This window comes from Triticum aestivum, chromosome 2B, assembly GCF_018294505.1.
Source record: "Triticum aestivum cultivar Chinese Spring chromosome 2B, IWGSC CS RefSeq v2.1, whole genome shotgun sequence".
Classification (NCBI taxonomy): domain Eukaryota; kingdom Viridiplantae; phylum Streptophyta; class Magnoliopsida; order Poales; family Poaceae; genus Triticum; species Triticum aestivum.
In genome coordinates, this window is record NC_057798.1 from 685,925,607 (window position 1) to 685,997,695 (window position 72,089).

The 72,089-nt window shown below is 44.2% G+C and overlaps 2 pseudogenes; one reads left to right on the top strand and one right to left on the bottom strand.

The window, feature by feature from the left end:
- Positions 1-890: 890 nt before the first annotated feature.
- LOC123039394 (BTB/POZ and MATH domain-containing protein 2-like) lies at positions 891-2,370 on the top strand (annotated as a pseudogene).
- A 42,279-nt stretch (positions 2,371-44,649) lies between these two features.
- Positions 44,650-45,824, bottom strand: LOC123039395 (BTB/POZ and MATH domain-containing protein 2-like; annotated as a pseudogene).
- Positions 45,825-72,089: the final 26,265 nt, after the last annotated feature.

The window sequence follows — 72,089 nt, forward strand, 5'->3', positions numbered from 1 at the left end:
ACGGTCATGCCTCGCTAGTTTCTCTGCAATGCGCCTCAACAACTCGGTGCTCATCCTAAACCGGTGACGAAAGTACGACTCGGGGTATGTGGGATTCTCCACAAAATAGTGCGTCATCAATCTGTTGTGGGCTTCGATCCTATCCCTCCAAATTTTCTGCCGACTCATAACCGAAACATCATGCTTTGGTTTTTTATCGATGTGCATAGCTAGGATCATTGCAAGATCCTCCTCCTCTTCCATATCAAATTCTTCTTCGAAAGAATCATATGACGAACTCATCTATAATATTCAAAACTAGGCTATAAAAAACTACAAACAACATGCACCAAATTCATGTAAAAATGTGAAGCTGGAAGCAATACATACTTTGCGGGCGTTTTGTCGAACACCTTGCGGGCGCCGAGCGGCAGTGGGCGGTCGGGCGCTGTTCGTCAGAGGACTCCCGCGTGCGACGGGCGGCGGTGACTAGAGGGAGACGGAGGAAGCCGCGGCCGCGCGGGGAGTGACCGGGGAAGCGCCGGGACGGTCTCCGGAAGAAATGAGGTGGCGCGGGCGGCGGCGGCGCAAACGGCTGGATGGGTAGGTGGAGTTGCGAGCGAGCACTCGAGAGTCCAGCGCGCGGGAGCGGACGCAGCAAATAAGCGGCGCGCGATGGCGTTTCGGCCCGCGCGCTGAACTAGATATGCCGCACACGCGATTTTTGCGCTTTCGCTGGAGCGCCCGGAGCTTCAGCGCGGTGCTTATATAGCGCGGCTGTTGGAGATGGTCTTAGTCCAGCTAAAGGAAAGCAAGGGTTAGTTGTCCAGGCGTTTGTCATCACAAAAAGTGCTTCGTCTACCTCCAGTCCGGCAAGAAAGAGCTAGGCAGGGGTCCGATCCCATCAACAGCAACCCGGATCTTCAATGGAAAACCAACAAACTTGCCAAACTTGGTGGCCAGCAGCGAGCCAGGTAGACGAAATCTTGCCAAAACGAACGACGTTCATCAGGAGTTCAGGTCACGGTCGTGGACTTTCGATTTCTGATCAGATCCGCGCAACAAAAATGGAAGGATATCAGTTTCAGGAAGGATACGGTGAAGTGCGATCGGAGTCCAACCCGGCCGGCGGCCCCGTCGTCTTCCTACAAAAAGGCCCTCCACCCCTCCGGAACAAATCCAACCCCGTGAGCACGACAAGCGATCGATGGGGAGCACCGCGTCGTCCACCCGCCGCGCCGGCGCCGCCAGCACGGCGCAGCGGTCACGCGTGGACTTGAAGACGGCGCGGGGATCCCACGAGGGCACTCACGTGTTCGAGATCTCAGGCTACAGCCTGTTCCGGGAGCGGCTGGGAGAACGCGGGAGCGTGTGGTCGGCCGAGTTCGCCGTCGGAGGCCACGACTGGCAGATCCAGTTCCACCGCGAGCTTCTCAAAGACTACGCGGCGGTGCTCCTCGTTCTACGGAGCAAGAACGGGGACGCCAAGGTGAGGGCGTCCTTTCGGCTCAGCCTGCTGGACGTCACCGGGCGCTCGCCGCCGCACACGATGGCCAAGACACACGAGTTCGATCCCGGCGGCAAGAGTTTCTCCACCGGCTTCTACCGGTTCAGGGAGAGGAGCGAGCTGGAGGCGTCCCCTTACCTTCGCGACGACCGCCTCACCATCGAGTGCGTCATCACCATTCTCAAGGATGCGAGATCATTCCTCGATGATGTGACACCGTTCGCCGTCGCCGACGCCGAGGTGCCGCCTCCGACATCGCGGGGCATCTCGGGAGGCTGCTGCAGGGGAACGAGGGCGCCGACGTGGTTCTCGAGATCCAAGGGGAGGCCTTTCCCGCCCACAAGCTCGTGCTAGCGATGCGGTCGCCGGTCTTCAAAGCAGAGCTGTATGGCGCCATGAGAGGAGAGAAAGACACGGGTCGTATTACCGTCACCGACGTGCATCCAGCTGTGTTCGAGGCCCTGCTCCATTTCATCTACACCGATTCGCTGCCCACCATGGTTCATCCTGGCCGCGACGACTACAAAGAGATTGTTATGCATTTGCTTGTCGCGGCGGATCGGTATGCCATGGAGAGGCTCAAGGTCATATGCGAAAGCATCCTCTGCAAGAACATTGATGCAAAGACCGTGGTGACTACGCTCGCCTTGGCTGATCAGCATCACTGCAACAGGTTGAATCATGCTTGCGTTCAGTTCATTTACTCTTTGGATGCAACGGAACTCGATGATGTGATGGCAAGTCAAGAGTATGTTGAGCTCAAAGCAACATCTCCTTTGGTTTTAGTTGAACTGTTGGAGAAGACAAATAGGCTCAGCAAATCAAAGTCGTCAGTTCATATTGGTAGTTTAGTGCAAACAGTAAGATATATCAGGATGAATTAGTTTTACTTAGTAGGCTCGATCGGCAATAAAAACGAGTGTCTTGCTTGGAAAATTTATGTTTGGTGCTTCAAGAAGAGAAGTAGTTTTGTTTTGCCAACGTTTTTGTTTCCTCAAAGATGTTGGTTAGCATTTTGGCATGGACATATAAATGCTACTCCCTCGGTCCCATAATATAAGGGTCCCGATAACTGCCACACGTGTGGTGTATCGGGTAGTTGTGCCACATGTCTTGTGTGGCATGGACAGCAACCAGCCTACACACCTATGTGTGGGCAAAACAACTAATGCCCACACACATCTTTTTCCCCTCCCGAACCCTCTCACACGCGTGCGTGTGGGCGAAGTTCATAACGCCCACACGCCCGTATGTGAGGCCTCGTACTCTCCTGGTCCCGCACGCGACGCGTGACGCCCACCGCGCGCCCGCAGTTGCCATGGTCCAGACCCTCGCCCATGTTCATTTATCTGCAGTTGCCATGTCGCTGAACTACGGTTGCCATGTCGGACAACTGCAGTTGCCATGGTTGCTCAACTGCAGTTGCCATGTATGGTCTGATCTAATGTAGTTGCCATGATATCATAACTTTAGGAGTTGCCACATACTAACACTAGGCAGTTGAGAGAGTTGCCATGTGCTCACAAGCATGCTAGGGCGGTTGCCATCTAAAAAGGAAGAGTTGTCATCTGCTTACGTGCACGTTAGGGCAGTTGCCATGTACGTGCACGTTGGGGCAGTTGCCATGTACCATGCAAAAACACATGGCAACTCGATAAAAGAGAGTTGCCATCTTCTTACGTGCACACTAGGCAGTTGCCGTGTACCCTGCAAAAACACATGGCAACTCGGGTAAAAAAAAGAGTTGCCACCTGCTTTTGAAGCACACTAGGGGCAGTTGCCATGTGCGCTGCAAAAACACATGGCAACTAGCAGTTTGGGTGTGCGAGAGGAGACGGGCGTGTGGGCGAGATGGCAAATGTCCACACACCAGCCCCTGTGCGTGACTGAAAACTGGTGTGTGGGTGAACTGCTAAACGCCCACACACCGGCCCCTCTGTGTGGTAAAACGGATGTGTGGGCGAACTATGTCACACACCACACACACGCCTTGTCCTATGTGGCACAGAAAATCAGCCAGATTGTGCCAAAATTCGTGCATATAGTACTGGACGGTGATGAATGCGTGTAGTCGAGATGGTCAACGCCCACACGTGTGGGCGTTAACATTTCTGTAATATAAATATAAAAGGGTTTTTGACACTAGAGTGTAGTGTCAAAAGCGCTCTTATATTATGAAACGGAGGGAGTATTTTATTGGATAGTCAACTTGTCTTGCTACGAACAACATCAACCAATTCATACAAGAGGTGACTGTCCAAAGAAGCATGCAAGTATCCGATTATAGGGGAATGTACTACACAACAACAACAAAATATTTGTGCACGGTCGCACCAAGAAACTCTATGAAGGTACAAGTGACAATTATCCTACCAATGATTCATGCAACGAAAGTAGAGCAGGAGGAGTTGGTGAAGTTTCGCCAATTCCCGCAGCTAGGTTGTATCTTTCAGTCGTGAGAATTTCTCTGGAGCGATCTGCCGATCTAGTGTCGAAGAAGAATACACCTCCGAGGTATCCACACATGCTGATCTATAGGTACGGTAGCACTCTATGGATCTGCACGAAGAACAATCGAAAGAACTAGAGGGTGACCCACATTGCATAGGCGCCCCCTTGGCAACCAGGGGCCCAAAGCACCTACATCAAGCGCCTACATCCTGTGGGGCTCCCTTGGCTAGCCTCCGGAGCCCCTGGCTTTATATTTCTCCAAAACCCTCCTCCAAATTCTCGTTGATTTTTCTGTAACATAGAGATGCCGCCGCCATCAGTTTTCACTCGAAGGGCTACTGGAGGCTAGGGTTTTTCCTCCGAGATTCAATCATAATATGAGTCTTTGCTTTTTAGTTTACCATAATCATCCTTACTGTACACACCTTTTGGGAGAGACCCACATGATTTAGAATTTATTTGAATACTCTATGTGCTTCACTTAAATCTTTTGAGCTAGATAGTTTTGCTCTATGTGCTTCACTTATATTTTCTAGAGCACGGCGGTGTCTTTATTTTGAAGAAATTGTTGATCTCTCATGCTTCACTTATATTATTTTAAGAGTCTTTTAGAATAGCATGATATTTTCTATGGTTATAAATTTGGTCCTAGAATGATGAGCATCCAAGTTGGGTATAAAAAAACTATCATAGAAAGTGCATAAAATACTATGAATTTGATGCTTGATAATTGTTTTGAGATATAAAGGTGGTAATGTTAGAGTCATGCTAGTTGAGTAATTATGAAATTGAGAAATACTTGTGTTGAAGTTGGCAAGTCCCGTAGCATGCACGTATGGTAAAAATTGTGTGACAAATTTGTTTGCATGGGGTGCTCTTTTCATTGTCTTCCTTATGAGTGGAGGTCGAGATCGCGCAATGGTTAACTCCTATCAACCCTTCCTCTAAGAGCATGCGTAGTAGTACTTTGCTACGAGGGCAAGTAGACTTTTGCAATAAGTATATGAGTTCTTTATGACTAATGTGAGTCCATGGATATACGCACACTCACCCTTCCACTTTGCTAGCCTTTATTATGCCGCGCAACCTTCACTGATATCATGCACCCATTATTTATCTTCCTCAAAACAGCCACCATACCTACCTATTATATCATTTCCATAGCCATTCCGACATATATTGCCATGCAACTTTCCACCGTTCCGTTTATTATGACACGCTCCATCATTGTCATATTGCTCTTTGCATGATCATGTAGTTGACATCGTATTTGTGGCAAGGTTACCTTCATAATTTTTCATACATGTCACTCTTGATGCGTTGCATATCCCGGTACACCGCCGGAGGCATTCATATAGAGTCATATTTTGTTCTAAGTATTGAGTTGTAATTTTAGAGTTGTAAATCAGTAAAAGTGTGATGATCTTCATTATTAGAGCATTGTCCCAAGTGATAAAAGAATGATGAAGACTATGATTTCCCCACAAGTCGGGATGAGACTTCGAACTTTATAAAAAATAAAAGAGGCCAAAGAAGCCCATACAAAAAAGAGGCCAAAGTAGCCCACCAAATAAAAAAAGAAAAAAAAGAAATGAGAGAAAAGAGAGAATGGACAATGCTACTATCTCTTTTCCACACTTGTGCTTCAAGGTAGCACCATGATCTTCATGATAGAGAGTCTCCTATGTTGTCACTTCCATATACTAGTGGGTTTTCATTATAGAACTTGGCTTGTATATTCCAATGATGGGCTTCCTCTAAATGCCCTAGGTCTTCGTGAGCAAGCAAGTTGGATGCACACCCACTTAGTTTCTTTTGTTGAGCTTTCATATATTTATAGCTCTAGTGCATTCTTTGCATGGCAATACCTACTCACTCACATTGATATCTATTAATGGGCATCTCCATAGCCCGTTGATACGACTAGTTGATGTGAGACTATCTTCTCCTTTTTTGTCTTCACAACCACCACCATATACCACATATAGTGCTATGTCCATGGCTTGCGCTCATGTATTGCGTAAGAGTTAAAAAAGCTGAAGTGCGTTAAAAAGTATGAACCAATTGCTTGGCTGAAACCGGGGTTGTGCATGGTGGGAGTATTTTGTGTGATGAAAATGAAGCATGATCTAACTATATGATTTTGTAGGGATAAGCTTTCTTTGGCTATGCTATTTTGATAAGACATGATTATTTGTTAGTATGCTTCAAGTATTACTATTTTTATGTTTTATAAGCTTTTACCTTGAATCATTTGGATCTGAACAATCATGCCACATAAAGAAAATTACATTAAGAAATATGCTAGGTAGCATTCCACATCAAAAATTCTGTTTTTCTCATTTACCTACTCGAGGACGAGCAGGAATTAAGCTTGGGGATGCTTGATACGTCTCCAACGTATCTATAATTTTTTATTGTTCCATGCTATTATATTACCCGTTTTGGATGTTTATGGGCTTTAATTTACACTTTTATATCATTTTTGGGACTAACCTACTAACCGGAGGCCCATCCCGAATTGCTGTTTTTTTTTTGCCTATTTCAGTGTTTCGAAGGAAAGGAATATCAAACAGAGTCCAAACGGAATGAAACCTTCGGGAGCGATCTTTTTAGAACAAACGCAATTCAAGAGACTTGGAGTGGACGTCAAGCAGCGAACGAGGTGGCCACGAGGGTGCCCGACACGCCCCCACCCTCGTGGGCCCCTCGAGCGTCAACCAACATACTTCTTCCTCCTATATATATCCACGTACCCCAAAAACATCTAGGAACACCACGAAAAACTATTTCCACCGCCGCAACCTTCTGTATTCGCGAGATCCCATCTGGGAACCTTCGCCGGCGCTCCACCGGAGGGGGAATTGACCACGGAGGGCCTCTACATCATCTCCAAGGCCTCTCCGATGAGTTGTGAGTAGTTTACCATAGACCTTTGGGTCCATAGTTATTGGCTAGATGGCTTCTTCTCTCTCTTTGAATCTCAATACAATGTTCTCCTCGATCTTCTTGGAGATCTATTCGATGTAACTCTTTTTACGGTGTGTTTGTCGAGATCCGATGAATTGTGGGTTTATGATCAAGTTTATCTATAAGAAATAATTGAATCTTCTCTGAATTCTTTTATGTGTGACTGGTTATCTTTGCAAGTCTCTTCGAATTATTAGTTTGGTTTGGCCTACTAGATTGATCTTTCTTGCAATAGGAGAAGTGCTTAGCTTTGGGTTCAATCTTGCGGTGTCCTTTCCCAGTGACAGCAGGGGCAGCAAGGCACGTATTGTATTGTTGCAATCGAGGATAAAAAGATGGGGTTTATATCATATTGCTTGAGTTTATCCCTCTACATCATGTCATGTTGCTTAATGCGTTACTCTGTTCTTCATGAACTTAATACTCTAGATGCAGGCAGGAGTCGGTCGATGAGTGGAGTAATAGTAGTAGATGCAGGCAGGAGTCGGTCTACTTGTCACGGACGTGATGCCTATATACATGATCATGCCTAGATAATCTCATAACTATGCACTTTTCTATCAGTTGCTCGACAGTAATTTGTTCACCCACCGTAATACTTATGCTATCTTGAGAGAAGCCACTAGTGAAATCTATGGCCCCCGGGTCTATCTTTTATCATATAAGTTTTCCATCTACTTTTATTTGCATCTTTTATTTTCCAATATATATATATATATATATATATATATATATATCATAAAAATACCAAAAATATTTATCTTATCTTATTATCTCTATCATATCTCACTTTCGCAAGTTACCGTGAAGGGATTGACAACCCCTTTATTGCGTTGGTTGCGAGGTTCTTATTTGTTTGTGTAGGTGCGTGGGACTTTTGAGGAGCCTCCTACTGGATTTATACCTTGGTTCTCAAAAACTGAGGGAAATACTTATGCTAGTTTGCTGCATCACCCTTTCCTCTTCAAGGGAAAACCAACGCATCCTCAAGAGGTAGCATGGAGCAGCCCGCGTCGCCCCAACCGTGCCCCCTCGGCACGGGGCTGCTTCAGACGATACCACTAGGGGCTACGTTGGAGTGTCGACCCCTGGCCAGCAGGACCAGAGGACGGTAGAAGGGAATGGGAGCGTTAGGCGGCCGGGCGGCGCCCCTGGTGCGAACGTTCCGGAAACTTACGTTCCCGTTGCGATGGATCCAAGGCACGCACTAGGAGAGGGCCTCAGCCGATCCCCCATGCCAGGCTGGGCGCTGGGCATACATGAGGCCGAGCTCTCCTTCGAACCACCGCCAAGCCCTGCCAACGTCCCCAACAGCGGCAGCCTCTGGGTACAGTTAATGCCGCAGGGGCACGCTTACACTGACCATGGATTGCAGGTAAACCAAGACACGGCGACCGCCAGGACCCTCAGGATGGCAGACCCTTCTCAGGAGCGCGGAGGACGTTGGGAGCAGCGCGGGGGGAGCCCAGTGGTGGGGCCCTCCTCGCGCTGCGCAGAGCAGGATCCAGCCTGGAGGTAGGTTCCCTGCCGAGGAAGGCGCCTGCGAGCCCTTCCCCTCGGTAGGGGGCCTACGGTCGCCGAGGATGCTGTCAGCGTCCCCCTGGCCCCTTGGTCTTGTCCTGGTTTCTGGTCTCCCCAACGGTGGCCAGGGACGGCGCACGGCGGCGTCCTCGTCAGGCGACATGAAGCAAGGCTCCGGCTTGTGAAGGTCTCCGCTCGTGACACTCTCACGTAATAATGAGTGGGGTTGTACACGTGTAGGAGTCTCCTGAGTGCCGCCCTGGAGCCTCACGGGGGCTCCCACCCACGTCCTAGTGGAAGGACCATGCTCCGTGCTGGCCGTCGACACTGTCCCCAATGACTATGCCCAGCCAGTGGAAGCACTTAGCTCCGCGCTGGTGAGAAGACCGAAGACTAAAGACTGAAGACCGGTTAGGCGCCGAACGCGGCCGCCTGCCTTTTGCCTCTCTTTTTTGTACTCGCTTGCCGACTTCTTGAAGCAGTTTGTTTTCTGTGCGTTTATAAAACGGGGGGAGTTTCCTTTTTTCTCGTGTCGCTCTCTTGCCTTCAGTTCTTGCGTTCTTTTCATGGAGCTCGTGACCGCTACCTAGTCCTGGCCATCTCAGGCCCGGCCCTGTCGGCCCACCTAGGCCCGGCCTTAAAATCTAGGGCCTAGGCCCGATGGGCTTGCCCATGGGCCGGGCTTGGGCCTGAGTTTTGAGCCCACTAGTAGGGCCTGGACGAGCTTGGGCTTGGCATATTGGCATTTTAAGGAAGAGGCCCGGCCCATGGCCCTAAGCCCTAAGGGATTTTTAGGGTTTTTACCAGATGGGCCGGGCTTGGGCTTGAAAAGTAGGCCCAGTGATAGGGCCTAGGAGGGCATGGGCCTCAGTTTTCAGCCGTGGGCTTTTTCAGGCCCGGCCCAAGCCCGGCCTGGCCCGGCCCATGGCCAGATATACCGCTACCCTGCCCTCTAGCACCTCGCGTGTGGGGGATGGGTACGGTGTACATGCTGGTGCTGATCGCTCCCCTCAATGGCTCGAAGGTGAGGCCTCCGCGCGCCCACATTGCCACAATCTAGCAGTTGGCTCCTCACGAGGCACTCTACGGCAGGCCAGCAGACCCCTCAGGAGGTGCAGGGGCGCTGCCGCGGCATCATGCCTCACTCGGGACCCATGAAACCCAAGATAAGTCAAAAACAACTATCCCATTCATTGGCCCGCAACCCTGCTGGGCCCCCATCCAGGCGCTACTTCAAAAGCATTCAGCAATCTCATACATCATAAGGGGCCTCCCCTTTCCCAAATACTCTCACAAGGATACGTTCGAGTTTTCTTTGTACAGGTCAAAGCAAAAGAAATACAGGCCTAACTGGATGTGCCTTCCTCACCACTCCCATCCATGCTGCTTGCGCTGAAGCTGTCGCCCTCCTCGTCGCCTCCACCCGTGCCAGCTCCTTTGGCTGCGAGCACGGCCGTGTCGTCCTGAGGAGTCAGCTCCTTCACCAGAGCATCCACATGACCATCCACCCACTTGGCAAGCCTGTCTTGGGTGGCTGCAGGCACGGGGGCTAGCACGGTGCTGAAGTCGAAGTAGGAGTCGAGGTTCAAGAGGTTGCTGAAGATGCGCGAGAGCGCGCGCCCAAGGAGGCCCCAGCTCCTCTCCTCAATGACATGGCGGGCTTTTATGGCCTGATACTCCAGGCGGGTCACGACATCGGTGAAGAAGTGGAGATGCCTGGCATAATTGCTCTCGTGCGGGTGGGGAGCGCTCTCGTCACAAATGGCACCCAAGGCGTTGTTTGCTTTGATACGCAGACCCTGGAGCATGGGGCCATGTTCGCGCTCCAGCGTCTGGCAGCGGCACTTCTCACTCGAAACCTTATCCAGGAGGGAGGCGGCGTCCTCGGCCTGCTTCCGAAGAGAGGACATCTCGGTGCGAGCAGAATCCAGGGCAGATTCAGAAGAAGCCAGGGTCGCCCGGGTGGCGCCCTCGCTCTGCTTCACCGCCTGCAGCTCGGTCCTCAGGACGGAGGTCCGGCCCTCAAACTCAGCCTTGAGCTCCTCCAGGTCAAGGCAGTGCCCCTCGGCCAGTTCAGCACGTGCCTTCGCCACCTTCTCCTCCACCTCCACCTGGACCTGAGCTTCTCGGGCGGCGACAACATCCTCAGCCGCGGCGACCTGTCGCTCCCTCACCTCCAGCCTGTCCAGCACCAAGCTATGATCCATGGCCTCTAGTGTCAAGTCCTCATGGCGCCTCAGGAGATCCGCCTCGGCAAGGGCCACCTCACCTGGCGAGGAGGCCAGCAGGGCACGATGCTCCTCGATTTCGCGCAGCAGGGCAGCACTCGAAGAGAGAAGATCCTGCTCCCGCTCCTCAGCCGCCTCGCGACGGCGGTTGGCTGCCTCGGCCTCTTCCATGGCACGAGTGCTAGCTTCTCGAGAAGCTGCGAGCGAGGCCTCCACGCGCGCTTTGGCCTTGTCACGCTGAAGCTTCCCAAGGTTGATAGCCACCTTCAGCCGCTGCCATTCGCCCTCAAGCGGCGGTTTTCTGCTTCAAGCCCGGTGTCGACGTTGGCAAGCTCCCCGCCAAGATAGATCATCGCACGCATCGCCTCACCAAAGAACTCTAAGCTCACCGTGCTGCGCCCACGAGCAAGCGCGAGCTCATCGCCAAGATCTTCACCGGCTCCATAGATCGCTTGGGAGGCGCCGGGGGCTCCGCTAGTCGCCGGCTGGGGGCTGGCTGGCGGGGCCCCACGGCTTGAAGACGAAGGCTGCCTGGAGGACGGCCCCCTTTTGGAAAGGACGAGAGGGAGGATCACCTGCGCACCCTTCACCTCGCGGATAGAATCGCGGGGAGAGAGAACAGGGGGCTCGATTTCGGTGCACCCTCGCGGTGTCGGGCTGGAGGGAGACGGACTCATACACCACGCAGGCTCAGGGCGCTAGGGGTTGCACACCCGCGCCACGCTGGTGCTTGTGGGGGTCTCCGCCTCCCGAGGGTTGTTCTTCATGAAGATCCTGCAAAGCCCCAGCCATGAGAAAATGCAGTACACTCGGAGGTCAGGAGTGAAGGTACTTACTCATCGGCAGCCACATATCTCCTCGGCTTCAGCGGCCGACGGGTCCCATCGTCCCGGCACGAGGACATTTTCCTCTTCAGGAGCGACTCAAGGCACAGGCGGCGCCGACCTGGCCCTGGCGGGCGATCCTCGGGAGGGGAAGCGTCTGGTGGGATATCTGGAGCAGAGGTCCCAAGGGCAGGGGAGTCCGGCGTGGCCTCCTGGCTCACGGCCCCGGAGCCATTGGAGGGCTTCTCATCGCCAGTAGCAGCCCCGGAGCCACCGACCTGGGTGTCAGAGGCCCCTGCCTCCGGAGCCTAGTGTTGCACAGGCTCTGCAGCGGCCCCTGCCGGGACCACACAAGCTTGAGGCTCCTGAGCCTCTAATAAGGCCGAGCCTCCGGAGGAGTTCTCGCCGGTTGACGGAGGCGCGCGTCCCCCTGCCTCCACACTTGGGGCGCGCGCAGTGGGGTCGATCAGGAGAGGAGCCACGAAGACTGGATTCTCACAGGGTCCCAAAATGGCCTCGGGAAGCAACCCCCACTCATCCAATAGGGGCATTTGCCTCGCGAAGGTCTCCTTGTTTGAGCACAGATAAAGGAGGCAGCCACCCCCCGGGAGGTCGGCAGGCTCGGACTCGCCGGTCAGGAGCTTGAGCACCACGCTCAGGGTATCGGCAGTGAGCGAAGCTCCTGCAGCTTCATTGGGTCTCCGGCACCGGCGAAGGCCCACATCCGGTGAGAGTGGCGCTGGAGGGGAGCAAGGCGTTGCTTCACGAATTCCTTCACCACCATTGGCGCTGTTACCCCCAGTTCCTGGAGCCTTGCCAACCTCTTCCAGAAAAAAGTGAGGCGCCGGTCAGTGAGCTTCGCATGGCACCAGCCAGAGCTTGGCGAAGCCGGCGACCCGGGAATCGTGAGCAGGGAGCTGAACGTGCGGGCGTCCATCAGAAGCCACTGCTTCCGGAACCCCTTCGCGATGGGCGAGAGCTCGAAGTCGATCCCTGAGCCTGCAGTCACGGCCACGGCTTTGAAGGTCACGCATCCAGAGCACTGGCGAGCGTCCACCAGTCGGAGCACGAAGAAATGCCGAAACAAGGCCACAGAGGGAGCGATGCCCACCATGGCCTCGCAAAGGAAGGCGAAGACGGCAAGGAGGATGATGGAGCGGGGATCCAGATGCAGCAGATTGATCTGGTAATGCGACATCACAGCGTTGAAGAAGGGGGAGAAAGGAGGAATTAACCTGGCAAGAAGAGCATGAAGATGGATGGGAATCTTAGTGGCGCTCATCTCTTTGGTCCGCCAACACGCGGGGCGAGCAGCCGTCGCCCCCCCCCCCACCCCCTCGTTGGAGTTGGCAGCAAGCGCATGGTGAACCTTGTCCAGCCCTTCCTTTTGATCATTGTCGACTGCTCGAGGGTCGGCTCCAAGGCCGGCGGAGGAGGATCTGCCAGCACACGCGACTTCACCTTCTTCCTCTGGCTTGGGAGCCATGGCGAATCCCAGGGGAGGGCAAGACGCCGCCACCAGATCTACGGATGTGGCGGCGCGATTGGGGAGGAAGGAACAAGAGCTGGGCACGATGCACCACAAAGGGCGAGTTGCGCTGACAACGGGCGGCTACTGGGTCTACTGGATATCAACGCGGCATGGGGAAGTGGAGACGCCCATGTCCCATCAACTGCCACGTGTCTACAGGGCCGTAGGCTGTTGGGGCCCGCGGCGCTCCGCACTTGCCCTTTGGCTTCGCCTGCAAGCCAAAGCCCGAGCGCGCCTTGGGCCCGGGGGCTACTGTCAGCGTCCTGGACTTGGGGGTATCCAGTCTTGCCTGCCTGCGGCCTACCACGCGTGGTTCCATTGACGGCCTCATACGGCCCAGCTTCAACAACAACACAACAAGACCCTCGCGAGGCGGACGACGCCAAGACCCCCGAAGGAGTTGGCCTCCTCAGGGGGGCTCTCGAGGGGCGGAGAGATCTATGCACCTACCTCATGAGGCTCAGCTGACGTGAGCCATGACGACCAAGGCCAGGCGGGCGCAAAAGCGCAGGTTTCCTCTTTGGTGCAAGGGAGGCAAGCCACACGCGCGGAGTCCCGAGGAATCAGCCAAAGGTTCTATTCTGGTGCAACGAGACCAAGACCGCCAGGACGGCAGGACGAAGGTCATCACCGAGCCCACCATAGCGTCATGACCAGAGGCTTTTCACAAGCTGACGACTACTTTTGTCAGGATAGACTGTACTGCTTGTCCCCTTTCAAATCCCGCCGTCGTGGAATCCCTTCCCGCTCATATTTGGGAGGAGGACCAAGGCACTATATATAGGGCTTAGCCACCACCATAGAGAGGGACCGATTCCTTCCGAAGCAACACACCGGCTCAAGAACACCTCATCTCCTGAGGCTTGTTCATCCTTGTACCAGTTCATCCATAGCCCCTCAAGGCAATCCACCACACCACACTAGAGTAGGGTATTACACCACAACGGTGGCCCGAACTAGTATAAACCTTCTCTGTGAGCTTTGCGCACTAGGCTAGGGTGGATCGCGAGTAGGCAGGCCGGGCAGGTTGAGATCTCCGCACGCACCCCAGTGTTCGAACCTCTTACGGGTTGTCGGACCCAGAAATCCGACATACAATGTGGGAAAAAACTTTCAGATTTTTTTGTCCGACATAAATATACATAATGAGATTATTATTTTTGAGTGAAAAACATAATTTTTTTGTATATATGATCAACAAAAAAATCTGAAAGTTTTTTTCCCACATTCTAGTTAAAATGTTTTGTTGTCCTACAAAGTTTCAAGTTCATATGTTGTTCTATTTAGAATAAACAAAAAAGACAAAAGTTGCTCGCACGAATCGTGATGCAAAAATGAATGGCTAGATAAGGGGGTGTAGGAAAGCCTATGCTTTCTCAAATGTTAACCTCCGTAGTGTTCATGGGTGTGATCTTGCACCAATATATTTTCTGTTGTGTAGTACATTCCCCTATAACTGGTACTTGCAAGCTTCTTTTGACGCTCACCTCTTCAATGGGTTGGTTGCGCAAACTCCTTTTTACCGGAGGCGGGATGTACCGGAGCCGCATCCACCCTTCACATGCTTTATGATCTGTGCCTAAGTAGGGCCCATCCATATGTATAATCATGTATTGAGACATATGACCTTTTGTATATTGTCAAATCAATGTCAGACTAGTAGGGACCATGTCAGGGAGAGGAAGTACTTTTTGCAGTGGATTGTACGCATGCATGCAGCATCTCTCCTCTCTCTCAAACAAATCCATGCATTTTATTTTTGGTTATATTTTTATATGACCAATATTTTTTACAGCTTTGTACTATTATTTAAAATTTTCATATATTCAAATTCTTGAACATAAGATCTTTATAACGATACCAATCTTGAATATATTTAAACTAGTTTAATTTTTACTATTTCAATAATATCAAAATATTAATTTCACTCATTTCAAATTACAATTTTTGAAATGATTGAATTCAGTTACTGAAATGATTGAAACACTTTTCCGAATATAGTTTTCTTTGTGAGTTTCATATTCTAGTTTGTGAAATTGTTTTTTCAATGGAGTAATTGTGATGTGTTTTACTGAAACTAGTGAAATTTATCTTTTGTAATAAGTGTAATCAGTTTTTTGAAACAAGTGAAATATATTATTTCAATTGAGCGACTGTAGTGTGTTTTCTGAATGAGTGAAATGAGTTATTTGAAAAAAGTGAAATATATCTTTTTGGTGTGAAACGACTTTTTCATTGTGTGATACTGATATTTCTGCTGAGTGAAATATGTTTCAATATTTTTTTCATAAATACGAAGTGAAATTAGTTTCTCATAGATATTTTGTAATGAGTGAAATCAGTTTTCTGAAACTAGTGAAATGGGTGAAATCTATATTTTGTAAATGAGTGCAGTGTGTTTTCTGAAATGAGTGAAATAAGTTATTTGAATAAAAGTGAAATAAAACCAATTTTTGTTGTGAAACTAATTTTTCAGTGTTTGAAACTGATATTTTCTATGAGTGGAATATATTTCAATATATTTCTTAAATTTGCATTGAAATTAGTGTTGCAAATGAGAGTAATGTGTTTTCTGAAATGTGTGAAATCTATTTTGAAACGAGTGAAATGATTTTTTAACTTCTATTAGCGAAATAGTCAAAAACACTTTTATGAAATAGAGGATCAATCTTATGTTTCATGAAAGCGTTATTAAAAGATAATTAAAATATAAAAATAAGAAATTAGTGAAATAGGTTTATTTAAAATATGTGAAATTGAGTATTTCAAACACGTCTAAGTTGCAGTCAAACACGCCTAAATTGAATATATTAAACTTCTATTTTACTACTATATCAAATATATCTATGTCTTTGTGAGTTTCATATTCCAGTTTGTGAAAATGAGCGAAACACTAGAAAAAACTTTTATGAAATAGTGAAACAATTTAGTGTTTTATGAAAGTGATTTCAGAGATAATTGAAAGATATAAAATAAAATATATTTCAAAAATATCCAATATTGATCTTGTTCTGTAGATCTTGTCACCACAAATTTAAATATACAAAAAGTTTCAATAATGGACATTTGGTTCAAAAGATATAAGTCATTGAAAATATGAGGATGAAAATAAAATGCATGTCATATGTATCCCGTGAGTGAATGCATGCATGCATGCACCATTCTCTCTACTCTAACTCTCTCTCTCTTCTGTAAAAGCTGACAATATCTGACACTAGTATATGTATTGCTATGTGTAGTCTGATATCTGAAAATAGAGTATAAAACCTGCACTGATCTTGATGAAAACGACGGATGGTGGATCAAGCACCGGTACATACCGGCTCCGGTAAAAAAACTTAGTCGGGGTTGGTTGGTGTTGTTCGTCCGACTAAGTAATTTTACCGGTGTCGGGATGTACCAGTGGGCAATCCACCCTCCATCGTCATTTTCATCAAGATCCGTGCAAATTTTATACTCTATTTTCAGATATCAGACTACACATAGCAATACATGTACTAGTGCCAAATATTGTCAGCATTTACAGAAGAGAGAGAGTTAGAGTAGAGACAACAGTGCATGCATGCATGCATTCACTCACGGGATACATATGACATGCATTTTATTTTCATCGTCATATTTTTAATGACTTACATCTTTTGAACCAAATGTCCATTTTGAAACTTTTTTTATATTTAAATTTGTTGTGACAAGATCTATAGAACAAGATCAATTTTGGATATGTTTGAAATATATTTTATTTTATATGTTTCAATTATCTTTGAGATCACTTTCGTAAAACACTAAATTGTTTCACTATTTCATAAAAGTTTTTTCTAGTGTTTCGCTCATTTTCACAAACTGGAATATGAAACTCGCAAAGACACAGATATATTTGATATAGTGGTAAAATAGAAGTTTAATATATTCAATTTAGGCGTGTTTGACTACAACTTAGACGTGTTTGAAATACTCAATTTCACATATTTTAAATAAACCTATTTCATTAATTTCTTATTATTATCTTTTAATTATCTTTTAATATCACTTTCATAAAACATAAGATTGATCCTCTATTTCATAAAAGTGTTTTTGACTGTTTTGCTAATAGAAGTTAAAAAATCATTTCACTCATTTCAAAATAGATTTCACACATTTCAGAAAACACATTACTCTCATTTGCAATACTAATTTCACTGCAAATTTAAGAAATATATTGAAATATATTCCGCTCAAAAAATATCAGTTTCAAACACTGAAAAATTAGTTTCACAACAAAAAATGGTTTTATGTCACTTTTATTCAAATAACTTATTTCACTCATTTCAAAAAACACACTGCACTCATCTACAAAATATAGATTTCACCCATTTCACTAGTTTCAGAAAACTGATTTCACTCATTACAAAATATATATGAGAAACTAATTTCACTTCATATTTATGAAAAAATATTGAAACATATTTCACTTAGCAGAAATATCAGTATCACACAATGAAAAAGTCGTTTCACACCAAAAAGATATATTTCACTTTTTTCAAATAACACACTTCACTCATTCAGAAAACACACTACAGTCGCTCAATTGAAATAATATATTTCACTTGTTTTAAAAAACTGGTTACACTTATTACAAAAGATAAATTTCACTAGTTTCAGTAAAACACATCACAGTTACTCCATTCAAGAAATAGTTTCACAAGCTAGAATATGAAACTCACAAAGAAAACTATATTCAGAAAAGTGTTTCAATCATTTCAATAATTGATTTCAATCATTTCTAAAATTGTAATTTGAAATGAGTGAAATTAATATTTTGATATGATTGAAATAGTAAAAATTAAACTAGTTTAAATATATTCAAGATTGGTATCATTATAAAGATCTTATGTTCAAGAATTTGAATATATGAAAATTTTAAATAATAGTACAAAGCTGTAAAAAATATTGGTCATCTAAAAATATAACCAAAAATAAAATGCATGGATTTGTTTGAGAGAGAGGAGAGATGCTGCATGCATGCGTACATTCCACTGTAAAAAGTACTGCCTCTCCTTGACATGGACTCTACTAGTCTAACATTGATTTGACTATATACAAAAGGTCACCTGTCTCAATACATGATTACACATATGGATGAGCCCTACTTATGCACAGATCATAAAGCATGTGGAGGGTGGTGTTGGGGAACGTTGCAGAAAATAAAAAATTTCCTACGGTTTCACCAAGATCCATCTATGAGTTCATCTAGCAATGAGTGATAATAGTGCATCTACATACCTTTGTAGATCGCGAGCGGAAGCGTTCAAGAGAACGGGGTTGAGGGAGTCGTACTCGTCGTGATCCAAATCACCTATGACCAAGTGCTGAACCGACAGCAACTCCGCATTCAACACACGTACGGAGTGGATGACGTCTCCTCCTTCTTGATCAAGCAAGGGGGAAGGAGAGGTTGAGGAAGAAGGCTCCAACAGCAGCACGACGGCGTGGTGGTGATGGAGTGGCAGATCTCCGGCAGGGCTTCGCCAAGCTCACGCGGAGGAGGAGATGTGTTGGGGAGGGGAGGGGCTGCGCCTTGGATGTTATGTGCAGCCCTCCCCTCGCCCCTCTATTTATAGGGGAAGGGGGAAGGGGGCCGGCCCCCTCTAAATGAGATCTAGAGGGGGGCAGCCAAGGGAGGGGGCTTGCCCCCCAAGCAAGGGGGGCGCCCCCACTAGGGTTTCCCCCCCCCCCAACCCTAGGCGCATGGGCCCAAGGGGGGATGCGCCCAGCCCTCCAGGGGTTGGTTCCCTGCCCACTACAGCCCATGAGGCCCTCCGAGAGAGGTGGCCCCTCCCGGTGGACCCCCGAAACCCCTCCGGTGGCCCTGGTACAATACCGATATGCCCCCGAAACTTTCCAGTGACCGTATGACAACTTCCCATATATAAATCTTCACCTCCGGACCATTCCGGAACTCCTCATGACGTCCGGGATCTCATCCAGGACTCCGAACAACATTCGGTAATCACATACAAGTCTTCCTAATAACCCTTGCGTCACCGAACCTTAAGTGTGTAGACCCTACGGGTTCGGGAATCATGCAGACATGACCGAGCTAGCTCTCCGGCCAATAACCAACAGCGGGATCTGGATACCCACGTTGGCTCCCACATGTTCCACGATGATCTCATCGGATGAAACACGATGTCGAGGATTAAAGTAACCCCATATACAATTCCTTTTGTCAATCGGTACGTTACTTGCCCGAGACTCGATCGTCGGTATCCCAATACCTTGTTCAGTCTCGTTACCGGCAAGTCACTTTACTCGTACCGTAATGCATGATCCCGTGACCAAACACTTGGTCACTTTGAGCTCATTATGATGATGCATTATCGAGTGGGCCCAGAGATACCTCTACGTCATACGGAGTGACTAATCCCAGTCTCGATCCGTGTCAACCCAACAGACACTTTTGGAGATACCTGTAGTGCACCTTTATGGTCACCCAATTACGTTGTGACGTTTGGTACACCCAAAGCACTCCTACGGTATCTGGGAGTTACACGATCTCATGGTCTAAGGAAAAGATACTTGACATTGGAAAAGCTCTAGCAAAACGAACTACATGATCTTTTGCTATGCTTAGGATTGGGTCTTGTCCATCACATCATTCTCCTAATGATGTGATCCCGTTATGAACGACATCTAATGTCCATAGTCAGGAAACCATGACTATCTGTTGATCAACGAGCTAGTCAACTAGAGGCTTACTAGGGACATATTATAGTCTATGTATTCACACGTGTATTACGATTTCTGGATAATACAATTATAGCATGAATAAAAGACAATTATCATGAACAAGGAAATATAATAATAATCCTTTTATTATTGCCTCTAGGGCATATTTCCAACAGTCTCCCACTTGCACTAGAGTCAACAATCTAGTTACATTGTGATGAATCAAACACCTATAGAGTTCTGGTGTTGATCATGTTTTGCTCGCGAAAGAGGTTTAGTCAACGGATCTGCGACATTCAGATCCGTATGTACTTTGCAAATTTCTATGTCTCCATCTTGAACATTTTCACGGATGGAGTTGAAACGACGCTTGATGTGCCTGGTCTTCTTGTGAAACCTGGGCTCCTTGGCAAGGGCAATAGCTCCAGTGTTGTCACAGAAGAGTTTGATCGGCCCCGATGCATTGGGTATGACTCATAGGTCGGTGATGAACTCCTTCACCCAAATTGCTTCATGCGCGGCCTCCGAGGCTGCCATGTACTCCGCTTCACATGTAGATCCCGCCACGATGCTCTGCTTGCAACTGCACCAGCTTACTGCTCCACCATTCAACATATACACGTATACGGTTTGTGACTTAGAGTCATCCAGATATGTGTCGAAGCTAGCATCGACGTAACCCTTTACGACGAGCTCTTCGTCACCTCCATAAAAGATAAACATGTCCTTCGTCCTTTTCAGATACTTCAGGATATTCTTGACCGCTGTCTAGTGTTCCTTGCTGGGATTACTTTGGTACCTTCCTACCAAACTTACGGCAAGGTTTACATCAGGTCTGGTACACAGCATGGCATACATAATAGATCCTATGGCTGAGGCATAGGGGATGACACTCATCTCTTCTTTATCTTTTGCCGTGGTCGGGCATTGAGCCAAGCTCAATCTCACACCTTGCAGTACAGGCAAGAACCCTTTCTTGGACTGATCCATTTTGAACTTCTTCAAAATCTTATCAAGGTATGTGCTTTTGAAAGACCTATGAGGCGTCTCGATCTATCCCTATAGATCTTGATGCCTAATATGTAAGCAGCTTCTCCAAGGTCCTTCACTGAAAAACACTTATTCAAGTAGGCCTTAATGATGTCCAAAAGTTCTATATCATTTCCCATCAAGAGTATGTCATCTACATATAATATGAGAAATGCTACAGAGCTCCCACTCACTTTCTTGTAAACGCAGGCCTCTCCATAAGTCTGCATAAACCCAAACGCTTTGATCATTTCATCAAAGCGAATGTTCCAACTCCGAGATGCTTGCACCAGCCCATAAATGGATCGCTGGAGCTTGCATACTTTGTTAGCATTCTTAGGATCGACAAAACCTTCCGGCTGCATCATATATAGTTCTTCCTTAAGATGTCTGTTAAGGAATGCCGTTTTGACGTCCATCTGCCATATCTCATAATCATAGTATGCGGCAATTGCTAACATGATTCGGACGGACTTCAGCTTTGCTACGGGAGAGAAAGTCTCATCGTAGTCAACCCCTTGAACTTGCCGATAACCCTTAGCGACAAGTCGAGCTTTATAGATGGTAACATTACCATCCGCGTCCGTCTTCTTCTTAAAGATCCATTTGTTTTCTATCGCTCGCCGATCATCGGGCAAGTCTGTCAAAGTCCATACTTTATTTTCATACATGGATTCTATCTCGGATTGCATGGCTTCAAGCCATTTATTGGAATCTGGGCCCGCCATCGCTTCTTTATAGTTCGAAGGTTCACCGTTGTCTAACAACATTATTTCCAGGACAGGGTTGCCATACCACTCTGGTGTGGAACGTGTCCTTGTGGACCTACGAAGTTCAGTAGCAACTTGATCCGAAGTACCTTGATCATCATCATTAATTTCCTCTCCAGTCGGTGTAGGCACCACAGGAACATTTTCCTGAGCTGCACTACTTTCCGGTTCAAGAGGTAGTACTTCATCGAGTTCTACTTTCCTCCCACTTACTTCTTTCGAGAGAAACTCTTTTTCCAGAAAGGATCCGTTCTTGGCAACAAAGATCTTTCCCTCGGATCTTAAGTAGAAGGTATACCCAATGGTTTCCTTAGGGTATCCTATGAAGACGCATTTTTCCGACTTGGGTTCGAGCTTTTCAGGTTGAAGTTTCTTGACATAAGCATCGCATCCCCAAACTTTTAGAAACGATTGCTTAGGTTTCTTCCCAAACCATAATTCATATGGTGTCGTCTCAACGGATTTAGATGGAGCCCTGTTTAAAGTGAATGTAGCTGTCTCTAGAGTGTATCCCCAAAATGATAGCGGTAAATCGGTAAGAGACATCATAGACCGCACCATATCCAATAGAGTGCGATTACGACGTTCGGACACACCGTTACGCTGAGGTGTTCCAGGCGGCGTGAGTTGTGAAACGATTCCACATTTTCTTAAGTGTGTACCAAATTCGTGACTTAAATATTCTCCTCCATGATCTGATCGTAAGAATTTTATCTTTCGGTCACGTTGATTCTCTACCTCATTCTGAAATTCCTTGAACCTTTCGAAGGTCTCAGACTTGTGTTTCATCAAGTAGACATACCCATATCTACTCAAGTCATCAGTGAGAGTGAGAACATAACGATATCCTCCGCGAGCCTCAACGCTCATTGGACCGCACACGTCGGTATGTATGATTTCCAATAAGTTGGTTGCTCGCTCCATTGTTCCGGAGAATGGAGTCTTGGTCATTTTTCCCATGAGGCATGGTTCGCATGTGTCAAATGATTCATAATCGAGAGACTCTAAAAGTCCACCAGCATGGAGCTTCTTCATGCGCTTGACACCAATGTGACCAAGGCGGCAGTGCCACAAGTATGTGGGACTATTGTTATCAACTTTATGAAGGAAATATGCCCTAGAGGCAATAATAAAGTTATTATTTATTTCCTCATATCAGGATAAATGTTTATTATTCATGCTAGAATTGTATTAACCGGAAACATGATACATGTGTGAATACATAGACAAACATATAGTCACTAGTATGCCTCTACTTGATTAGCTCATTAATCAAAGATGGTTATGTTTCTTAACCATAGACATGTGTTGTCATTTGATTAATGGAATCACATCATTAGGAGAATGATGTGATTGACATGACCCATTCTGTTAGCCTAGCACTTGATCGTTTAGTATACTGCTATTGCTTTCTTCATGACTTATACATGTTCCTGTAACTATGAGATTATGCAACTCCCGTTTACTGGAGGAACACTTTGGGTGCTACCAAACGTCACAACGTAACTGGGTGATTATAAAGGAGTACTACAGGTGTCTCCAAAGGTACATGTTGGGTTGGCGTATTTCGAGATTAGGTTTTGTCACTCCGATTGTCGGAGAGGTATCTCTGGGCCCTCTCGGTAATGCACATCACTATAAGCCTTGCAAGCAATGTACCTAATGAGTTAGTTACAGAATGATGCATTATGTAACGAGTAAAGAGACTTGCCGGTAACGAGATTGAACTAGGTATTAGATACCGACGATCGAATCTCGGGCAAGTAACATGCCGATGACAAAGGGAACAACGTATGTTGTTATGCGGTTTGACCGACAAAGATCTTCGTAGAATATGTAGGAGCCAATATGAGCATCCAGGTTCCGCTATTGGTTATTGACCGAGAATAGTTCTAGGTCATGTCTACATAGTTCTCGAACCCGTAGGGTCCGCACGCTTAACGTTACGATGACAGTTTTATTATGAGTTTATATATTTTGATGTACCGAAGGTTGTTCGGAGTCCCGGATGTGATCCAGGACATGACGAGGAGTCTCGAAATGGTCGAGACATAAAGATTGATATATTGGAAGCCTATATTTGGATATCGGAAACGTTCTGGAAGAAACCGGGATTTTTCCGGAGTACTGGGGGGTTACTGGAACCCCCCCGGGGGTTATTGGGCCTACATGGGCCATGAGGGAGAAGAGGAGGGCCGGCCAGGGCACGCCGTGCGCCCCCTCCCCCCTAGTCCGAATAGGACAAGGAGGGGGGCGGCGCCCCCCTTTCCTCTTTCCCCTCCCCCCTTTCCTTCTCTACCAAGGCAAGAGGGGGGAGTCCTACTCCCGGTGGGAGTAGGACTCCTCCAGGCGCACCCCTTGGGGGCCGGCCACACCTCCCCCTCCCTCCTTTATATACGGGAGCAGGGGGCACCCTAGAACACACAAGTTAATCTACGTGATCGTTCCTTAGCCGTGTGCGGTGCCCCCCTCCATCATATTCCACCTCGGTCATATCGTCACGGAGTTTAGGCGAAGTCCTGCGCCGGTAGAACATCATCATCGTCACCACACCGTCGTGCTGACGGAACTCATCCCCGACACTTTGCTGGATCGGAGTCCGGGGATCGTCATCAAGCTGAACGTGTGCTAAACTCGGAGGTGCCGTACGTTCGGTACTTGGATCGGTCAGATCATGAAGACGTACGACTACATCAACCGCGTTGTCATAATGCTTCCGCTTACGGTCTATGAGGGTACGTGGAGATTACTCTCCCCTCTCGTTGCTATGCATCACCATGATCTTGCGTGTGCGTAGGAATTTTTTTGAAATTACTACGTTCCCCAACAGTGGCATCCGAGCCTGGTTTTATGCGTAGATATCATATGCACGAGTAGAACACAAGTGAGTTGTGGGCGATACAAGTCATACTGGTTACCAGCATGTCATACTTTGGCTCAGCGGTATTGTGAGATGAAGCGGCCCAGACTGACATTACGCGTAGGCTTACGCGAGACTGGTTTCACTGTTACGAGCACTCATGCTTAAAGGTGACTGGCGGGTGTCTGTCTCTCTCACTTTAGCTGAATCGAGTGTGGCTACGCCCGGTCCTTGCGAAGGTTAAAACAACATTAACTTGACAAACTATCATTGTGGTTTTGATGCGTAGGTAAGAACGGTTCTTGCTAAAGCCCATAGCAGCCACGTAAAATTTGCAACAACAAAGTAGAGGACGTCTAACTTGTTTTTGCAGGGCATGTTGTGATGTGATATGGTCAAGACGTGATGCTATATTTTATTGTATGAGATGATCATGTTTTGTAACCGAAGTTATCGGAAACTGGCAAGAGCCATATGGTTGTCGCTTTATTGTATGAAATGCAAACGCCCTGTAATTGCTTTACTTTATCACTAAACGGTAGCGACAGTCGTAGAAGCAATAGATGGCATAACGACAACGATGCTATGATGGAGATCAAGGTGTCGCGCCAGTGACGATGCTGATCATGATGGTGCTTAGAAGATGGAGATCACAAGCACAAGATGATGATGGCCATATCATATCACTTATATTGATTGCATGTGATGTTTATCCTTTATGCATCTTATCTTTCTTTGATTGACGGTAGCATTTTAAGATGATCTTTCACTAAATTATCAAGAAGTGTTCTCCCTGAGTATGCACCATTGCGAAAGTTCTTCGTGCTGAGACACCACGTGATGATCGGGTGTGATAGGCTCTACGTTCAAATACAACGGGTGCAAAACAGTTGCACACGCGGAATACTCAGGTTAAACTTGACGAGCCTAGCATATAACAGATATGGTCTCGGAACACGGAGACCGAAAGGTCGAGCGTGAATCATATAGTAGATATGATCAACATAGTGATGTTCACCATTGAAACTACTCCATCTCACTGAAAAAAATATGCCCTAGAGGCAATAATAAAGTTATTATTTATTTCCTCACATCATGATAAATGTTTATTATTCATGCTAGAATTGTATTAACCGGAAACATAATACATGTGTGAATACATAGACCAACATAACGTCACTAGTATGCCTCTACTTGACTAGCTCATTAATCAAAGATGGTTATGTTTCCCAACCATAGACATGTGTTGTCATTTGATTAACGGGATCACATCATTAGGAGAATGATGTGATTGACATGACCCATTCTGTTAGCCTAGCACTTGATCGTTTAGTATATTGCTATTGCTTTCTTCATGACTTATACATGTTCCTGTAACTATGAGATTATGCAACTCCCATTTACCGAAGGAACACTTTGGGTGCTACCACACAACGTAACTGGGTGATTATAAAGGAGTACTAAAGGTGTCTCCAAAGGTACATGTTGGGTTGGCGTATTTCAAGATTAGGTTTTGTCACTCTGATTGTCGGAGAGGTATCTCTGGGCCCTCTCGGTAATGCACATCACTATAAGCCTTGCAAGCAATGTAGCTAATGAGTTAGTTACGGAATGATGCATTACGTAACGAGTAAAGAGACTTGCCGGTAACGAGATCGAATCTCGGGCAAGTAACATACCGATGACAAAGGGAACAATGTATGTTCTTATGCAGTTTGACCGATAAAGATCTTCGTAGAATATGTAGGAGCCAATATGAGCATCCAGGTTCCGCTATTGGTTATTGACCGGAAACAGTTCTAGGTCATGTCTGCATAGTTCTCGAACCCGTAGGGTCCGCACGCTTAATGTTACGATGACAGTTTTATTATGAGTTTATATGTTTTGATGTACCGAAGGTTGTTCGGGGTCCCGGATGTGATCACGGACATGACGAGGAGTCTCGAAATGGTCGAGACATAAAGATTGATATATTGGACGACTATATTCGGACACCGGAATTGTTCCGGGTGATTTCGGAGAAAACCGGAGTGCCGGAGGGGTTACTGGAACCCCCCGGGGAAGTATTGGGCCTTAGTGGGCCTGAGGGGAGAGAGAGGGCAGCAGCCCAGGAGGTGGCACCCCCCCCCATGGGGAGTCCGAATTGGACTAGGGAGGGGGGGCGCGGCCCCTCTTTCCCTCTCCCTCTCCCTCTCTTTCCTTCCCCCTTCCTCCTTCCTAGTGGGACTAGGAAAGGGGAATCCTACTCCCACTAGGAGGAGGATTCCCCCCTCCTTGGTGCGCCCCCTAGGGCCGGCCGGCCTCCCCCCTTGCTCCTTATATACGGGGGCAGTGGGGCACCCCAAGACACACAAGTTGATCTTCGTGATTGTTCCTTAGCCGTGTGCGGTGCCCCCCTCCACCATATTCTACCTCGGTCATATCGTTGCGGTGCTTAGGCGAAGCCCTGCATCGGTAGAACATCATCATCGTCACCACGCCGTCGTGCTGACGGAACTCATCCCCGACACTTTGCTGGATCGGAGTCCGGGGATCGTCATTGAGCTGAATGTGTGCTGAACTCGGAGGTGCCGTACGTTCGGTGCTTGGATCGGTCGGATCGTGAAGACGTACGACTACATCAACTGCGTTGTCATAACGCTTCCGCTTACGGTCTACGAGGGTACGTGGACATTACTCTCCCCTCTCGTTGCTATGTCATCACCATGATCTTGCGTGTGCGTAGGAAATTTTTTGAAATTACTACATTCCCCAACAGTGGCATCCGAGCCTAGGTTTTATGCGTTGATGTTATATGCACGAGTAGAACACAAGTGAGTTGTGGGCGATATAAGTCATACTACTTACCAGCATGTCATACTTTGGTTCGGCGGTATTGTTGGATGAAGCGGTCCGGACCGACATTACGCGTACGCTTACGCGAGACTGGTTCTACTGACGTGCTTTGCACACAGGTGGCTGGCGGGTGTCAGTTTCTCCAACTTTAGTTGAACCGAGTGTGGCTACGCCCGGTCCTTGCGAAGGTTAAAACAGCACCAACTTGACAAACTATCGTTGTGGTTTTGATGCGTAGGTAAGAACGGTTCTTGCTAAGCCCGTAGCAGCCACGTAAAATTTGCAACAACAAAGTAGAGGACGTCTAACTTGTTTTTGCAGGACATGTTGTGATGTGATATGGTCAAGAGGTGATGCTATATTTTATTGTATGAGATGATCATGTTTTTTAACCGAGTTATCGGCAACTAGCAGGAGCCATATGGTTGTCGCTTTATTGTATGCAATGCAATCGCCCTGTAATGCTTTACTTTATCACTAAGCGGTAGCGATAGTCGTAGAAGCATAAGATTGGCGAGATGACAAGGATGCTACGATGGAGATCAAGGTGTCGCGCCGGTGACGATGGTGATTATGACGGTGCTTCGGAGATGGAGATCACAAACACAAGATGATGATGGCCATATCATATCACTTATATTGATTGCATGTGATGTTTATCCTTTATGCATCTTATCTTGCTTTGATTGACGGTAGCATTTTAAGATGATCTCTCACTAAATTATCAAGAAGTGTTCTCCCTGAGTATGCACCATTGCCAAAGTTCGTCGTGCCCAGACACCACGTGATGATCGGGTGTGATAAGCTCAACGTCCATCTACAATGGGTGCAAGCCAGTTTTGCACACGCAGAATACTCAGGTTAAACTTGACGAGCCTAGCATATGCAGATATGGCCTCGGAACACGGAGACCGAAAGGTCGAGCGTGAATCATATAGTAGATATGATCAACATAATGATGTTCACCATTGAAAACTACTCCATCTCACGTGATGATCGGTTATGGTTTAGTTGATTTGGATCACGTGATCACTTAGATGACTAGAGAGATGTCTGTCTGAGTGGGAGTTCTTAAGTAATATGATTAATTGAACTTAAATTATCATGAGCTTAGTACCTGATAGTATCTTGCTTGTCTATGTTGATTGTAGATAGATGGCCCGTGCTGTTGTTCCGTTGAATTTTAATGCGTTCCTTGAGAAAGCAAAGTTGAAAGATGATGGTAGCAATTACACGGACTGGGTCCGTAACTTGAGGATTATCCTCATTGCTGCACAGAAGAATTACGTCCTGGAAGCACCACTGGGTGCCAGGCCTGCTGCAGGAGCAACACCAGATGTTATGAACGTCTGGCAGAGCAAAGCTGATGACTACTCAATAGTTCAGTGTGCCATGCTTTACGGCTTAGAACCGGGTCTTCAACGACGTTTTGAACGTCATGGAGCATATGAGATGTTCCAGGAGTTGAAGTTAATATTTCAAGCAAATGCCCGGATTGAGAGATATGAAGTCTCCAATAAGTTCTATAGCTGCAAGATGGAGGAGAATAGTTCTGTCAGTGAGCATATACTCAAAATGTCTGGGTATAATAATCACTTGATTCAAATGGGAGTTAATCTTCCGGATGATAGCGTCATTGACAGAATTCTCCAATCACTGCCACCAAGCTACAAGAGCTTTGTGATGAACTATAATATGCAAGGGATGAACAAGACAATTCTCGAGCTCTTCGCAATGCTAAAAGCTGCGGAGGTAGAAATCAAGAAGGAGCATCAAGTGTTGATGGTCAACAAGACCACTAGTTTCAAGAAAAAGGGCAAAGGGAAGAAGAAAGGGAAATTCAAGAAGAACAACAAACAAGTTGCTGCTCAAGAGAAGAAACCCAAGTCTGGACCTAAGCCTGAAACTGAGTGCTTCTACTGCAATCAAGCTGGTCACTGGAAGCGGAACTGCCCCAAGTATTTGGCGGATAAAAGGGATGGCAAGGTGAACAAAGGTATATGTGATATACATGTTATTGATGTGTACCTTACTAGAGCTCGCAGTAGCACCTAGGTATTTGATACTGGTTCTGTTGCTAATATTTGCAACTCGAAACAGGGACTACGGAATAAGCGAACACTGGCCAAGGACGAGGTGACAATGCGCGTGGGAAATGGTTCCAAAGTTGATGTGATCGCAGTTGGCACGCTACCTCTACATCTACCTTCGGGATTAGTTTTAGACCTGAATAATTGTTATTTGGTGCTAGCGTTGAGCATGAACATTATATCTGGATCTTGTTTGATGCGAGACAGTTATTCATTTAAATCAGAGAATAATGGTTGTTCTATTTATATGAGTAATATATTTTATGGTCATGCACCCTTAAAGAGTGGTCTATTTTTGATGAATCTCGATGGTAGTAATACACATATTCATAATGTTGAAGCCAAAAGATGCAGAGTTGATAATGATAGTGCAACTTATTTGTGGCACTGCCGTTTAGGTCATATTGGTGTAAAGCGCATGAAGAAACTCCATACTGATGGACTTTTGGAACCTCTTGATTATGAATCACTTGGTACTTGCGAACCATGCCTCATGGGCAAGATGACTAAAACGCCGTTCTCTGGTACTATGGAGAGAGCAACAGATTTGTTGGAAATCATACATACAGATGTATGTGGTCCGATGAATGTTGAAGCTCATGGCGGATATCGTTATTTTCTCACCTTCACGGATGATTTAAGCAGATATGGGTATACCTACTTAATGAAACATAAATCTAAAACATTTGAAAAGTTCAAAGAATTTCAGAGTGAAGTTGAAAATCATCGTAACAAGAAAATAAAGTTTCTACGATCTGATCGTGGAGGAGAATATTTAAGTTACGAGTTTGGTTTACATTTGAAACAATGCGGAATAGTTTCGCAACTTACGCCACCTGGAACACCACAACGTAATGGTGTATCTGAACGTCGTAATCGTACTTTACTAGATATGGTGCGATCTATGATGTCTCTTACCAATTTACCGCTATCGTTTTGGGGTTATGCTTTAGAGACGGCCGCATTCACGTTAAATAGGGCACCATCAAAATCCGTTGAGACGACTCCTTATGAACTATGGTTTGGCAAGCAATCAAATTTGTCGTTTCTGAAAGTTTGGGGCTACGATGCTTATGTGAAAAAACTTCAACATGATAAGCCCGAACCCAAATCTGAAAAATGTGTCTTCATAGGATACCCGAAGGAAACAGTTGGGTACACCTTCTATCACAGATCCGAAGGCAAGACATTTGTTGCTAAGAATGGATCCTTTCTAGAGAAGGAGTTTCTCTCGAAAGAAGTGAGTGGGAGGAAAGTAGAACTTGATGAGGTAACTATACCTGCTCCCTTATTGGAAAGTGGTTCATCACAGAAACCGGTTCCTATGACGTCTACACCAATTAGTGAGGAAGTTAATGATGATGATCATGAAATTTTCAGATCAAGTTGTTACTGAGCCTCGTAGATCAACCAGAATAAAAACCGCACCAGAGTGGTACGGTAATCCTGTTCTAGAAGTCATGTTACTAGACCATGATGAACCTACGAACTATGAAGAAGCAATGGTGAGCCCAGATTCCGCAAAATGTCTTGAGGCCATGAAATCTGAGATGGGATCCATGTATGAGAACAAAATGTGGACTTTGGTTGACTTGCCCAATGATCGACAAGCAATTGAAAATAAGTGGATTTTTAAGAAGAAGACTGACGCTGACGGTAATGTTACTGTCTACAAAGCTCGACTCGTCGCAAAAGGTTTTCGACAAGTTCAAGGGATTGACTACGATGAGACCTTCTCACCCGTAGCTATGCTTAAGTCTGTCCGAATCATGTTGGCAATTGCTGCATTTTATGATTATGAAATATGGCAGATGGATGTCAAAACTGCATTCCTGAACGGGTTTCTGGAAGAAGAGTTGTATATGATGCAGCCAGAAGGTTTTGTCGATCCAAAGGGAGCTAACAAAGTGTGCAAGCTCCAGCGATCCATTTATGGACTGGTGCAAGCCTCTCGGAGTTGGAATAAACGTTTTGATAGTGTGATCAAAGCATTTGGTTTTATACAGACTTTTGGAGAAGCCTGTATTTACAAGAAAGTGAGTGGGAGCTCTGTAGCATTTCTGATATTATATGTAGATGACATATTATTAATTGGAAATGATATAGAATTTCTGGATAGCATAAAGGGATACTTGAATAAAAGTTTTTCTATGAAAGACCTCGGTGAAGCTGCTTATATATTAGGCATCAAGATTTATAGAGATAGATCAAGACGCTTAATTGGACTTTCACAAAGCACATACCTTGATAAAGTTTTGAAAAAGTTCAAAATGGATCAAGCAAAGAAAGGGTTCTTGCCTGTGTTACAAGGTGTGAAGTTGAGTAAAACTCAAAGCCCGACCACTGCAGAAGATAGAGAGAAAATGAAAGATGTTCCCTATGCTTCAGCCATAGGCTCTATCATGTATGCAATGCTGTGTACCATACCTGATGTGTGCCTTGCTATAAGTCTAGCAGGGAGGTACCAAAGTAATCCAGGAGTGGATCACTGGACAGCGGTCAAGAACATCATGAAATACCTGAAAAGGACTAGGGATATGTTTCTCATTTATGGAGGTGACAAAGAGCTTGTCGTAAAGGGTTACGTCGATGCACGCTTTGACACTGATCCAGGCGATTCTAAATCGCAAACCGGATACGTATTTATATTAAAAGGTGGAGCTGTTAGTTGGTGCAGTTCTAAACAAAGCGTCGTAGCGGGATCTACATGTGAAGCGGAGTACATAGCTGCTTTGGAAGCAGCAAATGAAGGAGTCTGGATGAAGGAGTTCATATCCGATCTAGGTGTCATACCTAGTGCATCGGGTCCAATGAAAATCTTTTGTGACAATACTGGTGCAATTGCCTTGGCAAAGGAATCCGGATTTCACAAGAGAACCAAGCACATCAAGAGATGCTTCAATTCCATCCGGGATCTAGTCCAGGTGGGAGACATAGAAATTTGCAAGATACATATGGATCTGAATGTCGCAGACCCGCTCACTAAGCCTCTTCCACGAGCAAAACATGATCAGCACCAAGACTCCATGGGTGTTAGAATCATTACTGTGTCATCTAGATTATTGACTCTAGTACAAGTGGGAGACTGAAGGAAATATGCCCTAGAGGCAATAATAAAGTTATTATTTATTTCCTCACATCATGATAAATGTTTATTATTCATGCTAGAATTGTATTAACCGGAAACATAATACATGTGTGAATACATAGACCAACATAACATCACTAGTATGCCTCTACTTGACTAGCTCATTAATCAAAGATGGTTATGTTTCCCAACCATAGACATGTGTTGTCATTTGATTAACGGGATCACATCATTAGGAGAATGATGTGATTGACATGACCCATTCCGTTAGCCTAGCACTTGATCGTTTAGTATATTGCTATTGCTTTCTTCATGACTTATACATGTTCCTGTAACTATGAGATTATGCAACTCCCGTTTACCGGAGGAACACTTTGGGTGCTACCAAACGTCACAACGTAACTAGGTGATTATAAAGGAGTACTACAGGTGTCTCCAAAGGTACATGTTGGGTTGGCGTATTTCGAGATTAGGTTATGTCACTCCGATTGTCGGAGAGGTATCTCTGGGCCCTCTCGGTAATGCACATCACTATAAGCCTTGCAAGCAATGTAGCTAATGAGTTAGTTATGGAATGATGCATTATGTAACGAGTAAAGAGACTTGCTGGTAACGAGATTGAACTAGGTATTGGATACTGACGATCGAATCTCGGGCAAGTAACATACCGATGACAAAGGGAACAACATATGTTGTTATGCGGTTTGACCAATAAAGATCTTTGTAGAATATGTAGGAGCCAATATGAGCATGCGGGTTCTGCTATTGGTTATTGACCGGAAACAGTTCTAGGTCATGTCTGCATAGTTCTCGAACCCGTAGGGTCCGCACGCTTAACGTTACGATGACAGTTTTATTATGAGTTTATATGTTTTGATGTACCGAAGGTTGTTTGGGGTCCCGGATGTGATCATGGACATGACGAGGAGTCTCGAAATGGTCGAGACATAAAGATTGATATATTGGACGACTATATTCGGACACCGGAATTGTTCCGGGTGATTTCAGAGAAAACCGGAGTGACGGAGGGTTTACCGGAACCCCCCGGGGAAGTATTGGGCCTTAGTGGGCCTGAGGGGAGAGAGGGAAGCAGCCCAGGAGGTGGCGCGCCTCCCCCCATGGGGAGTCTGAATTGGACTAGGGAGGGGGGGCGCGGCCCCTCTTTCCCTCTCCCTCTCCCTCTCTTTCCTTCCCCCTTCCTCCTTCCTAGTGGGACTAGGAAAGGGGAATCCTACTCCCACTAGGAGGAGGATTCCCCCCTCCTTGGAGCGCCCCCTAGGGTCGGCCGGCCTCCCCCCTTGCTCCTTTATATACGGGGGCAGGGGCACCCCAAGACACACAAGTTGATCTTCGTGATCGTTCCTTAGCCGTGTGCGGTGCCCCCCTCCACCATATTCTACCTCGGTCATATCATTGCGGTGCTTAGGCGAAGCCCTACATCGGTAGAACATCATCATCGTCACCACGCCGTCGTGCTGACAGAACTCATCCCCGACACTTTGTTGGATCGGAGTCCGGGGATCGTCATCGAGCTGAACGTGTGCTGAACTCGGAGGTGCCGTACGTTCGGTGCTTGGATCGGTCGGATCGTGAAGACGTACGACTACATCAACCGCGTTGTCATAACGCTTCTGCTTACGGTCTACGAGGGTACGTGGACATTACTCTCCCCTCTCATTGATATGTCATCACCATGATCTTGCGTGTGCGTAGGAATTTTTCTGAAATTACTACGTTCCCCAACACTCACGTGATGATCGGACATGGTTTAGTTGATTTGGATCACGCGATCACTTAGATGACTAGAGAGATGTCTGTCTAAGTGGGAGTTCTTAAGTAATATGATTAATTGAACTTAAATTTATCATGAACTTAGTCCTGGTAGTATTTTGCAAATTATGTTGTAGATCAATAGCTCGCATTGTTGCTTTCATATGTTTATTTTGATATGTTCCTAGAGAAAAATTATGTTGAAATATGTTAGAAGCAATGATGCGGATTGGATCCGTGATCTGAGGTTTATCCTCATTGCTGCACAGAAGAATTATGTCCTTGATGCACCGCTAGGTGATAGACCTATTGCAGGAGCAGATGCAGACGTTATGAACATTTGGCTAGCTCAATATGATGACTACTTGATAGTTTAGTGCACCATGCTTAACGGCTTAGAATCGGGACTTCAAAGACGTTTTGAAACGTCATAGACCATATGAGATGTTCTAGGAATTGAAGTTAATATTTAAGCAAATACCCGAGTTGAGAGATAGGAAATCTCCAACAAGTTCTATAGCTAAAAGATGGAGGAGAATCGCTCAACTAGTGAGCATGTGCTCAGATTGTCTGGGTACTTCAATCGCTTGAATCAAGTGGGAGTTAATCTTAGATAAGATAGTGATTGACAGAATTCTCTAGTCACCATCACTAAGTTACTAGAACTTCGTGATGAACTATAGTATGCAAGGGATGACGAAAACGATTCCTGAGCTCTTCGTGATGTTGAAATCGACGAAGGTAGAAATCAAGAAAGAGCATCAAGTGTTGATGATTGACAAGACCACTAGTTTCAAGAAAAGGGCAAAGGGAAAGAAAGGGAAACTTCAAGTAGAATGGCAAACAAGTTGTCACTCCCGTGAAGAAGACCAAAGCTGGACCAAAGCCTGAAACTAAGTGCTTACACTGCAAAGGAAATGGTCACTGGAAGCGGAAATGCCCTGAATATTTGGTGGATAAGAAGGATGGCAAAGTGAACAAGAGTATATTTGATATACAGGTTATTGATGTGTACCTTACTAGTGTTTATAGTAGCCCCTGAGTATTTGATACTTGTTCGGTTACTAAGATTAGTAACTCGAAACAGGAGTTACAGAATAAACAGAGACTAGTTGAAGGGGAAGTGACGATGAGTGTTGGAAGTAGTTCCAAGATTGATATGATCATCATCGCACACTCCCTATACTTTTGGGATTAGTGTTAAACCTAAATAAATGTTATTTAGCGTTTGCATTGAGCATGAATATGATTTGATCATGTTTATTGCGATACGGTTATTCATTTAAAGTCAAAGAATAATTGTTGTTATGTTTACATGAATAAAACTTTCGATGGTCATACACCCAATGAAAATAGTTTGTTGGATCTCGATCATAGTAATACACATATTCATAATATTGATGCCAAAAGATGCAAAGTTGATAATGATAGTGCAACTTATTTGTGGCACTGCCGTTTGGGTCATATCGATGTAAAGCGCATGAAGAAACTCCATAAAGATGGATCTTCGGAATCACTTGGTTATGAATCATTTGATGCTTGCGAACCATGCCTTTTGGGCAAGATGACTAAAACTCCGTTCCCCGGAACAATGGAACGAGCTACTGACTTATTGGAAATAATACATACCGATGTATGCGATTCGATGAGTGTTAAGGCTCGCGGCGTGTATCGTTATTTTCTGACCTTCACAGATGATTTGAGTAGATATGGGTATATCTACTTGGTGAAACATAAGTCTGAAACATTTGAAAAGTTCAAAGAATTTCAGAGTGAAGTGGAAAATCATCGTAACAAGAAAAATAAAGTTTCTACAATCTGATCGTGGAGATGAATATTTGAGTTACGAGTTTGGTCTTCATTTGAAACAATGTGAAATAGTTTCGCAACTCACGCCATATGGAACACCACAGCATAATGGTGTGTCCGAACGTCATAACCACACTTTATTTGATATGGTGCGATCAATGATGTCTCTTACCGATTCACCAATATGGTTTTAGGGTTATGCATTAGAGATAGCTGCATTCACTTTAAATAGGGCACCATCAAAATCCATTGAGACGACGCCTTGTGAACTATGGTTTGGTAAGAAACCAAACTTGTCGTTTCTTAATGTTTTGGGTTGCGATGCTTATGTGAAAAAGTTTCAACCTGATAAGCTTGAACCCAAATCGGAGAAGTGCGTCTTCATAGAATACCCAAAGGTAACTATTGGGTACACCTTCTATCACAGATCCGAAGGCAAGTTATTCGTTGCTAAGATGGATCCTTTCTAGAGAAGAAGTTTCTCTCGAAAGAAGTGAGTGGGAGGAAAGTAGAACTTGATGAGGTAATTGTACCTTCTCCCTTATTGGAAAGTAGTTCATCACAGAAATCAGTTCCAGTGATTCCTACACCAATTAGTGAGGAAGATAATGATGATGATCATGAAACTTCAGATCAAGTTGCTACCAAACCTCATAGGTCTTCCAGAATAAGATCCGCACCAGAGTGGTACGGTAATCATGTTCTGGAAGTCATGTTACTAGACCATGATGAACCTACGAACTACGAGGAAGCGATGATGAGCCCAGATTCCGCGAAATGGCTTGAGGCCATGAAATCTGAGATAGGATCCATGTATGAGAACAAAGTATGGACTTTGATTGACTTGCCCGATGATCAGCAAGCCATTGAGAATAAATGGATTTTTAAGAAGAAGACTGACGTTGATGGTAATGTAACTGTCTGTAAAGCTCGACTTGTTGCAAAAGGTTTTCGACAAGTTCAAGGGGTTGACTACGATGAGACTTTCTCACCCGTAGCGATGCTTAAGTCTATCCGAATCATGTTAGCAATTACTGCATTTTATGATTATGAAATTTGGCAAATGGATGTCAAAACTGCATTCTTCAATGGATTTCTGGAAGAAGAGTTGTATATGATGCAGCCAGAAGGTTTTGTTGATCCAAAAGGTGCTAACAAAGTGTGCAAGCTCCAGCGATCCATTTATGGACTGGTGCAAGCATCTCGGAGTTGGAATAAACGCTTTGATAGTGTGATCAAAGCATATGGTTTTATACAGACTTTTGGAGAAGCCTGTATTTACAAGAAAGTGAGTGGGAGCTCTGTAGCATTTCTGATATTATATGTAGATGACATATTATTAATTGGAAATGATATAGAATTTCTGGATAGCATAAAGGGATACTTGAATAAAAGTTTTTCTATGAAAGACCTCGGTGAAGCTGCTTATATATTGGGCATCAAGATTTATAGAGATAGATCAAGACGCTTAATTGGACTTTCACAAAGCACATACCTTGATAAAGTTTTGAAAAAGTTCAAAATGGATCAGGCAAAGAAAGGGTTCTTGCCCGTACTACAAGGTGTGAAGTTGAGTCAAACTCAATGCCTGACCACAGCAGAAGGTAGAGAGAAAATGAAAGATGTTCCCTATGCTTCAGCCATAGGCTCTATCATGTATGCAATGCTGTGTACCAGACCTGACGTGTGCTTAGCAATAAGCTTGGCAGGAAGGTACCAAAGTAATCCAGGAGTGGATCACTGGACAGCGGTCAAGAACATCCTGAAATACCTGAAAAGGACTAAGGATATGTTTCTCGTATATGGAGGTGACAAAGAGCTAGTCATAAATGGTTACGTCGATGCAAGCTTTGACACTGATCCGGACGATTCTAAATCGCAAACCGGATACATGTTTTTATTAAACGGTGGAGCTGTAAGTTGGTGCAGTTCTAAACAAAGCGTCGTGGCGAGATCTACATGTGAAGCGGAATACATAGCTGCTTCAGAAGCAGCAAATGAAGGAGTCTGGATGAAGGAGTTCATTTCCGATCTAGGTGTCATACCTAGTGCATCGGGACCAATGAAGATCTTCTGTGACAATACTGGTGCAATTGCATTGGCAAAGGAATCCAGATTTCACAAGAGAACCAAGCACATCAAGAGACGCTTCAATTCCATCTGGGATCAAGTCCAGGTGGGAGACATAGAGATTTGCAAGATACATACGGATCTGAATGTTGCAGACCCATTGACTAAGCCTCTTCCACGAGCAAAACATGATCAGCACCAAGACTCCATGGGTGTTAGAATCATTACTGTGTAATCTAGATTATTGACTCTAGTGCAAGTGCGAGACTGGAGGAAATATGCCCTAGAGGCAATAATAAAGTTATTATTTATTTCCTCATATCATGATAAATGTTTATTATTCATGCTAGAATTGTATTAATCGGAAACATGATACATGTGTGAATACATAGACAAACATATAGTCACTAGTATGCCTCTACTTGACTAGCTCATTAATCAAAGATGGTTATGTTTCCTAACCATAGACATGTGTTGTCATTTGATTAATGGGATCACATAATTAGGAGAATGATGTGATTGACATGACCCATTCCGTTAGCCTAGCACTTGATCGTTTAGTATATTGCTATTGCTTTCTTCATGACTTATACATGTTCATGTAACTATGAGATTATGCAACTCCCGTTTACCGGAGGAACACTTTGGGTGCTACCAAACGTCACAACGTAACTGGGTGATTATAAAGGAGTACTACAGGTGTCTCCGAAGGTACATGTTGGGTTGGCATATTTCGAGATTAGGTTTTGTCACTCCGATTGTCGGAGAGGTATCTCTGGGTCCTCTCGGTAATGCACATCACTATAAGCCTTGCAAGCAATGTAGCTAATGAGTTAGTTACGGAATTATGCATTATGTAACGATTAAAGAGACTTGCCGGTAACGAGATTGAACTAGGTATTAGATACCGACGACCGAATCTCGGGCAAGTAACATGTCGATGACAAAGGGAACAACGTATGTTGTTATACAGTTTGACCGATAAAGATCTTCGTAGAATATGTAGGAGCCAATATGAGCATCTAGGTTCCGCTATTGGTTATTGACCGAGAATAGTTCTAGGTCATGTCTACATAGTTCTCGAACCCGTAGGGTCCGCACGCTTGACGTTACGATGACAGTTTTATTATGAGTTTATATATTTTGATGTACCAAAGGTTGTTCGGAGTCCCAGATGTGATCCAGGACATGACGAGGAGTCTCGAAATGGTCGATACATAAAGATTGATATATTGGAAGCCTATATTTGGATATCGGAAACGTTCCAGGAGAAACCGGGGGGTTACCGGACCCCCCCCCCCGGGGGGGGGTTATTGGGCCTACATGGGCAATGAGGGAGAAGAGGAGGGCCGGCCAGGGCAGGCCGCGCGCCCCCTCCCCCCCTAGTCCGAATAGGACAAGGAGGGGGGTGGCGCCCCCCTTTCCTCTTTCCCCTCCCCCCTTTCCTTCTCCACCAAGGCAAGAGGGGGGAGTCCTACTCCCGGTGGGAGTAGGACTCCTCCAGGCGCACCCCTTGGGGGCCGGCCGCACCTCCCCCTCCCTCCTTTATATACGGGGGCAGGGGGCACCCTAGAACACACAAGTTGATCTACGTGATCGTTCCTTAGTCGTGTGCGGTGCACCCATCCACCATATTCCACCTCGGTCATATCGTCGTGGAGTTTAGGCGAAGCCCTGCGTCGGTAGAACATCATCATCGTCACCACGCCGTCGTGCTGACGGAACTCATCCCCGACACTTTGCTGGATCGGAGTCCGGGGATCGTCATCGAGCTGAACGTGTGCTGAACTCGGAGGTGCCGTACGTTCGGTACTTGGATCGGTCGGATCGTGAAGACGTACGACTACATCAACCGAATTGTCATAACGCTTCCGCTTACGGTCTACAAGGGTACGTGGACATTACTCTCCCCTATCGTTGCTATGCATCACCATGATCTTGCGTGTGCGTAGGAATTTTTTTGAAATTACTACATTCGCCAACACTTTACATCTTCTGGTATTCCCACTATGAATATGTGTAACACTACGTTCGAGGTTCATTAAGAATAAACCATTGACCATCGGGGCATGACCATAAAACATATCTCTCATATAAATAGAACAACCATTATTCTCGGATTTAAAAGAGTAGCCATCTCGTATTAAACGAGATCCAGATACAATGTTCATGCTCAAACTTGGCGCTAAATAACAATTATTAAGGTTTAAAACTAATCCCATAGGTAAATGTAGAGGTAGCGTGCCGACGGCGATCACATCGACCTTGGAACCATTCCCGACGTGCATCGTCACCTCGTCCTTCGCCAGTCTCCGCTTATTCCGCAGCTCCTGCTGTGAGTTACAAATATGAGCAACGGCACCGGTATCAAATACCCAGGAGTTACTACGATTACTGGTAAGGTATACATCAATTACATGTATATCACATATACCTTTAGTGTTGCCGGCCTTCTTGTCTGCTAAGTATTTGGGGCAGTTCCGCTTCCAGTGACCCTTCCCTTTGCAATAAAAGCACTCAGTCTCAGGCTTTGGGTCCATTCCTTGACTTCTTCCCGGCAACTGGCTTACCGGGCGCGGCAACATCTTTGCCGTCCTTCTTGAAGTTCTTCTTACCCTTGCCCTTCTTGAACTTAGTGGTTTTATTGACCATCAACACTTGATGTTCTTTCTTGATTTCTACCTCTCCCGACTTCAGCATTGAAAATACTTCAGGAATACTTTTCACCATCCCCTGCATATTGTAGTTCATCACAAAGCTCTTGTAGCTCGGTGGGAGCGACTGAAGGATTCTGTCAATGACCGCCTCGTCCGGGAGGTTAATGTCCAGCTGGGACAGGCGGTTGTGCAACCCAGACATTTTGAGTATGTGCTCACTGACAGAACTATTTTCCTCCATCTTACAACTATAGAACTTGTCGGAGACTTCATATCTCTCGACCCGGGCATGAGCTTGGCAAACCATTTTCAGCTCCTCGAACATCTCATATGCTCTGTGTTGCTGAAAACGCTTTTGGAGCCCCAGTTCTAAGCTGTAAAGCATGCCGCACTGAACGAGGGAGTAATCATCAGCACGTGACTGCCAAGCGTTCATAACGTCTTGGTTCTCTGGGATGGGTGCTTCACCTAGCGGTCCTTCTAGGACATATGCTTTCTTGGCAGCTATGAGGATGATCCTCAGGTTCCGGACCCAGTCCGTATAGTTGCTGCCATCATCTTTCAGCTTGGTTTTCTCTAGGAACGCATTGAAGTTCATGTTGACATGAGCGTTGGCCATTTGATCTACAAGACATATTTTGCAAAGATTTTAGACTAAGTTTATGATAATTAAGTTCATCTAATCAAATTATTTAATGAACTCCCACTCAGATTAGACATCCCTCTAGTCATCTAAGTGTTACACGATCCGAGTCGACTAGGTCGTGTCCGATCATCACGTGAGACGGACTAGTCATCATCGGTGAACATCTCCATGTTGATCGTATCTTCCATACGACTCATGTGCGACCTTTCGGTCTCTGTGTTCCGAGGCCATGTCTGTACATGCTAGGCTCGTCAAGTTAACCCTAAGTGTTTTGCATGTGTAAAACTGTCTTACACCCGTTGTATGTGAACGTAAGAATCTATAACACCCGATCATCATGTGGTGCTTCGAAACAACGAACTTTAGCAACGGCGCACAGTTAAGGGAGAACACTTTCTTGAAATTGTTATAAGGGATCATCTTATTTACTACCGTCATTCTAAGTAAACAAGATGCATAAACATAATAAACATCACATGCAATTATATAGTAGTGACATGATATGGCCAATATCATATAGCTCCTTTGATCTCCATCTTTGGGGTTCCATGATCATCTTCGTCACCCGCATGACACCATGATCTCCATCATCATGATCTCCATCATCATGTCTCCATGAAGTTGCTCGCCAACTATTACTTCTACTACTATGGCTAACGGTTTAGCAATAAAATAAAGTAATTACATGGCATTAAATCATTGACACGCAGGTCATACAATAATTAAGACAACTCCTATGGCTCCTGCCGGTTGTCATACTCATCGACATGCAAGTCGTGATTCCTATTACAAGAACATGATCTCATACATCACAATATATCATTCATCATTCATCACAACTTTTTGCCATATCACATCACAAGGCAATTGCTGCAAAAACAAGTTAGACGTCCTCTAATTGTTGTTGCATCTTTTATGTGACTGCAATTGGGTTCTAGCAAGAACGTTTTCTTACCTACGAATAACCACAACGTGATTTTGTCAACTTCTATTTACCCTTCATAAGGACCCTTTTCATCGAATCCGCTCCAACTAAAGTGGGAGAGACAGACACCCGCTAGCCACCTTATGCAACTAGTGCATGTCAGTCGGTGGAACCTGTCTCACGTAAGCATACGTGTAAGGTCGGTCCGGGCCGCTTCATCCCACAATACCGCTGAAGCAAAATAAGACTAGTAGAGGCAAGCAAGTTGACAAGATCTACGCCTACAACAGATTTGTGTTCTACTCGTGCAATAGAGAACTACGCATAGACCTAGCTCATGATGCCACTGTTGGGGAACGTTGCAGAAAATAAAAAAATTCCTACGGTTTCACCAAGATCCATCTATGAGTTCATCTAGCAACGAGTGATAATAGTGCATCTACATACCTTTGTAGATCACGAGCGGAAGCGTTAAAGAGAACGGGGTTGAGGGAGTCGTACTCGTCGTGATCCAAATCACCGATGACCAAGTGCCGAACGGACAGCACCTCCGCGTTCAACACACGTACGGAGCGGATGACGTCTCCTCCTTGATCCAGCAAGGGGGGAGGAGAGGTTGAGGAAGAAGGCTCCAACAGCAGAACGATGGCGTGGTGGTGATGGAGTGGCAGATCTCCGACAGGGCTTCGCCAAGCTCACGCGGAGGAGGAGATGTGTTGGGGAGGGGAGGGGCTACGCCTTGGATGTTATGTGCAGCCCTCCCCTCGCCCCTCTATTTATAGGGGAAGGGGGAAGGGGGCCGGCCCCCTCTAGATGAGATCTAGAGGGGGGGCGGCGGCCAAGGGAGGGGGCTTGCCCCCCAAGCAAGGGGGGCGCCCCACTAGGGTCCCCCCCCCAACCCTAGGCGCATGGGCCCAAGGGGGGGATGCGCCCAGCCCTTCATGGGCTGGTTCCCTGCCCACTATGGCCCATGAGGCCCTCCGAGAGAGGTGTCCCCTCCCGGTGGACCCCCGGAACCCCTCCGGTGGCCCCGGTACAATACCGATATGCCCCCGAAACTTTCTGGTGACCGTATGACAACTTCCCATATATAAATCTTCACCTCCGGACCATTCCGGAACTCCTCATGACGTCCGGGATCTCATCCGGGACTCCGAACAACATTTGGTAATCACATACAAGTCTTCCTAATAACCCTAGCGTCACAGAACCTTAAGTGTGTAGACCCTACGGGTTCGGGAATCATGCAGACATGACCGAGACAGCTCTCCGGCCAATAATCAACAGCGGGATCTGGATACCCATGTTGGCTCCCACATATTCCACGATGATCTCATCGGATGAACCACGATGTCGAGGATTAAAGCAACCCCGTATACAATTCCATTTGTCAATCGGTACGTTACTTGCCCGAGACTCGATCATCGATATCCCAATACCTTGTTCAGTCTCGTTACCCGCAAGTCACTTTACTCGTACCGTAATGCATGATCCCGTGACCAAACACTTGGTCACTTTGAGCTCATTATGATGATGCATTACCGAGTGGGCCCAGAGATACCTCTACGTCATACGGAGTGACTAATCCCAGTCTCGATCCGTGTCAACCCAACAGACACTTTTGGAGATACCTGTAGTGCACCTTTATGGTCACCCAATTACGTTGTGACGTTTGGTACACCCAAAGCACTCCTACGGTATCCGGGAGTTACACGATCTCATGGTCTAAGGAAAAGATACTTGACATTGGAAAAGCTCTAGCAAAACGAACTACACGATCTTGTGCTATGCTTAAGATTGGGTCTTGTCCATCACATCATTCTCCTAATGATGTGATCCCGTTATCAACGACATCTAATGTCCATAGTCAGGAAACCATGACTATCTGTTGATCAACGAGCTAGTCAACTAGAGGCTTACTAGGGACATATTATAGTCTATGTATTCACACGTGTATTACGATTTCCGGATAATACAATTATAGTATGAATAAAAGACAATTATCATGAACAAGAAAATATAATAATAATCCTTTTGTTATTGCCTCTAGGGCATATTTCCAACAGGTGGATCCGGCTCCGGTACACCCCGCCTTCAGTAAAAAGGAGTTTGCGGTTGTTCGTCCTCATAGCAAAGACAAGCTGATTGTTCAATAAAGTTTCATTTATATGCCCGTGCCAAAATGCTAACCAATGTATTTGAGAAAACGAAATCATTGACAACACAAACGAAATAAAGTTTCTCTTCTTGAAGCACCAAAAATATTTTTTCCAAGCAAGACACTCGTTAAAGAAGTAGTATATCAAGTTACTATTTATGCGACTAAATTACCAATATGAAATGAAGACTTTGATTGCCGATCGAGCCTAGTAAGTAAAACTAATTTACATCCTGATATATTTTACTGTTTGCACTAGACTACCAATATGAATTGACGACTTTGATTTGCCGAGCCTATTTGTCTTCTCCAACGGTTCAACTAAAATCAAAGGAGATGTTGCTTTGAGCTCAGCATACTCTTGACTTGCTATCGCATCATCCAGTAGCGTTGCATCCAAAGAGTAAATGAACTGAACGCAAGCGTCATTCAACCTGTGGCAGTGATGCTGATCAGCCAAGGCCAGCGTGGTCACCACGGTCTTTGCCTCAATGTTGTTGCAGAGGATGCTTTCACATATGACCTTGAGCCTCTCCATCGCGTACCGATCCGCCGCGACAAGCAAATGCATAACAATCTCTCTGTAGTCATTGCAGCCAGGATCAACCATGGCGGGCAGCGAATCGGTGTAGATAAAATGGAGCAGGGCCTTGAACACAGCCGGCTGCATGTCGGTGACGGTAATACTACCCGTGTCTTTCTCTCCTCTCATGGCACCATACAGCTCCGCTTTGAAGACCGGCGACCGCATCGCGAGCACGAGCTTGTGGGCGGGGAACGCCTCCCCTTGGACCTCGAGAACCACGTCGGCGCCCTCTTTCCCCTGCAGCAGCCTCCGGAGATGCGCCGCCATGTCGGACGGTGGCACCTCGGCGTCGGCGAACGGTGCCACGTCATCGAGGAACTGTCTCGCGTCCTTGAGAATGGTGATGACGCACTCAATGGTGAGGCGGTCGTCGCGAAGGTAGGGGGGCGCCTCTAGCTCACTCCTCTCCTTAACCGGTAGAAGCCGGTGGAGAAACTCTTGCCGCCGGGATCGAACTCGTGTGTCTTGGCCATCGTGTGCGCCGGCGAGCGCCCGGTAACGTCCGCCAGGCTGAGCCGAAAGGATGCCCTCACCTTGGCGTCCCCGTTCTTGCTCCGTAGTAGGAGGAGCACCGCCGCGTGGTCTTTGAGAAGCTCGCGGTGGAACTGGATCTGCCAGTCGTGGCCTCCGACGGCGAACTCGGCCGACGACACGCTCCCGCGTTCTCCCAGCCGCTCCCGGAACAGGCTGTAGCCCGAGATCTCGAATACGTGAGTGCCCTCGTGGGATCCCCGCGCCGTCTTCAAGTCCACGCGTGACCTCTGCGCCGTGTTCGGGGCGCCGGCGCGGCGGGTGGACGACGTGGTGCTCCCCATCGATCGCTTGTCGTGCTCACGGGGTTGGGTTTGTTCCGGAGGGGTGGAGGGCCTTTTTGTAGGAAGACGACGGGGCCGCCGGCCGGGTTGGACGGACTCCGATCGCACTTCACCGTATCCTTCCTGAAACTGGTACCTTCCATTTTGAAAAAAGTCCAAAACAAACCTTGAACTTATAGGCGAAAACTAAATCAAACCGTAAAATTGTAATCCCGAAAATCAGCACACCAAATTCTTTAATCCTGGTTTATTTTAAACCTTGAGGATGTTTAGCTGGGATTTGCGGAGGTGGCAAGCACAGTTGACTGGATACACATTTTTTTAAATTGCACGTACCCACTTGTCTTTTTTTTTTTGCGGTTTGTACCCACTTGTCTTCTATTAGGACCAACAAAAAGTACCAGCAGCCGCAAATAAAAAATGCCCAGGAGGACTCGAACTAGCAGAGGCTGCACCTAGCAAATCGCCCTGCGGGCTACTAGTGATTTTTATAAAAATCGCCCCGAGGACTCGAACTAGAAACACCAAAGTGGATTTCCGACAGTAGCATTCAACATCCTGAAAATTTTCGAAACATTTCTTAAAATAATATATGAACAATTTATAAATAACGATTATATTTTTTAAACGCAAATAATTTAAAAATTACAAAAACATTTTTCAAAACATGTGACACGGTAACATTTTGTCAAATACATGTTTTACATTTTTCTTAATACCGATAAACATTTCATAAAACTATACAAACAATATTTTTACATTGTTTAATTTTTTAAATGTTTTGGTGAGGTTTTAAAATTTGTTCCCATTTTAAAAAATATGTTTCAAATAGTGTCCAGTTTTTCAAAACTGATTGTGTTTTTTTTAAAAAAAATTGTTTTTTATAAAATTATTCAGAATTTTCATAAAGTGTTTCCACTTTAAAAAAGGATAGTTCAAAAAAAATTCGGGGGTGCACGTTCTTAATATTTGTTTGCTCTTCAAAAATTGCCTCAAATCTCGACACTGCTCTATCTGGTTTAATTGTTTGGGCCTCCTAGTATACTGACAACAACCAATGGTTCTATTGGCTAGTGGGACTAATTCAGCAGCGGCAGGTCGCAAGTTCGAATCGTTGTTTTATCTTGCTTCACAAATGGTATTTTTGCCTCGCGTTTTACGAAGAAAAAAAACTCATTTTCTCTTTGTTGGGCCGGCCCAGTCGTAACAACTGACAACAAACCTGGGATTCGACCTGCCACGTGTATAATCCATGTTTGGGAGAGAGCGCGCCGGTTTCGCGGTCTGGCGCTCGAAGCGCACGCGTTACTGGGCCGGCCCAGGTGAGCTTCGACCGAAAACCACTACGCGAAAAAATTGCGAAAGCTGGGTTTCGCCGGTTTCGCGGTCTGGCGCTCGAAGCGCACGTGTTACTGGACCGGCCCAGGTGAGCTTCGACCGAAAACCACGACGCGAAAAAAAATTGCGAAATCTGGGTTTCGAACTCAGGAGCACACTTCTTTTTGTTTGACGCGAGAACCACTAGAGCAAACACGTTTTGCTGTTCCATAGCTAGGAAAGAGTGGTACTTAACTGTTATTCAGTGAAAACATTAACGTAAAATCTGAAAATTAGTTGAAAAGTTCATTGATTCTGCAAAATAAGTTCATCGATCTTGAAAACTAGTTCATCATTTTCTTTAAAGTTCACAAAATTTTAAAAAGTTTCATCGATTTTGAAAAAGAGTTCATTGATTTTGAAAAAAGTTCATCGATTTTGAAAAAAAGTTCATGTTCATCAATTTGAAAAAAAAGTTCATGGAATTTGGGAAAAAATGTTCATCGAATTTGAAAAAAGTTCATCGAATATGGAAAAAGTTCGTCGAATATGGAAAAAGTTCATCGAATTTGGAAAAAAAATCATCGGATTTGAAAAATGTTCATTGATTTTGAAAAAATAGTTCATTGAATTTGAAAAAAGTTCATCAAATTTGAAAATAAGTTCATCAATTTTGATAAAAGTTCATCAAGATTGAAAAAGTTCACAAATTTGAAAAAAGTTCATTAAATTTGAAAAAAGTTCATCAAATTTGAAAATAAGTACATCGATTTTGATACAAGTTCATTGAATTTGAAAAAAGTTCATCAAAATTGAAATAAAGTTCACGAATTTAATAAAAATTTGGCGCATTTAAGAAAAAGAAAAAAAAATAGAAAAGAAACATGAAAAAGGAACAAGAAAAAAGACGCCCAGAAGCTGACCAGCGAACGACCTAGATATATTAAAAATAAAAGAAAGAAGTGTTCGGCCATAGGCGTGTTGTTATCCTGGTGGTAAGTGAGCTCCACTTTCAATCAAGTGATCCAGTGTTCGATCCCTCGCTAGTGCACATTAATTTTTGCTCTAGTTTCAATAGGAAAAAAAACGAAACGGGCCGGCGCGGGGGTGTGCGCCCGGTTGCGCTCTCAAAGTTGAAATAGACCAGGATCAAAGAGTTTGGTGTGCTAAGTTTCGGGATTACAAGTTTGGAATTCAATTTAGATTTCGTCTACAAGTTCAAAGTTTATTTTGAACTTTTTCCTTCCATTTTTGATGCACGGATCCGATCGGAAATCACAAAGTCCACGACACCGTGACCTGAACTCCTGATGAAGGTCGTTCGTTTTGGCAAGATTTTGTCTACCTGGCTCGCTGCTGACCACCAGGTTTGGCAAGTTCGTTGGTTTTCCATTGAAGATCCGGGTTGCAATTGCAACTCGGCTCACTAGGCCTTTATCTTCAATATGAACTACGCACGTATTTTAGTGTATATTCATTCATTTTGCTTCATATGTACCTCATATTGAATTCTCTAAAAAAGAGTTATATTTATAAACGGATAGCGTATGAGATTAAGCGCCAGTGCACAAATCCATCGCCATGCTGGTTTTTTTTTTTTTTTTGAAAAGGTGGAATACCCCTGATCTATGAATCAAAGCGATGCATATAGCCATTTTATCATATTACTAGAACAAAGAGGCGTGCGTTGCTGCGCTCGTCCATTTCAATAAGGAATGATAGAAATAATAAAAAACTGAACATAAAGGTATAGGCGAGATTCAAATTATACCACCTTAACACAAAACCACGAGACAACTTGTGATTGAAACCCTGTATAGATTCTATCTTTTCATGCAGCATATACTCCCTCCGTCCGGAAATACTTGTCATCAAAATGGATAAAAGGGGATGCATCTGGACGTATTTTAGTTCTAGATACATCTCTTTTTATCCATTTTGATGACAAATATTTTCAGACAGAGGGAGTAGAAAATATGACAATCCGGACACTACACCATGCATCCACATGATAAAAAGCAAAAATGTACATCCGACAAGAACAAAAGCATATAAGCTGGATGGTTTAACATTAAAGTGGATGCACATACACATTTCCTTACTGATATAGCTAGAAAATATGGTATTGTTATGTTTAATATGATAAGGAGAAAAAACATCACATGTGGAGATTTCCCTGCCTTGGCGCCTTTGGCAATTGTAGCATTGACAGGAGGTGGTGCTTGAAACTGAGGCAGCAGGAAGCACATACATAACCCATGGGGAGAGGATAAGCAAGGCAAAAGAGAAGTTAATTAAGAAACTAATATTACTCTTTTGGCTGGCACATGTTCAGCTATGATAGTCTCATTGACGACATCTGAGGATATTATAAAAATGTGTAGATATACAAAATGATGTGAAATGCATTTGCAAAGGCAAAATACGATGTAGCCCAGCGGAGCAGAGGTGAGGGAATTGTTCTCATTTGAGGAGAGTCAACCTGCAAATCATCAACTACTTTTGCGTCAAGGTAAAATTAAAAATCTATACATCACAGGTGAAATTGTGAGTTTAACAACATATGAATAAATATTATAATCTAATTAATAGTAACAGATATGAATAAAGTATTCTAGAAAAACATGTATGAATACTGAAGCATGCCATCAATAGTGTAGAACATGGAAGAGACATTCGAGTATAGGCATTAGTGGTCGAGCTATAAGATATCTAGTGAAGAAACGACTTAGCAATTGGGAACCTGCAGTATTAAGTAATGTAATGAGAACAAAGCCTACTTGATTTTCGTTGATGACATTTGTTCTATCCATAGAATTCTGCTTCTGAGATGTGTCGGACACTGAAAAATGCAGCAATCAAATTACTACAACTAAAGAAACTACTGGTCTGATAGCTGGGTAGTACTACTATTTTGCATGGATCGGATCTGTATATTAAAATGGGCATTGCAAAGGAAGCTCTGTGAGTTGAGAGGGATTAGATGACAATTTGAACAAGCTTCTGTGGGCGGAGGAGATGGTGACTGCGGCAACCACCAGCTTCATTGCATCTCCTTTGCCAAACGCGCTTCACTGCACCGCCAGAGCGTGTCCACCGCACACCCTCGTCGTTGGGAAGGGAGGATTGGAGGAACAGCGAGATCGACAACAAGAACATGCTTCCGTGGGGCACCTGCGTCGCCGGGAAGGGGAGGTTGAGCATCCTGAAGGCGGGCCAAGGAGCAGCTATCGTCCCCATTGGCGGACTGTGAAGCGGAGACGATGCTCCAATGCTGAGGTAGCGAGGAAACAATCCTGCGAAGGAGGAGAGACTACAGAGGCCCTATGCGCACGTCGAGGAGGATGGCTGACTGAGTCATGCCGAACCGAACGCCGCCGCCGCCACAGGGAAGGTAAAGGTGAGGAGACGCCCGGTTCCTCAACACGGGCTTGCGAAAGAGAAGAGATTTCCCAACCCAATTTGGCCCGATAAATGACATGAAGCCCAGGTAACTCTGCGGAGCAGCTACCCAAGAGACGAATGCAGATGGCCAGACGATGTGCGACAGATGAAATCGAATGGCCAACGAATCAAAGCGCTATGGTGCCTCGTAGCTCGCCCCATTATACTGTTTCTTAATTGCACAGAACCCAACAAAAGAAATATATGGATCAGTCTGAAGCCACCTTCCTAACAACTACTGTCGCTACACTTACAATCTTGATGATGTTCCTGACCGCATATCAACACACTACATCTATTCCGATGGCCTCAACAAGCCGCCCGTTGGCAGTCCGAGAGAACCAACGGGTCTAAGTAGACCCTCTACACGCACAACATGTGCACCCTTTAGGATTAGTTGCTTCCATGTTTCGTCGTCCAACCTTAAGGAGTGATAAACGTGACTCCTTGCTGCAATGATGGACCACTGAATCAGGTGCCACAAACAAGCATGGATATGTCTTGCCACATTTAAATTCAGGTTCAAGTGTTCAAGCATGGATAGTAGTTAATGTTTTCTCTGATATAAATCTGGTGTTTGTTCTATTTTTATTTGACATATCCAGTCATTTAACCTGCTCTGATTCTGACCTATTATTGTTTACATTGTTCTAGAGAGTTAGTCCACGAGTTTATTCTCCAAAGATTGTGGCGAGCTCCCCGGGGGTCAATATGTTAGCAAGATCAGCTGCATTGAAGAGGGTGTCATCGGCGGTGAGGCACGCTTCCGCAAAAAGAGCAAAGTTAGCAGATCAACTAGAGACACCTGCTTCACAGCGGACGCCGCTACAGAACACCCCTTCACTTCAAAATCTATCTCTTGCAGCAAGAAGACCTAGTTCACATGGTAAGATTTGCTTCCGGATATTCCTATGGTCGACTTTGTAGAGTAACACGAGATGCCTCTAAATATTCATCCTCTATGTTTAAGCCTTTAAGGTGTTCTTTTCTCATGCATGCAGGGTCAAAGCGTAGACGCCGCAAGCTAACATCTGGCATTTGGGAGGAGGCCGAGCCATTCTATGATGGTCGAATGCTTGTGGAAGGCCAGTGTATGTCAACAATTTTTTCCGGCCACACGAGACAGTGGGACCAGCCACTTACATCGGCACTTGAAGGTATGCCCAATGAAAACTGCAATGAATGAAATGATTGACAAGTTGGGTCCTCCTGAGGTGGTAGATCCTAATTGGAAATTTGATCCTAAAGTCTCACGGTTTGAATTAGTCAAGTTGATTGTTGTGAATGAATTGTCGTTCTCTCTCGCGGAGTACAAACCATTTTGGGACTTTGTTACTTCCTTAAATCTGTGGTTCAAAGTACCCTATAGAACAACTGCCAAAGATGATTGCGTGGCAAATTTTAAGAGAAACAGACAAAACATGCAGCAATATTTTGAGAAGTCTACAAGTAGAGTATCTTTGACCGCTGATATGTGGACGTCCAACCAAAAATTAGGTTATATTTGCGTCACTTGTCACTTGATTGATTCAGATTGGAGGATTCAAAAATTTGTCATAAGATTCTTCATGATGGAGACACCCCATAATGCTATGAACATGTATGGTGTGATACTAAAGACTATTCAAGATTTGAATTTAGAGGATAAGCTATTTGGTTTTACGTTAGACAACGCACCGGTGAATACCGCGATGATAAACCTCTTAAGAGAGAATTTGTTCAAAAAAAGGTTGTCTTCTCTTGAAAGGGAAATTGCTTCATTGTCGATGTGCTCCTCACGTCTTCAACTTAATGGTTCAAGATGCTCTTCTCGCAATGAAATCTATGGTCAACAACATTCGGGAATCTGTTCAATTCGTAAAGAGTTCGCAATCAAGAGGCCAAAAATTTCAAGAGATAATCAATCAAGTGGGGTGTTGTTTTAGTAGGCAGCCTTAAGTAGATGTACAATGCGTTGGAATTCCACATATTTGATGCTTGAATCAGCTATTCCATTTAGAAGTGCATTTGATGCCTTAGGGCAGCAAGACAAGGACTACGAGTTTTGTCCAACACCTATTGCATGGAACATGGCTGAATCTGCATGCAAATTGCTAAAAGGATTTTACACAGCAACCAATCTTCTCTTTGGGTCAAAGTATCCGACTAGTCATCTCTACTTCCCTCAACTATGTAAGATTAAGAAGATCTTGAAGAGAGAGTCATGAAGTAAGAACAACAACATTATGCTTATGGTGCAGCAAATGGAAATAAAGTTAGAGAAGTATTGGAATGAGTCCTTTAAGTCAATTTGTGTTCCGGTCGTATTTGATCCAAGGTTTAAGTTTGATCTCCTTGAATATATGTTAGAAGACTTTGGAAGTGAAATGAAGCCAATTAATGGATGCTTAAATTAAAGAAAGCCATCCAAAAGCTTTTCGATGAGTACTGTTGAGAGATTCCTATTCATCACCAACAAGAAGATTGTGGGAGTCCTCGTGGCGAGGAGGATGAAGACGACGATGATCCACTTGCAGAGTGGGATCATTATATCAGTTGCAAAAAAAAGGTCAAGCAAATAATGAGCTGGATCGGTATTTGAAAGAGGAGTTGTATCCACGGAAGAAAGAGTTGGACATATTAGAATGGTGGAAAATAAACTCTCCCAAGTATCCGGTACTCTCTACGATTGCTCGCAACATATTGGCTATTTCGGTTTCCACAGTGCCTTTCGAGTCTGCTTTTAGTTCTGCAGGACGCATTGTCAGCGACTATAGGAGCAGTGTTTCTTGCTCCACCGTCGAAGCTTTGATTTGCCTACAAGACTGGCTGAGAACTGCTGGTTAGTAAGGTTTTCTTTTATTGTTCACAAAAATTGATAACCATAGTTAATCTAATAATTTATGTGTTTTGTGTTTTGCAGATCCAGAAAAATACAAAGGCGTATGATACGTCTACAACGTATCTATAATTTTTGATTGTTCCATGCTATTATATTACCCCTTTTGAATGTTTATGGGCTTTATTTTACACATTTATATCGTTTTTGGGACTAACCTACTAGCCGGAGGCCCAGCCCGTATTGCTGTTTTTTTGCCTATTTCAGTATTTCGAAAAAAAGGAATATCAAACGGAGTCCAAACGGAATGAAACCTTCGGGAGCGTGATTTTTGGAACGAACGTGATCCAGAGGACTTGGAGTACATGTCAAAAAGCAAACGAGGCGGCCAGGAGATAGGATGGCGCGCCCACCCCTCCTGGGCGCGCCCCGTGTCTCCTGGGCCCCTTGAACGGCCACTGACGTACTTCTTCCTCCTATATATACCTACGTACCCCGAAAACATCCAGGGAGCCAACAAAAAATAATTTCCACCGCCATAACCTTATGTATCCGCGAGATCCCATCTTGGAGCCTTCGTCGGCGCTCCGCCGGAGGGGGGAATCGATCACTGAGGGCTTCTACATCAACACCATAGCCCCTCCGATGAGTTTTGAGTAGTTTACCACAGACCTTCGGGTCCATAGTTATTAGGTAGATGGCTTATTCTCTCTTTTTGGATCTCAATACAATTTTCTCCCCCTCTCTTGTGGAGATCTATTCGATGTAAACTCTTTTTGCGGTGTGTTTGTCGAGATTCGATGAATTGTGGGTTTATGATCAAGTTTATCTATGAGAAATATTTGAATCTTCTCTGAATTCTTTATGTATGATTGAGTTATCTTTGCAAGTCTCTTCGAATTATCAATTTGGTTTGGCCTACTAGATTGATCTTTCTTGCCATGCGAGAAGTGCTTAGCTTTGGGTTCAATCTTGCGGTGTCCTTACCCAGTGACAGCAGGGGTTGCAAGGCACGTATTGTATTGTTGCCATCAAGGATAAAAAGATGGGGTTTATATCATATTGCTTGACTTTATCCCTCTACATCATGTCATCTTTCTTAATGCGTTACTCTGTTCTTATGAACTTAATACTCTAGATGCATGCTGGATAGCGGTCGATGTGTGGAGTAATAGTAGTAGATGCAGGCAGGAGTCGGTCTACTTGTCGTCGACGTGATGCCTATATACATGATCATGCCTAGATAATCTCATAATTATTCGCTTTCCTATCAATTGATCGACAGTAATTTGTTCACCCACCGTAATACTTATGCTATCTTGAGAGAAGCCACTAGTGAAACCTATCGCCCCCGGGTCTATCTTTTATCATATAAGCTTTCAATCTACTTTTATTTGCATCTTTACTTTTTGCATCTATATTATAAAATACCAAAAATATATTTATCTTATCATACTATCTCTATCAGATCTCACTTTCGCAAGTGGTCGTGAAGGGATTGACAACCCCTTTATTGCGTTGGTTGCGAGTTCTTTGTTTGTTTGTGTAGGTGTGTGGGACTTTTGAGGAGCCTCCTACTGGATTGATACCTTGGTTCTCAAAAACTGAGGGAAATACTTACGCTACTATTGCAGCATCACCCTTTCCTCTTTAAGGAAAACCAACACAAGCTCAAGACATAGCAAGAAGGATTTCTGGCGCCGTTGCCGGGGAGGTCTTCGCTCAAGTCAAGACATACCAAGTACCCATCACAAACTCATCTCCCTCGCATTTACATTATTTGCCATTTTCCTCTCGTTTTCCTGTCCCCCACTTCACCCTTGCCGTTTTATTTGCCCTCTCTTTCCCAATCTTATTCTCTCTCTTTCGCTTGCCTTTTTCTGTTTGCTTGTGTGTTGGATTACTTGTTGCCATGGCGCAAGATAATACCAAATTGTGTGATTTCCCCAATACCAATAATAATGATTTCCTTAGTACTCCGAATGCTCCTCTTAATGATGTTGAGTCTTGTGAAATCAATACTGCTTTGCTGAATCTTGTTATGAAAGATCAATTCGCCGGCCTTCCTAGTGAAGATGCTGCTACCCATCTAAACAACTTTGTTGATTGGTGTGATATGCAAAAGAAGAAAGATACGGATAATGATATAGTTAAATTGAAGTTATTTCCGTTTTCACTTAGAGATCATGCTAAAGTTTGGTTTTCGTCTTTGCCTAAAAATAGTATTGATTCTTGGAACAAGTGCAAAGATGCTTTTATCTCTAAGTATTTTCCTCCCACTAAGATCATCACTCTTAGGAACAATATTATGAATTTTAAGCAACTTGATCATGAGCATGTTTCCCAATCTTGGGAAAGAATGAAATTGATGATTCGCAATTGCCCTACTCATGGTTTGAATTTATGGATGATCATACAAAATTTTTATGCCGGGTTGAACTTTACTTCTAGAAATCTTTTAGATTCAGCCGCAGGAGGCACGTTTATGGAAATCACGTTAGGAGATGCTACAAAACTTCTTGATAATATTATGGCTAATTATTCTCAATGGCACACCAAAAGATCTTCTAGTAAAAAAGTGCATGCTATAGAAGAAATCAATGTTTTGAGCGGAAAGATGGATGAACTTATGAAATTATTTGCTACTAAAAATACTCCTCTTGATCCCAATGATATGCCTTTGTCTACTTTGATTGAGAATAATAATGAATCTATGGATGTGAATTTTGTTGGTAGGAATAGTTTTGGAAACAATGATTATAGAGGAAACTCTAATTCTAGACCGTTCCCTAGTAATTCCTCTAATAATTATGGAAATTCCTACAATAATTTTTATGGTAATTTTAATAAGATGCCCTCTGATTTTGAGAATAGTTTAAAATAATTTATGATTTCTCAAAAGAATTTTAATGCTTTGCTTGAAGAAAAATTGCTCAAAGTTGATGATTTGGCTAGGAACGTTGATAGACTTTTGCTTGATGCTGATTCTCTTAAACTTAGATCTACTCCTCCTAAGCATGATATCAATGAGTCTCTTAAATCAATGAGAATTTCCATTGATGAGTGCAAGGAAATAACCGCTAGATTGCGTGCTAAAAAAGATTGCTTTGTAAAGGCGTGTTCTTCTAGTTTCCATGAAAATAATGATGAAGATCTTAAAGTTATTGATGTGTCTCCTATGAGATCTTTGTTTTGCAATATGAATCTTGATAATAATGGGATTGGAGATGAGTCAACTTTAGTTAGAAGGCGTCCCAATAATTCGAAGTTTTTAGATCTTGATGCTAAATTTGGTAAAAGTGGGATTGGAGAGGTCATGACTTTAAATAGCATTGAACCCACTATCTCGGATTTCAAGGAATTTGATTATGATAATTGTTCTTTAGAAGGTTGTATTTCCTTGTTGCAATCCGTTGTTTATTCTCCTCATGCTTATAATCAAAATAAAGCTTTTACCAAACATATTGTTGATGCCTTGATGCAGTCTCATGATGAAAAACTTAATTTGGAAGTTTCTATACCTAGAAAACTTAATGATGAGTGGGAACCTACTATAAAGATTAAAATTAAAGATCATGAGTGTTTTGCTTTGTGTGATTTGGGTGCTAGTGTTTCCATGATTCCGAGAACTTTATGTGACATTCTAGGTTTCCATGATCTTGATGATTGCTCTTTAAATTTGCACCTTGCGGATTCCACCATTAAAAAGCCAATTGGAAGAATCAATGATGTTCTCATTATTGCAAATAGAAATTTGGTGCCCGTAGATTTTATCGTTCTTGATATAGATTGCAATCTTTCTTGCCCTATTATTCTTGGTAGACCTTTCCTTAGAACGATTGGCGCGATTATTGATATGAAGGAAGGGAATATTAGATTCCAATTTCCATTAAGGAAAGGCATGGAGCACTTTCCAAGAAAGAAAGTTAAATTACCTTATGAATCTATCATGCGATCTACTTATGAATTGAGTGCCAAAGATGGCACTACTTAGATCTATCTTCGCTTTTATGCCTAGCTAGGGGCGTTAAACGATAGCGCTAGTTGGGAGGCAACCCAATTTTATTTGTGTTTTTTGTTTTTGTTTCTGTTTAGTAATAACTTTTGCATCTACCTTCTGTTTAGATGTGTTTTTATGTTTTAATTAGTGTTTGTGCCAAGTAGAACCTATAGAATAACCTACGGTGATAGTTAATTTGATTCTGCTGAAAAACAGAAACTTTGCACGCACAAAATTAATTTTGTTAAATCACAGAAACGTGCTTTTGCATTGATTCGTTTTGCTTCTGATCAATAGAAAAATTGTCAGGACTTTCTATTTTTGTAGGATTTTTAGAGTTCCATAAGTTTGCGTTAGTAACAGATTGCTACAGATTGTTCTGTTTTTGACAGATTCTGTTTTTCGTGTGTTGTTTGCTTATTTTGATGCATCTATGGCTAGTAAAATAGTTTATAAACCATAGAGAAGTTGGAATACAGTAGGTTTAACACCAAAATAAATAAAGAATGAGTTCATTACATTACCTTATGTGTTGGTTTTGTTTTCTTTCACTAACGGAGCTTATAAGATTTCCTGTTGAGTTTTGTGTTGTGAAGTTTTCAAGTTTTGGGTAAGATTTGATGGACTATGGTATAAGGAGTGGCAAAAGCCTAAGTTTGGGGATGCCCAAGGCACCCCAAGATATTAAAGAATATCCAGAAGCCTAAGCTTGGGGATGCCCCGGGAAGGCATCCCCTCTTTCGTCTTTGTTCATTGGTAACTTTACTTGGAGCTATATTTTTATTCGCCACATGATATGTGTTTTGCTTGGAGCGTCGTGTATAATATTAGTATTTTCTTTTTAGTTTACCACAATCATCCTTGCTGTACACACCTTTTGGGAGAAGCCTACTTGATTAGAATTTATTAGAATACTCTATGTACTTCACTCATATCTTTTGAGCTAGATAGTTTTTGCTCTAGTGCTTCACTTATATCTTTTAGAGCACAGCGGTGGCTTAATTTTGTAGAAATTGCTAGTCTCTTATGCTTCACTTATATTATTTTGAGAGTCTCTTAGAATAGCATGGTATTTGCTATGGTTATAAAATTGGTCCTAGAATGGTAGGCATCCAAGTTGGGTATAATAAAAACTTAATTATCAAGTGAATTGGATGCTATGATCAATTTGATACTTGATAATTGTTTTTAGATATGGAGATAGTGATATTAAAGTTATGCTAGTTGGGTGATTATAAATTTAAAGAATGCTTGTGTTGAAGTTTGTGATTCCCGTAGCATGCACATATGGTGAACCGCTTTGTGATGAAGTTGGAGCACAATTTTATTTATTGATTGTCTTCCTTATGAGTGGCGGCCGAGGACAAGCAATGGTCTTTTCCTACCAATCTATACCCCTAGGAGCATGCGCGTAATTCTTTGTTTTTTGATGACTTGTAGATCTTTGCAATAAGTATATGCGTTCTTTCGACTAATGTTGAGTCCATGGATTATACGCACTCTCACCCTTCCACCATTGCTAGCCTCTCTTGTATCGCGCAACTTTTGCCGGTACCATACACCGACCATATACCTTTCTCAAAACAGCCATTATACCTACCTATTATGGCATTTCCATAGCCATTCTGAGATATATTGTCATGCAACTTTCCATCGTTCTGTTTATATGACACGCATCATCATTGTCATATTGCTCTTTGCATGATCATGTAGTTGACATCGTATTTGTGGGAAGGCCACCTTCATAATTTTCATACATATCGCTCTTGATTCATTGCATATCCCGGTACACCGCTGGAGGCATTCATATAGAGTCATATCTTGTTCTAAGTTTTGAGTTGTAATTCTTGAGTTGTAAGTAAATAAAAGTGATGGTCTTCATTATTAGAGCATTGTCCCAGTGAGGAAAGGATGATGAAGACTATGATTCCCCCACAAGTCGAATGAGACTTCGGACTTTACAAAAAAAAGAAAAAAAGAAAAAAAGGAGAAAGGCCAAAAAGAAAAAAAAGAAAGGCCAAAGAAAAAAAAGAAAAAAAGAAAAGAAAGAAAAAAGAAAAAAAAAGAAATGAGAGAAAAAGAGAGAAGGGACAATGCTACTATCTTTTTTCCACACTTGTGCTTCAAAGTAGCACCATGATCTTCATGATAGAGAGTCTCCTATGTTGTCACTTTCATATACTAGTGGGAATTTTTCATTATAGAACTTGGCTTGTATATTCCAATGATGGGCTTCCTCAAAATGCTCTAGGTCTTCGTGAGCAAGCGAGTTGGATGTACACCCACTTAATTTCTCTTGTTGAGCTTTCATACATTTATAGCTCTAGTGCATCCGTTGCATGGCAATCCCTACTCACTCACATTGATATCTATTAATGGGCATCTCCATAGCCCGTTGATACGCCTAGTTGATGTGAGACTATCTTCTCCTTTTTGTCTTCTCCACAACCACCATTCTATTCCACATATAGTGCTATGTCCATGGCTCCCGCTCATGTATTGCGTGAAAGTTGAAAAAGTTTGAGATTACTAAAGTATGAAACAATTGCTTTATTTGTCATCGGGGTTGTGCATGATTAAATACATTGTGTGATGAAGATAGAGCAACAGCCAGACTATATGATTTTGTAGGGATAACTTTCTTTAGCCATGTTATTTTGAGAAGACATGATTGCTTTGATTAGTATACTTGAAGTATTACTATTTCTTATGTCAATATGAACTTTTATTTTGAATCATTTGGATCTGAACATTCATGCCACAATAAAGAAAATTACATTGAGAATTATGCTAGGTAGCATTTCACATCAAAAAATTTGTTTTTATCATTTACCTACTCGAGGACAAGCAGGAATTAAGCTTGGGGATGCTTGATATGTCTCCAACGTATCTATAATTTTTTATTATTCCATGCTATTATATTACCCCTTTTGGATGTTTATGGGCTTTATTTTACACATTTATATCATTTTTGGGACTAACCTACTAACCGGAGGCGCAGCCCGTATTGCTGTTTTTTTTGCCTATTTCAGTATTTGAAAGAAAAGGAATATCAAACGGAGTCCAAACAGAATGAAACCTTCGGGAGCGTGATTTTTGGAACGAACGTGATCCAGAGGACTTGGAGTGCAAATCAAGAAGCATCGAGGCGGACAGGAGATAGGAGGGCGCGCCCACCCCTCCTGGGCACGCCCCTGTCTCCTGGGCCCCTCGAGCGGCCACCGACGTACTTCTTCCTCCCATATATACCTACGTACCCCGAAAACATCCAAGGAGCCAATGAAAAACAATTTCCACCACTGTAACCTTCTCTATCCGTGAGATCCCATCTTGGAGCCTTCGCTGGCGCTCCGCCGGAGGGGGAATCGACCATTGAGGGCTTCTACATCAACACCATAGCCCCTCCGATGAGTTGTGAGTAGTTTACCACAGACCTTCGGGTTCATAGTTATTAGCTAGATGGCTTCTTCTCCCTTTCTGGATCGCAATACAATGTTCTCCCCCTCTCTTGTGGAGATCTATTCATGTAAACTCTTTTTGCGGTGTGTTTGTCGACATCCGATGAATTGTGGGTTTATGATCAAGTTTGTCTATGAGAAATATTTGAATCTTCTCTGAATTCTTTTATGTATGATTGAGTTATCTTTGCAAGTCTCTTCGAATTATCAGTTTGGTTTGGCCTACTAGATTGATCTTTCTTGCCATGGGAGAAGTGCTTAGCTTTGGGTTCAATCTTGCGGTGTACTTACCCAGTGACAGCAGGGGTTGCAAGGCACGTATTGTATTGTTGCCATCGAGGATAAAAAGGTGGGGTTTATATCATATTGCTTGAGTTTATCCCTCTACATCATGTCATATTTCTTAATGCTTACTCTGTTCTTATGAATTTAATACTCTAGATGCATGCTGGATAGCGGTCGATGTGTGGAGTAATAGTAATAGATGCAGGAAGGAGTTGGTCTACTTGTCCCGGACGTGATGCCTATATACATGATCATGCCTAGATAATCTCATAATTATTTGCTTTTCTATCAATTGCTCGACAGTAATTTGTTCACCCACCATAATACTTATGCTATCTTGAGAGAAGACACTAGTTAAACCTATGGCCCCCGGGTCTATCTTTTATCATATAAGCTTTCAATCTACTTTTATTTGCATCTTTACTTTTTGCATCTATATTATAAAATACCAATAATATATTTATCTTATCATACTATCTCTATCTGATCTCACTTTTGCAAGTGGCCGTGAAGGGATTGATAACCCCTTTATTGCGTTGGTTGCGAGTTCTTTGTTTGTTTGTGTAGGTGCGTGAGACTTTTGAGGAGGCTCCTACTGGATTGATACCTTGGTTCTCAAAAATTGAGGGAAATACTTACGCTACTATTGCTGCATCACCCTTTCCTCTTCAAGGAAAACCAACGCAAGATCAAGACGTAGCAGTGTATCATTAGAGTCAGAGGAAGAAGATCAAGGTATATGTGATGCCCCTGTGATAATCACTGTTTTTTATCAACTAGTTGTTGGCTGTATTTGCTGACCTACAATCTTAATTTGTACCTACTTTCATCCTTTGACTGTTAGGCAGCAACACTTGTTTTATCATTGTATCTTGCATGTATGTCCAGATGTCAACACTTGATGAGTTCATGTTTTATTATTTGACTTGCTTTTCTTTTGGGGGATTATGTTGCTTTTAGTAGGAAAGCAAGACCATGCATGCCGTAGCGGCGTAGCTTGTATGGCAAGAAGCCATGAAATGGATTTTGTTGCCCTTTGTTTTCTGAGTTTTATCACTATTTCTTGCATGTATGTCCAGATGTCAACACTTGATGACTTTATGTTTTATTATTTGATTTTGTTGCCCTTTGTTATCCTGTAAAATGGATTCTTATGATGCAGATGGACTGATGGACATATTTTTTGACAGTAAATATGGGTTGCGAGTTTGCTACTCGAAGAAAGGATGGCGGGTCGATGGTGATGGAAGATCTTGAAGAGCTGGAAAAAAATTCATCTTGTTGTAGCCTCTAGTCTATTGCAATTGATCCTGTCTTTAGTCTTATACTGAAAATAAAGGATGGCAGGTTGTAGGCTCCAGTTTTACTGTAATTCATATACTGCTCAACAACATGTTGTAATGATATGTACTTGTTGTACGTCGGTGCATGAACATGAACAATTGAGTATTTGTACTATGCTCATACATCACTATTCAGTATGCATGAACATGAACAGTTGAGTATTTGTACTATGCTGCCTGGCATGCATGTACTCTGCTGTTATTTGAGTGCATGAACATTATTTTCAGTCAGGTTGGATGTGGGTTGCCTGCTAAACCCAGTTATCCCGTGTAAAAATATGTGGGCAGATGCGGGTCTTCCACTTATACTATGCGGCGGATGTTGGGCGGATGCGGGCTTCCCGCGGACAGTCCCACTTGCAGTATGATTTGTATGTCTTGTAACTGCACAGTGACAGATCTCAGGCCTAGATACTCAACGCGATCACAGTGGAAAAAACCAAATCGATCAAACACTCCACTCTTGATACAAAGGGAGACAGAGGTTTTGCGACGCGTTCAACTTGCGCCTTTTCTGTTTTTGCTTTCCTTTTATTCACCCTGATCCTATCGAGCCGGCCTCGATCCGTTTTCTCTGCGCCATCCCACGGACGAGATCGTGGCCAACGATTACACGATTACATGAAAAGGTAAAAGCTAGACCTATTCAGCCGCAGCACGAACACAGCGTGCTTCTGGCCTTATTCTTCAGAAAAGAAAACAACATGACAGTTCAGGTCTCCTAGAATTAATTCTAACATTCACCCCTCTAATCTTGGAGTCCTGAACCTACCATCTGCATGCCAATCTTCTTCTTCAGCTCCTGGAACCGAATCCTGGCAAGTGACTTGATGAGAATGTCTGCATACTGATCCTCTGTTCTGACGTGCTCCACTTTTGTCTTGCCTGTTTCCACACAGCTTCTGACATAGCGGTAACGCACATAGATGTGTTTGCTTCGATCATGAAACACTGGATTTTTGCATAACTGGATTGCTGACTGATTATCAATCTTTACCTTGAACTTGACTTCATCACAGCCCAACAATTCCTCGACAAGCCTGGCCAGCCACACCCCGTGACAAGCCGCAGAAGCAGCAGCTACATACTCTGGCTCACACGACGATTGTGCAACAATCCTTTGTTTTTGTGATATACAAGATACAGGGCACTGTCCAAAATAAAACAGAACACCTGTAGTACTCTTGCGATCATCAATATCTCCGGCATGGTCACTGTCACAATACCCCAGTAATGATGGAGGTTTATCAGATTTCCTGAAACTGCATCCAAGATTTACTGTACCTTTTACATATCTCAATATGTTTTTGACAGCCGCCATGTGTTCCTTTGTAGGTTTCTCCATAAACCTACTAACATATCCAACAAAATAGCTGAATTCTGGTCGAGTGTGCAACAGATACCTGAGGCTACCGACTACACTTCTATACTCTGTTGGATCAACCTGCTCTGCCTGACTGTGTTTACTCAGTTTCAGTCTCAGCTCCATAGGTGTATGTGTAGGATTGCAATTTGACAGGCCCATCTTCTCTAGGATACAAGCTGCATAACCTGACTGACAGAGGGTGATGCCTTCCTCTCCTTGTTTCACCTCTACTAGATCGGGACCGCGCCTTGGCGCGAGGGTGACGGTCCAAACATTTTGGTCAAGTAGGTAATACCAACTTAGTAGGAATTCAGGTTTAGCATATGCACTCATACAAAAAAACAATAAAGTGAAGAAGAAACATTCAATCATGATAGAAGCAAGACATAGTGGAGCTTAATATCGTCATCAGATTACAAGCCAACATCAAGTATAAGCCAGCATGAAGTTCAGAACATTCATAAGAGCACAAAGATAGCCACTCGACATGAAATTCGATACCAAAAGCGAGAATACAGGAGAGGAAGTAATAAGACCAAGAACATAATAAAGGAGAGCCAACTACGGGGCCATAACTACTAAACATACTAATAAGTGGCTCCATTCAGCTGCCTTGTCGATCAACTTCCTTCCAGGAGAGGTAAGGTGATAAAGTTGAATTGACCTGCACAGAGAAATGCATATCTTTGTCGGCCGAGCAACCAGTTCCAAGCAAACTTAATTTTGCACTCGTTATTCTATCAATGCACGATAGAGATAAAAAAATAATGAAACACAATGGAAAACCACCAAGCAAGATATGAGCATAAAAGGCACATTCCATGATAGGTTTAGTGGCAAACATCCCTGACATAGAGCATACGACAACACATGGTAGCTTACAAACAATCCGCAACTTTCATAGATAACTAAAGTCTTAGGCATAATGTAGTCTAATAGGAACAATGACACGACACGTACAGAAGGAAGTGCAGCATATGCACAAGAAGCTGAAACCAGTTCAACAGTCGAACAAAAGGAAGTGCGGCGTTTTTGAAAGAACAATCTAGTTAATTATCAGTTGAAAATACAATTTGTTTTAGCAAGAGCGGTCGATAAGATAAGATCTATTATCTATATGATCACCTCTTGTTCAAAGATAGAAAGCTAATCGTCATGATGCTTGGTCTTTCTAAAGAAAATGTAATTACATATAAGGCCTATACAACATCTAGTCAATTGAGGAAACACCTATAAAGCTATTCACTGCACGAAGAACATGTCAAAGAAATAGAGTTTAAATTATCACACCGCCTAGATCTAAACATCACTATTTCTCTACTACTATCCGTGAGCACCTAAACAATCTCTAGATTAGATACATTTACATCAGTGAGCATTTTCTTTGATTCTAACATTAGCCGAGGCACATACTGATCATATTTTTCAGTCGTTCAGTAAAATCAGAGATGGGACAACACGATGGAGTTCAGCTGACCTGGGCAATTGCTCACAGACAGCTGTTCGTGCGGGAAGCGGAACCCGGCAAGCCATGAACCTGGAGCTCTTCTTCCGCCATAGTGACCTGAACAGAATATATGGATCCAAGAAATCCCCAGATGTGGGCACCTTTAGAGCTTAGAAGAAAAAGGAACCATGGATGTAATTGAACATAAGCACAGACTGAACTGGTCGCTGGAGCTGAGTTCCAAAGGGATAATCGAAGAGGCGCAACAGAGGTCTGATCCAAGGCGGCGCCGCCGCGCCGAGAAGACGATGTATTCGCAGGAGCAAAGGAAAATGTCGGAGAGAGAACGTGTAAATCCTTCTAGGTTTGACCTATGTATCAGACAGGAAGATGACCGAAATAGCCTTGCCCAATGGCCTTCTCAAAGGTAGGCTCAATGGTGGAGCGCCGCTGTGACTTTTGGGCTGGCCCATGAAGTTCTCTTCCATCTTTTTCCTGTTTCTCATTTACTTTCTTTGTGTTTGTATAGGTTTACTTATTTATCTTAAATTCCGGTTTTTAAAATTCATTCGTGATTTCGGAAAAATGTTGACAAACTACCACGCGTGGGAAAATATTTGGCCCATGCAACAAGGCACTCTTGCCTATCATAATCAAATTCACACACGCAGACTTTACCAAAACAGTACACAATTATGTAACATGCCTTTGGTTTGCTGTCTTTCTGAGCTCACCAACCATAGGCACAAGAAACATATATATTGGCTGTAAGAAGAGATGGAAAAGGGAAGTGGCACAGAGCAAACTCTGCTATATACTACGTCTGAAACATTAAAAACATGTGCATATAACCAGTTCCTAGTTTACACCGACAACCATAGCCAAAATAAAGAGAAGATTAGGCAGAACCAGGTAACCAGGTCAAAATCCTAGCTGAGACTTTAACGATTCTGCAAATTCGGTCCAAATAGCATGAATAAGAAAATGTACAATTGTTATTCCAAAGACCTGGAAAGAACTAACACTTCCATACAATTGAGAAAATAAAAATCATGTAATACTTCTTAACAACCGGTATGTGGATTGAAATTTAACTCGAAATAACATATGCATTCATATTTAACTACACATGTTTTCATCCCAGTTTACTTCTAACCAAATTGTTTAAGATATTATACTCAGAATGTTAATTAAGAGAATATTGTGAACTATCATGAAACACATAAGATCCATTAACTTTACATCATTCAAGAGAACAGATCAATATTACCAGTTTGAGAGAACAATAGTTTTATCACCAATGCACTATGTAATGCTTCTATCATACCAATGACTAAAGCACAACTGCCAAGCAATGCTATATTCATCACTCTCAGTAGCTGCCTCATAGGAAACAGTTAAGCTTGTGTAAACAAAAGGATGTCATATACAATCTGGAGCATTTGGTCACATATAAGCCATGGAAAGAAATTGGTGGAATTTAGAGTGTGCTCTAACAACCTACCTATAACGCTTTACTACTGAAATGCAAGACAACATGAATTGATCATCCCTTTAGAGTAAGATCATAAGGTCATTTTACACAAAGGTAAAGGGAATGTTCTGAATTCTGAATTTAAAATTTCAACCTTGGTGAAGTCAGAAGTAGCGGAGTCCAGTTCTCTTTGAAATGCATATGTTGTACCTCTCCCAATTGGTGCCTCTGGATATGTTAGACTTTTCCTCAGTATCTGCAAATGTAAATGCAGATTTTCAGGCTCCTTTTATGATTAGAGAGAATAAGCGAGAAAAACTGATAATAGACCAAACAAAACCTGATAAAAAAACTGATTATAGGTTCCAAAACCTGAGAAAAATTAATGGTGAAATTTGCTTCAAAACAACAGTATCCACATGTAAAAGAAATAGAGATTACATCTACAGAAACTTCACTACAAATGGAAGAGCTTTTTTCATTCAGGTGTTCTTTTGATCATTTGTGTACCTTGGACTCAAAGCAGGGGAGCATCCTCTTACAAGCCAGGCTAGCAGCCAGCAACAAGCCCAACGTGCAGAATGATCCATAGATCCAGCGATATGAAGTTAGAGAAGACACACACAGAGGCACATACCTGCTCCAGAAAGCTTCAGGGCACGGTTGAACACGGCCAGTGCCATGTCCTCTGCGGCCTGCTTGCTTGTGAACTGCAGGGGCAATTGGAAACCAAAAGCATGGTCGGTGAGTCAGTCTGATGAGTGCCTAGGGCGTGTCAAACGTGATGGCTCCAAAGTCCTTTCTTGATGGAAACAAGCACAAATGTTTTTGCACTTTCTCTAAAAACTCATACAAAAACATAACCTATTGGCTGAATGGTGCTAGAATCGCTTAGCCATGAAAACATTGAAATATATACCCCAACTTCAGACTCAAGGAAGGCAGGTTAGAGAAAGCCAACATCCCAATCTCAAACTGAAGCGCATCACCCCTAGGAAGCCATCTGGAGCCTGTGACAACACAATCACATCAAAATGCAGTAACAAATTTCACTGTGTACACGAGAGAGAGAGAGAGAGAGAGAGAGAGGTACTTTTTGTTCAATATTTTCTGCAGGCAAATTCTTCATCTTTCGTCCCTTCTCGAACCTGCAAACATGGTGTACGATAAACCATATATTACATTATGAAATCAAAACCAGGGAGACATATTAATAACTCCTTTGCTTCCTTACCTTCATACCTCTACTAATAGAGAAACCCTTTAGTATCTTGTGATCAACACCCCGCTGCTGCGCGGAGCTAGCCATCCCCCTGTGCGCCGAGGAGGTGGGAAAGGCGCAGCGGAACATGCTCCTCCTATGGAGTCTGAGCTCGTCTGCAGCTCAAGCTTACTCCCATGCGCCTCTGGAATATATAAACAGACTTAATGCACATACTTATGATATAAGAAGCTGTAGATGGGAAGTATAACCAAAACCAGTTTACTTTTATAGACTTATTATAGTACATCCTGCAACACTATAAAGAATTTTTGTGAAACTAATTTTTGAAGGCAAATATCTCCAATGGTAATTTAATCTGGTAATTGTTTATTAGCGCTGAGAACAACTATTTCATTTATCAAATAATGAAAAGAGCAGCAGCTAAATGATAATAGAGATAGTGTTACCACTTCGTAAGGAAAAAGAGTAGTGTAGAAAACTTACAAATAGGACCAAGACCAACATCAACCTTTCCCTCCACCATGAATACCTTAACCACCATCTTCAAGTTCATCATAAGAAAATAGTCACATATATGCACATCAAGCCTGCACCATCATAACCAGGATTAACCCAAAATCAAATGTCTCAAGCTTTTGGTACCTCAAAATTGACAGCATTAGAGATAGAGATGTTTCCGTTTGCATATGCAAAAAACCAAAGAACTAAACATATACGTGGTTGAATGAGTTCGTATTAGGAAACTTGGCAAGCAAGATGAGCACTACAAAAAAAAACAAGAACAGAGAAAGGAGAAAGAGAAGGGGTCGACCTGCAGGTCACTGGACGAAGACAAACCCTAGCCTCTCAAGTCTCACCAATTCTGCTGCTTCTTGCCCGCCGCCGCCTTGAGCACAAGCTTCTTCTTCCCGGATGTGGTGCCTGCTTCTTGCCCGCCGACGCCTTGAGCACAAGCTTCTTCTTCCTGGATGTGGTGCCCTTGCGCGGGCACGTGGTGACCGTGGCCTCCAGGTTGGCCTCGGCGCGTCCTAGGCGGAGGACGTGCGCTTGCCTCGCGACGGTCCGACGGCCGAGGGCGGCGAGCTGGGCGGCGCCATGGGTTCCATGCGGCTGGCTAGGGTTCCAGGGGAGGATTCTGATGGGGGGCGTGAATGGGAGGGGTGGCCGATGGTGGGGAAGGAGGCTGGCGGCGTCCTCGTCGCGGGAGGAGCAGCGCGGGAGGAGGCTGGCGGCGGCCTCGTCGCGGGAGGAGCAGCGCGAGAGGAGGCTGGCGGTGGCCTCCTCGCGGGAGGAGGCTGCGGATGGGGCGGCTAGGGTTCTACAACGGGGGCTGCTATTTTTATATGCTTCTGGCTGAAATGACGAAAATGCCCTAGGTGGGGCACCAAATTTACAGGCGGTGGCATGGCCATTTCGACATTGTTTCGATCTACAGTGCCCATTTTTGATCCAATGACCGACGTCTCTCCATCTCTAGATCGGACGGCCCAAAACGCATCAAGGAATCGATCCAACGGCCAGAAAGCACTGATCTATGAGAGCGCTGGGTTGCTCCTGGTATGTTATCTTACGCGATTCCCAGATAGTAGCTAAGTAATCCTAGATCAGTCATGCTAAATTTTGATTTCATTTGTCTCTTGAAATCACTGATTGCTTGACTGTCTCCACCTGTGATTACAAGGTCATCCACATAGACACCTACAATTAATACAGAGCTTTTCACATTTTTCTTGTACAACCTTGACTCGGATGGGCACCTTTCGAAGCCAAATTCACTCAGAGTTGCATCAAGCTTGGAGTTCCAGGCTCTAGGTGCTTGACGAAGGCCATACAGAACTTTCCTTAGCCTATACACCTTGCTGCTATGCTCTTCTTTCTCAAAGCCAGGAAGTTGACTGACATAAACCTCCTCAACTAGATCACCATTCAGAAAAGCTGACTTTACATCCATCTGGTGGATCTTCCAATCAAACTGGCTGCCATTGCAATGAGCAACCTCACCGATTCCAGTCTTGCCACAGGAGCAAATACTTCCTAGAAGTCTATGCCATGTCGTTGCACATACCCCTTTGCTACAAGCCTGGCCTTGTGTTTGACTACTTCTCCACTCGGATTTTTCTTCACCTTGTACACCCATTTCAATCCGATGGGTCGGTGCCCTTTAGGCAATTCACACAGCTGCCACGTTTATTTTCCTCTATTGCTGTCATCTCTTCATCCATGGCACGCTTCCAGCACGATTCCTTCATTGCCTCTAGATGGTTTGACGGCTCCTCAAGCCCAAACAGGCACATGCCTGCATCTGTAGCTTTAACTGGTTCGGTGTCCTCGTACAGTTCGGCGAGCAACCGCTTCCCTTGCGGTCCTTGTGAGGGCTCGGTGAGAGGTGTGTCAGAGGGATCAGTGCCACGAGATAGTGTCGACGATGGAGGCGTCAGATCAAGATGGAGCGGAACTGAATTTCCATCACCGGCATGCCTTGTTTTCACTTTTTGCACTAGCGCTGAGACTAAACCTGGAGTCGCTCCTGCCGTGGTAGGATTTTGCGCTATTTTCTCTGCCACGGCAGGAGTTGGTGCTGCTTCCTCTGTCATGAATGTGTCTTTCTGTTCTGGATAGTGAATCACCAAAGGCTCCTGCACATCGTCTTGGGTTGATACTTGATGATTCCAATCCCAAGGTCTGTTCTCCTCAAACACTACATCATGTGTCACGACCAGTTTCTTACTTTCAGGGTCGTACATGCGATAGGCTTTGGAACCACTCTCGTACCCAATAAAAACCATCTGTTTACTTCTGTCAGACAGTTTGGACAGTCCTGGCCCAATTATCTTCACATGAGCTGTGCAGCCGAACGTTCTCAAGTGCTTCACTGAAGGTTTCCTTCCATACCATGCTTCATAAGGTGTCATACCTTTAACACTTTTCATTGGGGCCCTATTTAAGAGGTATACTGCAGTCGTCACCGCCTCTCCCCAGAATCTGGACGGCCCCCCCATGCTCTTTAGGAGGCTTCTTGCCATACTCACTACTGTCTGATTTCTGCGCTCTACCATGCCATTGTGCTGAGGAGTATAGGGAGCGGTGCGAAAATGTTTGATGCCATGTTCATCACAGTAGCTAGCAAACTCCTTCGAATTGAACTCCCCACCCCTGTTAGTGTGCAGTGCCTTGAGTTTCATGCTCTTCTCAAGTTCTGCTGCTGCTTGCACTTTCTTAATTGCTGCAAACGCCTCATCCTTTTCCTTCAGCAGGACAACCCACATGAATCTGGAAAAGTCATCAACCAACAGGAGAAAATACTGCTTGCCACCAGGTGTCACTGGAGTAATTGGCCCACAGAGGTCGCCATGCCAAAGCTCAAGTTGTCGCTGAGCTCTGAATGCTGCTTGTGCTGGGAATGGCAACCTTTTTTGCTTGGCGATCATGTAGCCGTCACACACTTGATCGACTTGCTCAATGCATGGCATTCCTTCAACCATGTTTTCTGATACCAGTGAGCATAATGACCTGAAATTGATGTGGCCAAATCTCATGTGCCATAACCAAGCATCCTCATTTGCATATGCCAGCAGGCAGACTGGTTCACACTGTTGTATCTTCAGTACATACATGCGATTTCGAGTTCTGGGCATGCGGGCAAGCACCTTTCTCTGGCTATCCCAGATTGTCATCACACCATCTTTGTCGGTGTACTTACAGCCGCTCTCCTCTAGCTGTCCAAGATTAATAATATTGTTCTTCAGTCTTGGAATAAAGTACACATCTGGCAGCACTCGGTGCTCGCCAGTGAGGGACTGCATCAGTACAACCCCTCGCCCGCAGATCTCTACAGCAGACCCATCCCCAAACCTAACTTTGCCATGAACAGAACGGTCCAGCTCAGCAAAATTCGGTGGATTGCATGTCATGTGGTTACTTGCTCCAGAGTCCAGGTACCACAAGATGTCACGAGCGCCTGAGAATTTGGGCACCACTTTCTCTTCATTCAGGAAGACCTGTTCAGTCAGTTCAACACTCTGCTGCTGCAACTCACAAGTCTCCAGCATGAACAGTGTTGGATCCTCTTCCTCCTTCTGCACGAGATT